At 31.6% G+C, this 72089-nt stretch overlaps 1 long non-coding RNA gene across 1 annotated transcript; it reads right to left on the reverse strand.

Annotated features, from left to right (window-relative positions):
• Nucleotides 1-16779: 16779 nt before the first annotated feature.
• LOC132754791 (uncharacterized) lies at nt 16780-56611 on the reverse strand. Its single transcript, XR_009629127.1, has 2 exons — nt 56376-56611; nt 16780-17056 (listed from the first exon to the last, which is right to left on the reverse strand). It is a non-coding gene; the product is annotated as an uncharacterized LOC132754791 (long non-coding RNA).
• Between the last annotated feature and the right edge of the window lie 15478 nt (nt 56612-72089).

Below are 72089 nucleotides of genomic sequence, written 5' to 3' on the forward strand. Positions count from 1 at the left end.
GTAATGTTAAAAATATTATGTAAGAATTGTCGAAACAACTTGGATTATTTATATATGAGTGATGCTATACAATAACTATATGCAATGGATAAATTATGAGGTTAATGTGATTGTAGATGATAAAAATATACTAAATGATAGTGATGATGACAATATACTGCATTGGAGTTGCATTTGCCTAATTATTTTCATTTTTGTGTCGACTTAAAAAGCGTCCTTGTCGGCGTCCCCTTAGGCTTGCTCGGAGCATAACTCGGTCACTAAGTCGGATTTACTTCGCTCAATGACCCATTGCACAAGAATAGTTAATCTGCGTTTCACAGTTCTTGAGTTATTGCCCTTTGTTAATGTTAATACTTTATTTTTGTCCGGGCCATTTATCCTAAACTACTTGAAATTCATAGGATGATAGATTTCATTAGGAAGCGCAGTGCACAAAAACCGGTACTCTGCACTCCTTATTTTTAGAGTTATTGCCCTTTGTTAATATTCATACTTTATTTTTGCCCGGGCCATTTCTCCTTAACTTTAAATGCTTTGAACTTGAAATTTTATAGGACGATAGATCTCAATGATAAAATGTGCAGTGCACAAGAAACATTACTATGCACTTCTTATTTTTTGAGTTATTGCCCTTTGTTTTTTTCCATACTTTATTTATTCCGAGCAATTTCTCCTAAACTATTAAAGCAATGGACTTAAAACTTCATAGGATGATAGATCTTATTAAGAAGAAGTGCAGTGCACAAGTTCAGGTACTTTGTACTTCTTATATTTTGAGTAATTGCCCTTTGTTAATTTTAATTATTTATTTTTATCCGGGCCATTCCTCCTAAACGATAAAAGCTATGGACATGAAACTTCATAGGATGATAGATCTCACAGTGCATAAAAAGCGGTACTCTGAAGTGCATTTTCTAGTTGGGTGGTTCCAATATTCCTACTTGAATAATGTTGAATCACCCTTAGGATATGTTGCCTGCTTTTTAAATTTGTCTTTTGACGTCTTATCTGTGATATGCAGGCTTCATAACCTCTGATCCCCTTTCAAAATTCCATTTTATTTAGTTCCGCCCATTGTTTTCTCGTTTAGGGCACACGCTTTTTATTACTTGGGGACAATACGCCGCTTTTCATGGAATGGCACGGTAGTGTCACATTGAAGGTTCCATGATAACCGCCGTATGAACACATCTGCGGATGTTTCTAAATTCAAAATTTTACCATTTCATGTTTAAATGTTGAATTCTGCTTAAGCCGGTGCTAGGGGGCGTGGACGGTAAATTGCAATTTCCAGTACCGTCCATGAACAGGCTCAATCAAACCGAGCCTGCAACATTTTCAATTTTGTCGTGTTGGGCTTTCTTTAGGGATTCTGTATTTATCTATTTCATTGTTTTAGATCAATTGCCCATTGTTAATTATAATACTTTTTGTTCAGTCCATTATACCTAAACTATAAAAGCTTTGGACTTAAAATTTCATAGGATGGTAGATCTCATTGAGAAGAAGTGTAGTGCACAAAAACTGGTAATCAGTTTTTCGTGATTTTTATGTTATTGCCCTTTGTTAATTAATATACTTAATTTTTGCCCGGGCCAATTCTCCTACACAATAAAGGGTATTCAAGCTACATCAATCCTGATATAACATTGTTACAATCAGTTTTAATGCCACTAAAGTTCAAGGTACATGAACGTTGTAAGAGTGGTGTTTATAAATAACCTATACTTAAGGTATTAGGACCCTAATGGGCACTATCAGAAACTAAAAAATTGACATCAAGGGTCAGATGTATACCTTAAAGGACACCTGTATGCAAAATTTAAACAAAGTTTACCGTACGGAAATCAAGTTATGGCCACTTTTCTGAACTCAAGCTAGGATGTTATGAGGGCCCTTTTTCAGAAATGCGGAACCTTTAAATAATCTGCAATAACATTCTAATAAAAAATGTTTTCCCATTAATGAAGGGTAAGAAACAAATAGTACCATTCAGCTAACAATCCACATAAGCAAAATTATAGTTTCTACTTAAAATTTATGAAATATGTATAAAAATGTTACCCTACCCCACCCATTTTTACCACGTGTCTGACCATTTTTCTACTTAAGGAGCCTAATTTAAAAAATTCTTAAAATTTACCCAAATGAGTGCCTGTTTTCAAAGTTTCTCTAAATTTTAAAAAGGTATATTGTTTGATCTTGTAAAATATGAAATACTTTTACCGTCTAGTTTTTATTATATTACACTTTGAAAATATCAGGTACCATATTTATTACTAGATTAAGCATAATTTAGCCAATAAATACCTATATAAATTAAAAAATCTAAATTAAACACTTTTTTCTTTCCAAATGGGACATGAGAGATACATAATTAATGTTAAAAGAAAAAAAGAAAGAAAAAAAAAGTTGACCCTTCTGGGGATTGAACCCATTGCCCCTCATTTTCAATGTAGTTAACAGTAGTTCTAGCCTATTTGAATACTCTTCAAAGCGGAGGTAATGCATTAGGGTGCTAATACCTTAAGAAGAAAATGCCTAATTGACAGATATACTATTCACAAGGCGACACATCCGACTCGCGGAGTTCTAGCTTTTGTTTCATTTTTCAAAGTCCGTGCGTAATGTAAGCAAGTTAACGACATGACCATTTAGTTTAGTATCAGTTAATTAGCATACATATTCAATGACATGCACTTTGTATTCTTAATAAAAGTCATTAATTTATTATGAACCCTTTCCAGCAATGTCAGTCTGCTCTGTACTACACGACTAATAAACAAATCGTTCACAATTTATTCGCCATAATCTGATTTCTACAGATCAAGTTGATATAATTGATCTTCAGGACTGCAAATGTCAACCTGAAATCTGCAAAGTTTCACATCTGATAGACAAATGTATTTTAAGGATTAATTTTGTCTGGTTGCCATACCTCTCGTTTATCAAAGTGACGTTTGATATCATATTACTATTTGTGTAACGTCAGTTTTCAGATTGATTCAAGGGGTATTGATTAAGGTTAAACACGAGAACTTGACTGGTAGACACACCAGAGATTGTCTTATCCGTTGTTGTTTTACTGTTGTTGGCAAATACAGACTGTGCTTTCTTTTCATGAAATTTGAATTACGTAAGAACTATGGTAGAATTGAATGACACAAAGCAGTGTACTTTTTGTCTAAAGCTTTAATATCGACGAGGCAATAAGTTTTAAACAAACACTATGAGTGGCTAAAAGTTGATCGATTATCGCTTTGTATAGATTCCAAGAGATATAATTGGCAACATTTCAAGTTTTCAAAGTCTACATTTTTATACCGCAAAATGTTGTCCAACGCATAATTTCATCTTCTTAAGTTAGTTGTTAGGAAATATTGAAATTACAGAACCTAGACTAAAAAGTCAAAATAATTATTGTGTCTGTTATAAGCAAAGACCACCATACTGATTGTAAAGTGCAGTCTCACAACTTTTTATGCAAGTGTTCATTAATCCTTTCACACAAAAATGACACGCCTCTCATATATAGAAAAATCAAAATGTTTCAGAGAATTTAAATTCAGATTTTGAGAAATTCGGAAATTACTGCACTTCTAAAATTAATGTTTTGTACGTAAACGCAAATGAAAGAAAACGTATATTGAAATGAAATTATTCTGGTAGACATGCAGATCTTTGTCTCTTAAAAGCATTTTAGATATGGCTATAATTTATGACGTCATAGATGCTTTACAGTGATTAAAACAGACACACAAATATCATCATTCACTTAGTCTGTTTTATATCGAAATAAATAACGTAAAGTTTATCTTGTCAGTTTGATATAATTCAAGGATAAACAGTAATAGTATTATCGTATTTAAAGCCTTTATACGACAGCAAATGTTGATGACATGTGAGGAAAGAATAAGAACTTTGTGTAGAAACTATTAAAAGAAGTCCATCAAAAAAGACTTCTTAATGGTAGACATGCAGATGTCTGTCATACTTCTAAAACAAAGTTCGTAATGTCGTAGCTTATTAAAATATAAATATAAATGGAATTTGTCAATTTGTACGCCGTTTGCAAAGTGTGACAATAAGATTTGGGCCTCCACAATGTTCGTCAGCCATGCATTGGTAAGCGATTGGCAATTGTCAAGCACGTTTTAATATACAATACCCGTGTGATTGTACACAATATTCCCTTTTCTAGAGGCCGTTACTTCACATCAAAGTTTTTTTAGAGATGTCGTGGTAAGAAAAGTTGAAAACACTTTAATGTAATTCTACTGTATTATTTTTATTTTGCTATGTTGTTAAATTAGTTGACCATATTGCATTGGACGTTGACCCACCCTATTAATATCGGAAGGAAACGTTTTTTTCCAATTAATGACTTTGACTAGAATAAAGCATCGATCTTTTGACTTGCTTATATAGGTCATTACTACCTACTGATAATGTTTTTTATCTAAAATTTGATTTTCGTGAAGGATTTGAATTTTGTTTTTGATCTAATATGACTTGTTACTTTGTCAAAACATGGTCTAAACCGACAATATACACAAAGTTACGGATAACCTGTTTTCCAACCAACGTAATTGAAGGTTGATAAAATATTTAACTGTAATCCTCCATTCCTGTTATGTTTTCTTTTCAGTTATGCAAAAAAAACAACAAACGAACAAAAAACAATAAACAATAAGTACGATACTCTTAAGTGTTCTCATTTATTTTGTTTACTACCTTATCTATATTAGGGTACGGAATATTACAGCAAAATACAAAAATGGGCATCAAAAATAATCTACGACTTAGTTCAAAAGTAGAAAACACCGATATTATTTCCAAATCGTGTATAATATTTGTTTAGACAGTACTTTGTTTTCTTCTTATCAATATGACAACGATGACATCCTGTATAACCTGTTAGTAATTTGAAGAAAAAAATAAATACTGAATGTGGTAGACTTTATATTACACCCTTTTAGGTTCATGTGTATTGTTATAGATTGTCTTTTCTAAATGTATACGGTTTGTTGATATATTGCAAGATACATTTTGTTTTCAAAATGTACGGTTTGTTGATATATTGCAAGATACATTTTGTTTTCAAAATGAACCATTTTACTCAAATTTTGACTGTGTACTCTCATGGTTTGGTAAACGAACCGTCTGTAAATACATGACTGTTACTATGCCTTTTTCTTGAAAGATCATTTGACTAGTCAAAATAATTATAAGGCATTATACTTCTAGAACTGACTCCTTTATTTATTCATGTATTTTCTATCGTTGCCAATCTTGAACAGTAATTATTTTGCAATGGAGTGTTGTTTTCCGGAATTGCAATCTCTGAGCATTGTCGTCAAAATGTGAAACCTAATAATCGTATCATTCGCTAGGAATACGTGCAAGTAATGATATATGTGCACTGTAATGTCTGTCTGATATATCGGAGAAACTTTAAATCTACTTAGTACAAAAACCTTATGGAATCAGAGAGGACGGCATGGTTGTTTCAAATACTTTATAAGTATTTTATACATTATTCCTTCAAGCAAAATATTAATTCATTACTAATCCATTTAAGCCATCACATGAAAGTGTATTTTCCTCCTTAATATATTCTTTATAAAATCACTTGCAAAAAATGATGAATTAGTTGTTTTCCCGTTCGTATCATATAATGTTAGATGTTTAAAACGTTACAAAGACATACTTAATACTTAAATATAACATGGAACTAGCATGGTTTCTATGATTTTGAATGTTCATAAAACTTAATGAATAGACAACCTTTAAGAACATTTTTCCTTTGCACGCAGACTTCATTTCATATTCCATCATTAACAGTCCATTTTTGACATTTTATTGCTGGACATGCTTTTGTAATATAAGTGCATGCCTTATAGTTCCAAGTATAAAACCAAGCAATCTGTGAAATAAAATGGGTGTCTTTTACAGTAACGATAGTTTATATTTACTTATATTTAGTGATTCTTTAACAAAATTAAAATAATTTCGAATTCTATTTATTACTCAGGTTATAAAATAACGCGATCATAAATACTACGTGTTGTTAAGTTGCTTGATGTAAAATGCTCAAATATATCCATTTATCAGAATAGTATTTAACCAGTTTGCTTATGTTATATAAATACATAAGTTAGATAAATCTAATTCATTTAATCCTCGCCATGTAGGTAACGTAAATGTTGTTATTTATGAAAGGACCGCCGTTTAATTTGTAATATGAACTCCTCTGTCTCCCCTTTGTTTTCAAATAGTACATAGTTCGTCATTATTGCTTAATATATAATTTTCAAATTATAGGTTAAAGAAGTTCCCGCAAGTTATGTTAAATCACCACTGAGACCACTTTATGTCGCGTACAAGGTACGGGTCGAACCTTAGAAATATATATTGGTTTTTGCATTAAGGCTGTTGTGGTATAGAAAAATATAAACAATTATCCCAGTGATTAGTTTTATCAACATTTCATGTTAACTCATTGATTAACAGTAACGTCTCAGTGAAATTGACTTAAAAACACTTTTTTTCAGATGAAATTGAATACAATCATTTCATTTCAGCATTTTTTATCGGAATGATCAGTGAGTATTTGGTTTATTTCTCCGCAGAGAATTTTCTATTTCAAAAAAAGCAAATACTGACAAAATACCATCTTACTGATGTGTTTTTCTAAATATTGCTTTGTTTCAGTTAATACTACTACGAAATCATTATGTTATGAAATATATACGGATGCGTAAGAAAGACATTTAATGACTTTAAGCCATAAAATAGATTAATTAGAAATCTTAAAATTACGATATCCAGCATGATATTTGATCTTAAATTGAATATATAGCAGGTGGATATATATTCATAAAATCATTCATTTTTTTTATATATGTTATCTTATTCAAGTCCGATATTAATTATTCACAATTTGAATTCACATAGTTGGCACCCAGGGGATAAACAACAAAAACAAAGTTGTGTTTTTTAGAAGGCATACAGTAAACGACTTTTTTGTGTAAAATTTAAAATTTGTTTAAAATGTTATGTTATGTAATGATTTTAAAAAATCAAACATTGACATTTGATAAAGTGTCTTCCTGTTGTCATATTAATTGTGTTTTTATTTATTTATAAGGTTTTGATGCAAATTCGATTTAGGGTGTTGTACTAGAAATTATCAAACTTAAATGAAGTAGTTTTAATAAGACAGTGTCTTTCAGAAGCAACGAAAATAAAATAAACTAGAACTATCACTAAATGTGATTAATACCCCCGCAATACTGCTTCGGAAATGAGGAAGTTACAAGTAACAGAATACCTTGTTAAAGAATTGAAACAGAGTTATGGTTGTGGGTAATTAAAGATAGATGTGGTGTTTGTATGTTGCATTTCCTTAAAATATTGTTGACCATTGATGAAGTTTTATTGAATTACTCTGTAATAAATCCAGGAAAGAGTTACACTTCTTGAGCACTGCACTTCCTCTCATTGCGCTTGACAATTGTGTGAAGTTGCATTGAATTCTAAACATTAGTTTTAAGTTATGCACTGGACAAGGAAAAGAAACAAAGGGCAATAACTCTACAAATACTGAAGATGGAGTTATGGTTATTATACACTGCACTTCCTCTCATTTCGCGTGACCATTGTATGAAGTTGTATTGAAATCCAACTTCTAGTTTTCAAGTTATGCACTGGACAAAAAAGTAACAAAGGGCAATAACTGTAATGAGTCAAAATAGAGTTATTCTTCTTCTGCACTGCACTTCATCTCACTGCTCCTTGACCATTGTATGAAGTTTCATTGAATTCCAAACATAAATTTTCAAGTTATGCACTTGGCATTAAAAAGTAACAAAGGGCAAAAACTCTTAAATGAATTATGGAAAGAGTTATGGTTTCTGTGCACTGCGCTTCCTCTCAATATACTTGACCAGTGTATGAAATTGTATTAAATTCAAAATAGTACTTTTCAAGTTTTACTATGAACAAGAAAAAGCAATTGAAAAGTAACAAAGGGCAGTAACTCAATAATTACTCTAGACAGAGTTATGGTTCTTGTGCACTGCACTTCCTCTTAATGTGCTTGACCATTGTATGAAGTTGTATTGAATTCAAACTGGTAGTTTTCAAGTTATGCTCTGGACAAGGTAAACTAACAAAGGGCAATAACTCTGTAATGAGTCATGATGGAGTTATGGTTCTTGTGCACTGCACTTCCTCTCAATGAGCTTGATCATTGTATTAAGTTGTATTGAATTCCAACCATTAGTCTTCCAGTAATGCTCCGGACAAATTAAGCATTGCGCTTCCTCTCAATATACTTGACCAGTGTATGAAATTGTATTGAATTCAAAATAGTACTTTTCAAGTTTTACTATGAACAAGAAAAAAGCAATGGAAAAGTAACAAAGGGCAATAACTCTGTAATTACTTTAGATAGAGTTATGGCTCTTGTGTTCTGCACTTCCTCTTATTGTGCTTGACCATTGTATGAAGTTCTTTTGAATTGCAAGCAATAGTTTTCAAGTTATGCTCCGGACAAGAAAACGTAACAAAGGGCAATAACTCTATAATGAGTCATGATGGAGTTATAGTTCTTGTGCACTGCACTTTCTCTCAATGTGTTTGATCATTGTATAAAGTTATATTGAATTCCAACCATTAGTCTTCAAGTTATGGTCCGGACAAAAGGAAGCAATGGAAAAGAAACACAGGGCAAGAACTCTGAAATTACTTTAGATAGAGTTATGATTCTTGTGCACTGCACTTCCCCTTATTGTGCTTGACCATTGTATGAAGTTGTTTTGAATTCCAACCAGTAGTTTTCAAGTTATGCTCCGGACAAGGAAAAGTAACAAAGGGCAATAACTCTGTAATTAGTGAAGATAAGAGTTATGGTTCTTGTGCACTGCACTTCCTCTCAATGTGCTTAACCATTGTATGAAGTTGTATTGAATTTCAACCATTAGTCTTCAAGTTATGCAACGGACGTCTGGACCGACAACCGGGTGACTCCTATATACCCCCCAAACTTCGTTTTTGGGGGTATAATTATTACAAATGTCTTAGTCAATTTCATTTAAGCTGGTAATGAGAAAACATCTTTCGCACCCGTATATACGCATTATTCGACCGAATAACAAATTACATTAATTGTCAACTTTTCTTTGCACTTTTATAATGTAGAGCCCTTAAAAAAACAGGACTTCCCTGTTCGTTTCGAAGTTTGCAAGTTATTTTAAATGAACGATAATGTTGGTTTAATTCATTTTCGTTTAGGGCACACGCTTTTTATTACTTGGGGACCATACGCCGCTTTTAATGGAATGGCACTACTGTGTCACATTGAAGGTTCAATGATAACGGCCGTATGTACACATCTTCGGGTGTTTCTAAATTCAAAATTTACCATTTCAAGTTTAAATATTGAATGCTGCATAAGCCGGTGGGCGTGGAGATTGTTTGCGCTTGACAATACCGTCCATAAACAGACTCGATCAAACCGAGCTTGCAACATTTTCAATTCTGGCGTGTTGGGCTTTCTTTTGGGATTCTTATTTTATTTATTTTAATAAACTGCGCGTTATACAGAAAAAGGCAAGCACATAACCCTGTGCAATGCAGACTACATATCGTTTTCATGTAGGTAAAAAATTCCCGAAACAGTGGATCGATATCTTGGTGTTGTTTTTTAAAAATAGAGAAGGTGCGGGTCATGTATTAGGAATTGTATCATAGTTTGGGGACCTTTCTGTTGAAAATGTGTCAGAGGTAAATCGTATACATATACATGCACAGTGCGTTAACTGGAGTGCAGGTATTAGTTATCCGCATTCCAGAGCATGCCCATTGATTGGCTTATTTTTGCTGGGGTTTACTTATTGTGACAAAAGAGAAAGGGAAAGCGACAGAAATATCATTTTCAGATGCTTGTTTATTGGTTACTTTTTCCCGGGGTTTCATATTGTGACAACAGGAACGTGTTTTATGTTTGACTTTGATACAAAAGAGAAAGAACATCAAAATACACGGCAATCTGATAAATACTTTGGGGCTAAGCCCCCTCGTACAAATCAGATAGCCTCGTGTTTCGATGCTCTTTCTATTACATATTATCTCTAAAATATGGTAATTAAGATCAACAAGGAAAGGTGTGTTCAACAAACGCAACCAACATAAAAACCTATTAAAACACATAATTATAAATATTTGGGATAATGTAAAGTATTGACCAATACGCTATCATCTTGGTTATTACCGTTTTGTCCCCAAACTTATTTACCTAGCTATATAACGCCTTTGGATACCGGTAATACGGTATTGTAATGATTTTATTCAAATGATAAAAGGATTAATAAACGGGTCTTTGTCCAGTGGCCGTTATGTCAAAATTGAACATTATCAGTCAATTCGAGAACAAAACTATTGTAGCGTTATGACCAAGATACGAGTATTTGAAAAACTGACATACATAGGGTACCGCATTATTCACAATAGAACAGTTTGTCAGTTTGTACAATATAGTTTTAGTAAAACGTTAGCTAAATTTGGATGCGCAACTTTCCCGTTTTGGATTGAAAATTGACGCTATATTAGTGCACAAAAGCAGAGATACCGATCAAAGGATAGATGAAATGCACTTTTTAGTCCAATGCTCATTTTATCGTAATAGACATTTTAAGTGACCAATTATCAAATACAGATTATCAACATGAATGATTATATTTAAAATATCTTAAAATTCCAAGATAAGAAGGTAAATATCTAACCTAAAAGGAAGGAATCGTTTGTGGTATTCGTTACAATACTATATTGTGTAACAACAGACTAAATTCTATACTCGAGTATCTTTAAATTCAATATTCAAGTTAATATTAATATGTTCATTGTTGTTGTATCATACGCTATCATTTATACTACAATGTTAAAGATGATTCTAGTAAAATAACTGTCTCATTAGATATCTTTTGGTTATAAGTACATGTAAATAGTCAAAAAGTAAATATCCCTTTACATCCGAAGTTAATGCAAGGAAATAATTATGTGTCAGAATGAAACAAGCAGACCATTACAGCATGTAAAAACTAATTAAGTTATGAATTGTATCCGTGAAGCTTGACAGGCGTGGTAGACAGGTCTATCTTAAACACAATTTTGTATAAAAGGTAAAGAAGAATACTCTGGATAGAATCAAAACTGTGCGATTTATAAATTTCAGTTTTCACACTAGAATTGTATAATAAAATCAAACCAGTGTATTGAATTAGCAAGATACTCCAGGATAGTTTCTAATGATCCATATTTACTTTCATATCTTGCTTTCAGGAATTGAAGTATGATTCTTTGAAATGCAAATGCAATTTAAATTACATGAGGAAATCGCCAGCTATTACCCGGTTAGAAAGAGTTAAATGCAGATAAAGCAACATTTTAAAACATATATACTATTTGTGAACTAAGACTTTAAATATAATGTGTCTCAAAATGTCTTTTGAAAAACACTGTCTTTACAGGAGATGTGTTTATTGTTTTAAGAAATAGAAAGTATGGAAATGTTTTACCGTGCCTAAATAAGTTCGAGATTTATTACAAAATTAATATAAAAATCAGACACGCAGACACAATTAAAAACTGGATAAAATCGTATGAAGTTAGACGAAAAGTAAAATTTCAATACATTTCGTGACATCATAATAAACATCAAATTAGAATTAACAAGAATATATATCTGAAAAAAGATAATAACCGTCTTTGCGAAACTTGAGAACGAGTGTGGTAAAAAAATCTGGAAACAAAGTAGCAATCCATACTGACTTCATCTGGACTATAACTGCCAAACATAATTACAAATTCATTACCTACTCCACAATTAGATGAGAGAAACACGGAGAAAATAACGACAAAAAGGCAGATAATACTGTAGAACAAAGAAGAAAATTAAGTATACAATGCTGTGCATAAACAAAGGATATATTGTATCTATGATTATTCCCGAAATGCAGCTGGTACAATAATACTATGACACCTGAAACACTTGATAGACATCAGAATTGACAATTGATAGTTGACGATAGCTCCAGCAATAAACATCTGTACGTACGGCAGAAGTTTGTCTGAAAATTGAGTTCCTTACTATTCATTGTCTGTTTAATTTTACGAACATCAAGGGAAAAGAAAAAAATCCTTTGTTGAATAATTCATTATTTGCTCAGTTTCCAACTCTAAAGTTTGACTTAACATGTAAACTGTGAAATAATCGACAATGTGAATGTACGCTATGTATTACTTTGGTATGCAATAATTGTAATATTTACTTGTTCACAGACCCTGCAAGTTAAGAACTTTATTTTCGGTTTTATCCAACAAATGCGTATGTTTATTGAATCGAAAAAGAATGCAATATATACGAAATGTCATTAAAAGGAACAGTAATTCAGTTATATGTGATTTTGTAACGTAATTACTTCTGCATTAACACATTTCAATAACAGATGTACCAAGTGCAAAATATATGTATGCATTTGCAAACATGTGATACAGAGAAAGTTGAGTTTTTTTTACATGCATGATATGGAATGTATTGTTAAAACAATTATAAAAAGAAATAAATTGTTTCGTCCAAAATCTGTTAAATTATATTGGATTCCAAGTCATGTAGGTATACGAGGAAATGAAAAAGTAGATGCTTTAGCTAAACAATCATTAAATTTTCAAAAACTGACTTATTGTTACCTGCTTGTGATTTTAGACCGGCTATAAATAAAATCGTATCATCTGAATGGAAAGCAAATTGGGACAATGCCGTTTTTAATAAACTTCACGATATAAACCCATCTCTTGATGTGTCACCATCTCTATCTCTGTCAAACCGCCGTGATCAAACAGTTCTTCTTCGATGCCGAATTGGACACACTAAAATTACCCACTCTTATCTCCTCACAAATGACAATGCCCCTTTCTGTGTAGGTTGTAATGAAAATTTTACTGTCAAGCATTTTCTTCTTGAATGTCATGATTTTTCACAGGCCCGTAATAGATTTTATTGTGTAAATTCACTCAAAGAACTCTTTAATACAATTCCATCAAAAAACATAATTGATTATTTAGAAGAGATAAACTTGTATTCTAGAATCTAATTGGCTCATTTCTATTGTCATTTTCAAAGTTTTACATAACATTTTAAGCCTATTATAGCATTCGGCACGATATGGCCAGTTATGTGTTGACGTGCCGTAAAAATCCAAACAAACAAGTTTCGTCCAGCTAAAATTCTTGCAGTAATTTATAGGAAACATTTAACCAGTCTTAAAATGTTTTAATGTATATGTTATTGAAGTCTTCATCAATATTTACGATAAAAATCTTCTTTCCCGTCCTGTGATTATATTCGTCTCAGTGTTTGATTTAGTTTGTATGGTAGACAAGCTTGATACAGATAAACTAGCATGTTTAAGCACTAAAATATCTTCCGAGTATTGCTTCCTGCTTTCGGAACCTTTCGATTTTCTTCCAAGTAGAGATTACCCCTACATGTTATTAGATTCTGTAGCATTATACATAATATATCATCAAGATCAAACATACAGCGCTTAAACTGACAATTATTTTTCAATGAAAATATATAAACAACATAAATTCTTTGATAAGTCCCTTTAAGGCCGAAAATTGTAGCTAAACCGAACGTCAAATTTTTCACAAAATTGTCAATTTTCTTTCCATTTTTTCAAACATTTTTCGGCTTAAAACGATAAATTTTACATCAGCATGAAGAACGAAAATAATTGCAGTTGAATACTGTAGAATTTAAGAAATTTTCATGCCGGTGGCGTTGTGATATCAGTAACAGTTGCCAAATATACGCAACGACGTCATGTTCCACAAAGGGCTTTGGAAGTCAAATTTGACGTCATATGTACATTATTTGGCTTAAACTATTGGCATAAAATTAACAGAATATTATCTGAAATATGGTAAATTTTTTTTACATGCCAATTTTCAAGACGATCGCAAAGTGTCGCACTCTACCTAAACTGTAATTACCCGCGCATATAGTCAAGTCAAGTCAATTTGTTTATTTAAGTCACACTTTTGTACATACATTAACAAATATAACAGAGTTTTAAAAGAAATACGTGTACAAAACCACTCTAAAAGAGTTATGAGAGACTAAGAACATGATCATAAATAAAAACCCATTTAAAAACAATATTAAGATATTGAAATATATATTATTTGTAATAAACGCGAGAAGTCTATACCACTAACTGTAATTGACCAGTTCAAGTAAACATAAAACCTTATCAATTGTTATCAACAGTCATCCCATTAGCTGTAAATGACTGTTATATTCGATTAATTATAAGCGTATTTATTTATTGTAAAACGTTTTTCATATTTATTTTATATACTATTAAAAACAGTTTACACAAATAGTAGTTATCCAAAGGTTGCAAATACTTTCAACTATATATACTATTCCTATGACTGATAGTACATTTTATGTTTTCTCTGAAATAAAATTGATCAAACATTCTTATCAGAAAGGACTATTTTAGGATCACCTAAATTATCACCTAGATCTTGCTGAATATGATGTATGTTCATTGACATATCTTATTTCATCGGGACGATCGGTTCAAAAGACGTTAAATGAAGCAGTAAAGCTTTACTACTAGCTGGCGCCAGTGTGGTAAATGTAAGACAATAAAATCAAAAGATAAATATGATTTATTCCCGATCTATTGATACATGCATCTATTTTAATTTAAAGAGTTAGTACGGAGTAAAGTTTACGTATGTTAATATGTTAAGAAAACAAAGTCTTTTGCTCTAAATTTGTTAAATGTGTTATTTGGTACTATAATTCAATTTTGATTTCAATTTACCTTTTATAAATGCAATCCGTCCTCAAAGAAACAGTTTAGATAAATACAACACAACAACAGACTATAAGTTTTGAAAATGTTGTCTTTGTCAACAATCATTAATGGAGTATAACTAAATAGTGACGTGCCTAACAAGCTTGTCCTCATCCATTTAGAAAGTGTTTGGTTTTTTATTTCATTGCTAATGCCGTAACATACAACGAAATCAATATAATTTTAATTCTCGCATTTGAAATAATAAATTACAACAGTGTTTGAATTTGAATTTTCATTATCAAACATAAATTTATGCATTCTTTGACACATTCCACCATGGATGTATTGTGAAAAGCAATTATATGTAATGTTGTAACAAATATGCAGCTGCAAAGAGTGAGAGAAACTTGGTACACTTTAGTGATTATGAAGTTGATGATCGAAATCAATGTATAATGCTTGCATAATACCTAATATAGAAAATAGCTTTAAAACAATTCAATTTCGATTTAGTTTAGCCTGAGGACAGTCGTTAATTTATTTTGATTGCCATTATACGTTGTGTTTACGTCTATAGCTTTTGCTTTTTGTTCATTATAACCAGCATTTATTTTATTATTGCAAGAGTTTTAATATTTTTCAGTTATATGTCTTCCGTACAAGTTGATTAAAATTCATGGGAAAAGAAATATTTGTTTACTATAGTTTACAAGTGTTTGATTTCAAATGATTCGGTTATTGTAGTATAAGAATAATAGTTCATGATTGAAGAACAAATCATTTTAGATTGAATTGTTATTTTGTCAGGAATGAACTGTTGTGCTTCAATGTATCGAATAGCTTTAATCATTAGTTGCATTTTATAACCTTTGCTACGGTGCAAGGACTGTAGTATTCATTGCCCACTGCCTTTTATAAACAGGTTCAATAAAATCGAGCCTGCAACATATTTAATTTTGCCGGGTTAGTGTTTGCCTCTAAATGAATCAAAATATTTCACGTAAAGAGGCAACATAGTTTGGCACATTCAGGATTCCTTTTGAATTTTGAATGTACATATAGTATACAGTTTCAATCGAATGATTTATGTAAATATACATATTATCTGGTATTAATTTCATACGAGTCAGAAAATATCCGGACTTTTGACTCGTTCTCGAAAACCATTCAACATTTAAAAAAAAATCTTTCTACTCTTTTTCAAAATATTCTCCACCTACGTCTACGCACTTTTGCCATCTTCGTGGGAGCTTTTGTATTCCCGCTTTGAACCATGGCGTTTGACCTATGTTTTAGGTACTGTGTAACAGCAGTTATCAAGGCCTCCCGGTCTTATATTTCTTTCCAGCAAGCAATTTTTTCAGTCCTGGAATCAAATAAAAGTCACAGGGGACGAGGTCTGGGCTATAAGGAGGGTGAGACAACAATTTCCATTTGTAAGAGTTGATAACCTCCGCTGTAGCTGCGGCGGTATGGGAGGGGCGTTATCGTAAAGAAGGAGGACATTTTTCTGTGCTAACCTGTCAGCTTTTCTTTGAGATTTTTCAGAATTACTTCAGAATAGTACTTGGCGGTGACAGTTTGACCTTTTAGCATGAAATGAGTAAGTATCATTCCTCGTGAATCCCAAAAGGCAACAAGCATGACTTGTCCAGCCGAAGGAGACAGCTTAAACTTTTTAGGAGGTGGGAAACCAGCTCGTTTCCACTGCTTTGACTGAGCTTTTGTCTTAGGTTCGGAATAATGAACCCACATCTCATCTCCAGTGATAATGCGGTTCAAAAACTTATCTCCTTTACGATTAAAACGACTTAAATGTTCTTTTGCATTGGTTACTCTGGTTGCCTTTTGATCTGCGGACAGCTGTCTAGGCACTCACCTGGCACTTACCTTGCTCATGCCTAGGTATTCGTGTAAAATCTTGTGTGCTGATGCCTTACCGATGCTAAACTTGTTGGCTACCTCCTCCAAAGTTACTCGACGATTTTTGTTGACAAAAGCTTTAACATTTGCTACCATTGTTGGGGTCACCGCCTCAGCTGGCCGCCCAGTCCTAGGCCTGTCACAAACACTTGTTCTGCCTTCACGAAACTGAGAAACCCAGTTGTAGAAGGTTGAACGTGATACACATTTATCAGAAAATCTTTTTTAAGCCTCTGAAAGATGTGGCAGGGCTTTTCACCTTCTGCAACCAGAAACTTTATTACAGAGCGTTGTTCCTCTAACAAAGAGGCAATGATAGACGAAACACCTATCATTTATCAGAGGGCAAAATACTGTGTATACACAACTATCATAGAAAATAAACTGACCACGTTATTGGCGAATGAATGTAGTTTTCACCAATATATAATGTGTGTATATAGCTGCACGTGGAAAGAGAGGAGCATGAAAAGTCCGGGTATTTTCTGACCGTCCCTCGTATATTCAGGGAGAAGAGTATTTAGGGTCAGTTAAATACTTAAAAGGCCTTTATGTAATTTACTCTCAGAGAATTTTATAAGTACAGTTTAATTCAGAAAATAACTAATAAATAAATCAGTGGGCCCATTGAATGCCAGTATCTGTAGCTTAGCCAAGATTTTTATTGTCCAATAATAATGGATCAGAAGTGTTTTGTCTGCAGAAATGGATAGTTTATCAAAGTACAAAATTAAATATACAGACATAAAATATTAAGAGTGAAACCCAAAGACATGGTCATTTTTGAGCATGTGTAGACTCTTTTCCATGATCTTACGTAATTAGCAGACAGCTTTCTGCCTCCAGAGATAACCTGTGGTCAGTAATGATATGCAGCGTTTTATTTTTAGTAATTTTGAAAGGGGTCTATTGACAACTTGCTACATTTTTAAAGCGCAAAATGTTGACCAGCGTAAAATTTCAACTTCTTAATTTAGCTGTTAGGAAGTATTGAAATTAAAGAAGCTTGGCTTTGAAGTTAAAAAACATTATTTCATCTGTTACAAGCAAAGATCATCATACTGATTTTAAAGTGTAGTCTCACAACTTTAATTGCTGTTCGTACAAAAATGACACGCCTCTCATATAGTGAAAAATCAAAATTTTTGAGAGAATTTAAATTCAAACTTTGAGAAGTTCAGAAATTACTGCACCTCTAAAATTAATGTTTTGTACATAAACATTAAAGAAAAAAATATTTAGATGCGTCTATCCAAAATATAATGAAATGAAATTAATGTAGTTCTTTATCTTTGTATCTTAAAAGCATTTTAAATATGGCTGTAATTTATAACGTCATAGATCCTTTACAGTGATTGAAACACACACACAAATATCTTCCGACATTTAGTCTGTTTTATATGGAAATAAATAAAGTGAAATTACTCTTGTCAGTTTGATATAATTCAAGGATATTCAGTAATAGTATAATCGTATTCAATACCTTAATACCACACCAAATGTTGATGAGATGTGAAGGAAGAATAGGAACTTTGTGTAGAAACTATTAAAAGAAGTCCATCAAAAGGACTTCTTGATGGTAGACATGCAGATATATGTCATACTTGTAAATGTGCTAAAACAAAGTTCGTAAGTCGTATCTTATTGAAACAGACATATAAATGCAATTTGTCACTGGTATGTATGAAATTATGAAGATATTTTTATAACTGGTTTCATTATTTTACGCCAATTAGCAAAGTGTGACAATAAGATTTCGGCCTCCAAAAGTTTTCGTCAGCCATGCATTGGTATGCGATTGACAATTTTCAAGACGTTATGTACGTTATATTTTACAATACCCGTGTAATTATTAACCATATTCCCTTTTCTAGAGGCCGTTATGTCACATTAAAATATCATACAGATGTCGTGTTAAGAGAAATTGAAAACCACTTCAATAAAATTCGTCCTTCAACTAGACTAAGTATGAAAACCCTGTATTTTCGGCAAGACAAAGCTCATGCAATCAAAAGAACAGCTGTTAAATTATTTTTTCATTTCTTTTTATTTATCTATTTTTTATTTTTTGCTGTTCTATGTTGTTAAATTTAATGACTATATTGCATTGCATGTTGAGCCACCTTAGTTATATCGGAAGGAAAAAGCTTTTTGAGTCAATGACTGGTGATATTAATTTCTTTGATTATTGACTTTTAAAAGACTAGAATTTCCATGTCTGAAATATCTAATGGATACATAATAATGAGAAGAAATTGTCATGTCAATAAGTCTATATTTTGTGTATTGCGTTTTTAAAGGATGTACAATGTAACTAAGAAATATATTTTGTCTTTAGAAATGCAACGTCTGCAATTCTGTGCAAGATCTTAATAATTTTCTAGGTAGAGCTTTAATCATGAAATTAAGATATTGCAGTCTACTTTCCAGATTATCAGACAATTTCAACCAATGAAATTACTGTACTCATTTATTTTTACAAATCAAAAGGATGGACCAGTCTTTGAGACATTACGAGAAATTGTGATCCATATTTTGTTATGCACAATTGTCAATGTTGTACTTATTCCAGAGATAGAAAATAATAGTAAATGTCAATGTTGAATTTTAAAGACATAGTAATGCAGAAACACATTATTATATGACAATTGTGAAATAGAGATAAACAACAGAGATTAACAATTACAAAATGAACGAAGACGTATAATTGAAGATAGTACTATCACGCAATATAACTTTCAATCATTATCTTGAATATATTCCTTTCTACCTACTAATAATGTGATTCATCCTCAATTTCAGTTTCGTGCAATTAAAAAGGAGTTATTGTTTTAAATCCTATATGACTTGCTTTTTACTCGATGGTTATTTGTTGCTGGGTCGTACGGGGGTTACGTTCATTGAATGCCGCCCTTCCTTGATGATCCTTTTTATATTTGTCGGAAATTAAAATACATAAATTACGGATTACCTTGAAATAAGTTTGTTGTTTTTATACATTTTCCAACCAATGTAATTGAATGTTGATACTACATTTAATTGTAATATTCCTTTCCTGTTATGCTTCTTTTTTATCATGCAAAAGAAGCCATCTTACAAATACTAATATGGAGACTGTTGAATGCAGCAATCATAAACAAACGAAATGAAATTGAAATAAGCTAGCCACTCACTGTACATAGGAGCATGATATGCAGTATAAGTTTAAATTGTTTTAACGTGACGTAATAAAATTTGAAGTATAACGAAAAGTACGATACTTAAAGTGTTATCATTTTTGTTTATTACCTTAGCTTTAGTAGGGTATGGAAATATTACAGGAAAATACAAAAATGTGCAGCGAAAATAATATACGTCATACTTTAAGAGTTTTAAACTTGTTTAGACAGGACTTTGTTTTCTTTCTGTAAATATGACAACGATGACATTCTAACTTCATGATATGTTGGTAATATGATAAATGATAAAAATGATTAAATACCGAAATTTGTAGACTTTATATTTCATCCATTTAGGATTGGGGGAGTTATTCCTGGAAATCTTTGACTTTGTTGACATATTGCAAGATACGTGTTTTCAAAATGAACCAATTTACTCCAACTTTGTACTCTTGTGGTTTCTAATTATCATGATAAACGGACCGTCTGTACTTCTTTCTGCAACGTTGCAATTTTCAATATAAATATGACTGTAACTAAGCCATTTCCTCTAAACATTCGAGCGTTGCTTTTCCTTGTTGGCAGTATACTGTTCATGGACCATTTGACTAGTCAAAATAAGAATAATGCATTATTATACTTCTAGAACTAACTCCTGAATTTATGTATGTATTTTCTATCGTTACCAATCTTGAGCAGTAATTATTTGCAATAAAGTGTGGTTTTCTGGAATTGCGATCTCTGAGCCTTGTCGGCAATATGTGTAACCTAATTATCTTTTCATTCGCTAGAAATACGTGCAAGTAATGATATATGTGCACTTTAATATCTGTCTGGCATATCGGAGAAACTTTATGTTTATATCTACTAAAACCTTTGGAATAAGAGAGGACGGCATGGTTGTTTCAAATAATTTGTAAATGTACATTATTCCTTCACGCAAAATAATAATTAATTACTTATCCATTAAAGCCATCTCATGAAAGTTTATTCTTAATAAAATCACTTGAAAAATTTGATGAATCGGTTGTTTTCCCGTTCTTATCATAAAATGTTAGATATTTAATTGTTTTAAAGAAATACTTACATGCACCTAACATGTATTCAATAATTTTGAATATTCGTAAAACATAATGAATAGAAAAATATTTTTTAAGAACAATTTTCTTTTGACAAGGAGACTTCATTTCATATTCCAACATTAACAGTCCATTCATATTTTTAAAGTGCGTGATAAAAACTGTAGCAGACGGAACGTTTAACGACAAAAAAATCATTGTAACTGAATACTTATAATTAAAAGAATCTTGAACCAGTGGGCACTTCATGAATAAACTGAACCAGTCAAAGAAAGCCCTCAAATGCAATATTAAAATTAGTGAACAATTAGTTTCATTATATTATAAATCCGAATCTATTAGATTCAGGTCAAGTCGTTTGCAGATGAAATTGAATACAATCGTTTCATCTCAGCAATTTTCCATCGGTATGATCAACGAGTATTTGGTTTCTGTCTCCGCAGATAATCTTTTATTGGCATCCATCGAAATAAAACAAGCAAACGCCGACAAAATACCATCGTTCTGATCTGTTTGTCTTAATATTGCTTTGTTTCAGTTAATATTACTAAGGAATCATTATGTTATAAAATATGTATGGATGCGTTAGAAATACATTTAATCATTTTTAGCCATAAAATAGATTAACTGAAAACCTTAAGATTACGATATCCGGCATGATATATGATTTAACATTAAATATGTATTACGCGGAGTGCATTCATAAAATCATTCATTTTTGATGTCTGTAATTTTGTTTAATTCCGATATTAATTATTCACAATTTAAATACACATGTTTGGTGCCAAAACAAAAACAAGTTGTGTATTAGAAGGCACAATTTTGCTTACATACAGTAAATGACTTTTTTATGTCATATTTGTTATGTTATGTTATGACTTTAAAAAAATCAGACATTGACATTTCCAAAATGTATTCCTGTTGATAAGTTAATTGTGTTTACTATTTTATTTATAAAATATTGTTGAAAGTTTGATTAGTCATTTCTCAACGTCAATACAATGATTGCAAATCTCTTAATCGATTTCATTTAGGCTGGTAACGTCGCGCCCGTATATACGCATTATTCTACCGAATAACAAATTACATGAATTGTCAAATTTTCTTTGCACTTTTACAATATGAAATTGGAAAGGCCATTGGAAAGGCAGGATATCTCTGTTATAGAGAAAAACAGAATCCCTAAAGAAAGCCCAACACGGCAAACTTGTCAAATGTTGCAGGCTCGGTTTGATTGAGCCTGTTCATGAACGGTACTGGAAAGTGAAAGTTACCTTCCACTATTTGTTAGTTTCAAATTTTGCAAGTTATGTTAATATACTACATTGTTGGTTTAAATAAACGGCACGTGAAACAGAAAAAAGCAATCGTATGTATTTTAGAGAACCCTGTGCTGTACATAATACATATCGTTTTCATGTAGGTTCCCGCAACAGTGAATCAATATAAGTATCCTGGTGTTGTTTTAATAAGGGAGATTTTTCATTTCTCTGTGAAGCTTAGCCAATAGGTGCGGGTCGTATATTAGAAAACTATATCTCTAAAGCACATAATTATAAAGATTGTTGAAAAATTATCATTCAATCATACGTGGTTCTAATCTTATATTGTAAGGCCTCTGGGTGGGGCTTCAAACATTGCCAATCAATAGATAATATAAAGTATTGTTCAATACGCTATCTTATTGGTGTTTACCGTTTTGTCCCTGACTATATAACGCCTCTGGATTAGATAATATACGGTATTGGAATTATCTTATTCAAATAATAATAGTATTAATAAACATGGACTACGATAAGTGCATAAATAATTGGCTCAGTGACCGTCATATCAAAACTGAACCTGATCAGTCAGTTTGAGAAAAGAACCAGTGTAAGTATGACCATGATATCTCAATATTATACGAGTATTTTGAAAACTGATACAAAAAGTACCGACATTTTGAACTTGCGTTATTCTCACTAGAACAGTGCGTCAGTTTATATTAAAACATAACCTTTGGGCATTAACAAAGTATCATGACAAATATGGCCAATAGTTTAATATGTACACACAATATATATAACAAAAAGAATACAATAAACAAGCTAGGAAATAGTTACATATTCAAGAGACTGTTCTACAATTGATCAATGTGAGCACATATTAAAATGGGCTTTTTATAGTTAGTGGACAATATAGTCGAAAGTTTTGAAAGGTAGGCCATGAAATATTTCCAAAATATTTGGTTCTTACAACAGTATAAAGTGGATAACATAAAAGGAAGAAGATATCTGATTCAATAGAGTTATATATACATAATTTACATTTGCGATCATTTCTATCAATGTAAACAATGTCTTCCAGTTTCTATGTCTAAGTTATGAGAGCAAGCAAGTTCTTTTCTTAACACATTATGTGTTAAAACATAAGAAAAAGAAGTTTTTAATTTTCTATAATAATCAAAGTTAGGCATATTATGTAGAGAGGTTTTCTTGTTCTGTATGTATTGGTCACGCACACGCTGCGTAAAGTCTGACATTTGCATATAAGTAATATTGAAATTAAAGCTACCCCATATATGACTACAGTCTAAGCTATTTAAGTATTATACTACTTGCTCAAAAGATATTATCTGGAAGTCGCAATGGTGTTTTCTATGCTTATCCCCCGGTACAAACAAACGTTTACCTCTATAGATTCATGGTGCACTATCGGTTACAATAGATTAGTCAACCTGTCGAAGTTTTAACTGTAAAAGTTTGTACCCACGGATGAGTTGGAAAAATTCAAAATAGTCTTTATTTCGGAGTATGTCTATTACAATCAGTTTTTCTTTTGCACTTGTCTACATACATTTTGTATATTGATGAGTCTTGGTTTTTTAACATTTTTAACTAGAAAATATTAAATGAAGTTTACAATAAGTATATTATTCAAATTGAACCAGGAAAAAAATCTGACCGATAACTTTATACAATCATTCTGCATAATTATTTTAATTTCCTTTGAACACATTTAGAATACTCACATTGTTGCAGGAAATTGATATTCTAAATATTTAATGTTAAAAATATAATGAAAGAATTAGCGGAACTACTTGTATTATTTAGATATGAGTGATGCTGAAGAACAACACTATGCAGTGGGATGATGAGGTTGATGTGATTATAGAAGATACAAATATATTTAATGATAAATGATGACAATATACTACATTTGAGTAGTTGCATTTGTCTAATTATTTGCATGTTTATTGTTTTGTGTGCTAAATCCGCGTGTAATGAAAACTAAGGAAACGACATAACCATTAGGTTAAGTTATAATCAATTAACATACATATTCAATCACATGCACTTTATATTCTTAAAATAAGTCATTTATTTATTCTGTACCCTGTCAAGCAATTTCAGTCTGCTTTGTACTGTAACGTGTACCGAGCGGATGTACAACGAATATATAATAATTTTTTCTTTCGGCTACCTGCCGTTTGATTAGATACAAATGATTATGAAATTGTCATATATCATAAACAATCAGCTTGAATCAATACTCCGAAATACACTATTAAATTCTCAAAAGTCTCAATATAGTAAATATGTTTACAATATAACACTATGAAATAATTAAAAAGCTGTAGATATCACGCTGCAACCCGATAATTTCCTAAAGTCCAGCAACTACCACCCTATCTATGAAGCGATGCTTCTATTAGATAGGAAGATAAGCTGCTGGTAGGGATTTACAGCAAAGTTCCAACTAGAATATATATAAAGTATTTATATTGTTTTATTTATGTCTGGATTTTTAATATCTATATGTTACCAATTCCCTGATAGCGAAGCTTTCAGAAAATGTGGAGGTCTATAAGTACGCACAGTCAAATACAATTTTCACAAACTTAAATGTCTATCGACACTATATCCATGAAGCTAGGCTTCAGTTGGAAATATTTACTTTAGCCAATTATTATTTTATACCTATGAAGCTAGGCTTCAATTAGATATACCGCTATGTATGAAGCGAGGCTTCTGTTACATAGAATAACCTGGCCCTGGTGGATTCCTCTGCAGACCGAGTAATTTTGTTGAAATCGCCGTATTTATACCTGCTGAGATGACCGCTCAAGCATGACTTTATTTTCATTGGCTGATTAGAATGATCATTATCACTGAGACGATTATTACATTATATGATATCAAACGTTTATTGAAAATACGTATACCAAACGTATATGGGGGCAGGGGACATATTCGAATGATGGCCCCGGTCAAATTTTTTTATAACTCAGACATGGTGTTTTGAAGGTACTGATAACTTCTGATATTTCTCTGTCATTGTAACTCTTTCTTGTTTGTGTGTAGGAAATGAGAAGTATTTTTGGGTTTTTACCCGAAACTAAGCATTTTGGTAGCTTTGTATGTATTTCTGACTCTCCAAATGGAGGTGAAAAAGTTAAAAATCAAGCTTTGACAGTTGGCGCCAAACAAGTAAGAAATTTCAGATAAATTTTGTGAAAAATCTAAACGTATGACAGACACTTTATTGGTCATTTCTGAAAATGCCATAGCTTGCACTGCGTGTTACTGATATTTTTAAAGGAATCGGGCGGATTCTGGAGTATGCTGCACCTTCATGAAGATTGCCCATATTGGTATATTTTAGGTGTGATTTTGGCTGGGTGGGGGTAAATATAAATTGCTGTCAGTCATTTTTTGACGGAGCAATGCATGCAAAGTATTATTTTCTTCAATGTATGTCATATATCATTGAATAATGCTGTGCAACTGGTTATCTGCATGTGAAACAGATTTTGAAATATTTGGAATTGTGTTTCTGGTCACACTGAAATACAAAATTGTTCATTTTTAGGCCCCCTGCGCCCTATTGTAAAGTACCGTAAACTAAAACACATTGTCGCAATATAAACAAATAACATAATAAAGAGTTAACACTAAAATCATTTCAGTAAGAGATAATCTCCATTTATAGCAAAATGAGTAAAAATGTCTAAACGTTACATTACTACACGAATAATTCACAAATCGTTCAATCGCACAATCTGATTTCTACAGATCAAAAGTTGATATAATTGATCGTCAGGACTGCAAATGTCAACCTGAAATCTGCAATAGTTCACATCTGAACAAATGTTTTTTTTTTTTTTGGTTTTTTTTTCAAGGATTATTATTGTCTGGTTGCCATACCTCTCGTTTGTGAAAGTGACGTTTGATATCATATTACTATTTGTGTAACGTCACTTTGCAGATTAATTCAAGGAGTATTGATGAAGGTTAAACACGAGAACTTGACTGGTAGACAGACCAGAGATTGTTTTATCCTTTGTTGTTTTTACTGTTGTTGGCAAATACAGACTGTGCTTTCTATTCATGAAATTTAATTACGTAAGAACTAGGGTAGAATTAGATGACACAAAGCAATGTACTTTTTATCTAAACTTTTAATATAGACTAGGCAATAATTTTTTAACAAACACTATGAGTGGCTAAAGGTTGATCGATTTTCTTTTATTTGAAATTCCAAGAGATATAAATGGCAGCATCATCACATTGTTTTCAAGTTTCAAAAGTCTACATTTTTATACCGCAAAATGTTGTTAAACGCATAATTTCATCTTCTTAATTTAGTTGTTAGGAACTATTGAAATTACAGAACCTAGACTAAAAAGTTAAAATAATTAGTTCGTCTGTTACGAGCAAAGACCATGATTTTAAAGTATAGTCTCACAACTTTTATGCAAGTGTTCATTTATGCTTTCGCACAAAAATGACACACCTCTTATATATAGAAAAATCAAAATGTTTGAGAGAATTTATATTCAGATTTTGAGAAATTCAGAAATTACTGCACCTCTTAAATTCATGTTTTGCACGTAAACATAAAAGAAAGAAAACATACTTAGTGACAAAGCTTTAGATGCGTCTACCAAAAATATATTAAAATGAAATTATTCTGGTAGACATGCAGATCTTTGTCTCTTAAAAGCATTTTAAATATGGCTGTAATTTTTGACGTCATAGATCCTTTACAGTGATTGAAACAGACACCCAGATATCATCTTACACTTGTTTTGTGGAAATAAATAAAGTGAAATTACTCTTGCCAGTTTGGTATAATTCAAGTATATACAGTAATAGTATTATCGTATTCAATGCCTTTATACGATAGCAAATGTTGATGACATGTGAGGGAAGAATAAGATAAAAGATTGGATAATCGTGATGTTTATATAGTTTTATATACACGGCTGTTGTCGATTTGTGAAAAAATCTTACTTTTTACTCTAATAAATGATGTTTGCTGTATTATAAATTCGTTATCAAGATTGTTACAGGTTATATGGCCGTATATAAACGGCTATTTGCAATATAATTCTCGTCTAGCGGCTCGGGTTATATTTACAAACAGCCGTTTATATAGGGCCATATAACCTGTCAACAATCTTTATAACTAATAATATAATTTGTCCTTCAAGTAGCATGAAAGACCTGTATTTTGGGCATGACAACCTCCTGCAATCAAAGGAACAACTGTATTTATTTTTATTTTGCTATGTTGTTAAATTTGTTGACCATATTGCATTGCACGTTGACCCACCTTTAAATTAGTAATATCGGAAGGAAACATTGTTTTCCAGTTAATGACTGGGGACAATCATTTCTTGGATAATTGATTTTAAAATACTCAAATATTCATATCTAGAATATATAACGGAGACATGATAATGATAAACATTTGTCATATCAATAAATCTACATAGTGCTTTTTGCTGTTTTTAACGGAAATAACTATGAAATATATTCTGTCTTTAAGAATGCAACGTCTGCAACTAATGTATATGCAAAATCTTGATAATTTACTAGTTAGACCAGACCTTTAATCATGAAATTAAGATAGTGCAGTCAACTTTCCAGATTACCAGACAATTGCAATGAATGATATTACTGTATTCATTTATTTTTACAAATCAAAAGGATAGACCAGTCATTGAGACATTACGGGTAATTGTGATCCTGACTTATCTTGTTATGCACAATTGTCAATCTGGTACTTATTCCCGAGATAGAAAATTAATTGTAAGTGCCAATGTTGAATTTTATAATCAAAGTGTAAAGACATTAATCGGATTATTATGTAAAGACATAGTAAACCAGTAACACATTATGATATGAAAATTGTGAAATAGAGATAAACAATTACAAAATAAACAAAGATGTATAATTGAAGATAATACTATCACAATATAACATTTATTCATCCTCTAAAATAATAGATTGAGCGTTTGACTTGCGTATATAGGTCCTTACTAGCTGCTGATAATGTTTCTCATCTAAAATTTCAATTTTCGTGCAATTATTAAGGAGGCGAATTTTGTTTTTGATCTAATATGACTTGTGACTTTGTCAGAATATGGTCTAAAACCGAATATATAGACACATTACGGATGACCTGTTTTCCAACCAACAAAATTGAAGGTTGATAAAACATTAAACTGTAATCTTCCATTCCTGTTATGTTTTCTTTTCAGTTATGAAAAAATACGATAACTGCAATACTTTAAGGTCTCAACCCGGTACGGAATTAGACCGAACCCGTTGTAGTCTAGAAAGTAGTTCTTTAAAATTTTGAAGTGGCCAAATTTAAGTCAGCTCTAGTTAGATTGGTCATAATTAAAGTGTATTTATTGCATGTGTGTAGTTTTTGTGTGTTATATGACTTTAAAAGTTGTTTTTTGTGTATTCTCCAGGAACTCATTTGTTGACGGAAGGATTAAAGATATACTACCCACCAGCTGTCAGTAGTTTTTAAAGTGGTGAATTTAAACAGTGTTACAACAGAATAAGGATTTCTGAAAAAAGTAGATGGCTAACCTATTATATTTTGGGCCTCATTGGACTTAGATAGTGTTAATGTTTAAAGTTTGATGCAGTATATAATTCATCAAGAACAGTGGAATCCAGAATCAAATGTGACTGATTTACTATTGAACAAATAGTACGAAAATTATCCGGGCCGAGTCCTTAAGTGTTATCATTTATTTTATAAGGGTACGGAATATTACGGCAAAATACAAAAATGGGTATCAAAAATAATCTACGCCTTAGAAAGAGTAGAAAACACCGCTCAGACCGATATTATTTCCGAATCGTGTATTATACTTATTTAGACAGTACTTTGTTTTCATCTTATCAATATGACAACGATGATATTCTAACTGTATAACCTGTTGGTAATTTTAAAGAAAATGATTAAATACTGAATGTGGTAGACTTTATATTACACCATTTTAGGCTCATGTGTATGTTATAGATTGTCTTTTTCTAAATGTAAACGGTTTGTTGATATATTGCAAGATAAATTTTGTTTTCAAAATGAACCATTTTACTCCAAGTATGACTTTGAACTCTCATGGTTTGGTAAACGAGCCGTCTGTAAGACTTTGTGCAAACGTTGCAAATGTTTTCAATACGAGTATAAATACATGACTGTAACTTAGCCCTTTTCTTTAAAGATCATTTCACTAGTCAAAATAATAATAAGGCATTATACTTCTAGAACTAACTCCTTAATTTATTTATGTATTTTCTATCGTTGCCAATCTTGAACAGTAATTATTTTTGCAATAAAGTGTTATTTTCCGGAATTGCGATCTCTGAGCCTTGCCGTCAATATGTGTAACCTAATAATCGTTTGATTCGCTAGGAATACGTGCAAGTAATGATATATGTGCATTGTTATGTCTATCTGGTATATCGGAGAAACTTTAGTTTAAATCTATTTAGTACTAAAACCTTTTGGAATCAGAGAGGGCGGTCTGGTTGTTTCAAATACTTTATAAGAATTTTATACATTATTCCTTCAAACAAATTAATTCATTACTCATCCAGTTAAGCCATCACATGAAAGTGTATTTCCTCCTTAATATATTCTTTATAAAATCACTTGCAAAAATTGATGAATCAGTTGTTTTCCCGTTCATATAATGTTAAGTATTTTAAACGTCATGAAGAGAACATGCAACTAGCATGTTTTCAATGATTTTGAATGTTCATAAAACTTAATGAATAGACAATCTTTAAGAAAATTTTTCCTTTGTAAAGCAAACTTCTTTTCATATCCATCATTAACAGTCCATTTTTATACGCCCGTTTGAAAAACGGGACGTAGTATGGGAACGCCCCTGGCGGGCGGGCGGCGTCCAATTTTGTCCGGAGCATATCTCCTACATGTATGGAGGGATTTTAATGAAACTTCATAGAAATGTTCACCACTATGAGGAGCAGTGTCGCGCACATGAACCAGGTCTCTAGGTCAAAGGTCAAGGTCACACTTAGAGCTCATTGAAAAATGCTTGTCCGGAGCAAAACTTCCACATGTATAGAGGGATTTCAATATTACTTGGCACAAATGTTCACCATTGTGAGGCGGAGTGTCGCGCGCAAGATTCAGGTCCTTGCGGCCAAGGTCAAGGTCACACATAGAGGTCAAAGTTCAGATAAAAATATGAAGATGTGTATATAGACCATTTAGTCATCATTTATTGAGGGATTGTAACACAAATGGTCATTATCAAGACTATGGCTGTGATACATATAATTTAGGTCAATATATACAAGGTCGAGGTCACTAAAGATGATGAAATATCCAGATTTTGTCCGGAGCATATCTCCTACACGCATGAAGGGATTTTAATGAAATTTCATAGAAATGTTCACCATTATAAGAAGCCATGTCACGCACATGAACTAGGTCTCTGGGTCAAAGGTCAAGGTCACACTTAGAGCTCATTAAAAAACGCTTGTCCGGAGCAAACCTTCCACATGCATAGAGGGATTTCAATATAATTTGGCACAAATGTTCACCATTGTGAGGCAGAGTGTCGCGCGCAAAATTCAGGTCCCTGCAGCCAAGGTCAAGGTCACACATAGAGGTCAAAGTTTAGATAAAAATATGAAGATGTGTATAGGGACGATTTAATCATCATTTATTGAGGGATTGTAACACAAATGGTCATTATCATGACTACGGCTGTGACACATGTACTTTAGGTCAATATATGCAAGGTCAAGGTCACTAAAGATGGTGAAATATCCAGATTTTGTCTGGAGCATATCTCCTACATGTATGGAAGAATTTTTATAATACTTTATGGAAATGTTCACCACCATGATATGTATTGCTCCATGCATGATCCAGGTCAAAGGTCAAGGTCACACTTAGAGCTCATTGAAAAACGCTTGTCCGGAGCAAAACTTCTACATGCATAGAGGGATTTCAATATAATTTGGCACAAATGTTCATCATTGTGAGGCTGAGTGCCGTGCATAAAATTCAGGTCCCTGCGACCAAGGTCAAGGTCACACATCCTGTGCATATCTTCCCTACTGATTTGTTTTAAGGTTCATTTAACAACACAGTGCCAAGAATAAAAACTTGCTTGCTAGATAACACTTATCCATAATGCCCCCATCTCCATCTAAAGCTTTCGTAAACGGGCGTATTTTGTGACTATGGCACCCTTGTTTAACATTTTATTGCTGGACAGTCTTTTGTAATATAATTGCATGCCTTATAGTTCCAACTAAAAAAACAAGCAATCTATGAAATGAAATGGGTGTCTTTTTCACAAATGATAGTTTAGATTTATTTATATTTATTGTCTCTTTAACAAAATTAAAATAATTTCGAACTCTATTTTTTACTCTTGTTATAAAATAACGCGATCATAAATACTACATTTTGGTAAGTTGCTTTATGTAAAATGCTCAAATATATCCATTTATCAGAATAGTTTTTTACCAGTTTGCTTATGTTATATAAATACATAACTTATATAAATCTGATCCATTTAAGCCTCGCCATGTAGGCAACGTAAATGCTGTTTTTTATGAAACCGCCGTTTAATTTGTTATATGAACTCCTCTGTCTCCCCTTTTCAAATAGTACATAATTCGTCATTATTGCTTACATAATTTGCAAATTTTAGGTTAAAGAAGTTCCAGAGTGTTATGTTAAATCACCACTGAGACCGCTTTATGTCGCGTACCAGGTACGGGTCGAACCTTAGAAATATATTGGTCTTTGCATTAAGGCTTTTGTGGGGTAGAAAAATATTAACAATTATCCTAAAGATTAGTTTTATCAACATTTTATGTTAACTCATTGATTAACAGTAACGTCTCAGTATTATTGACTTAATAACACTATTTCTTTTTTTGCCGATAAAATTGAATACAATCGTTTCATTTCAGCGATTTTTTATCGGTATGATCTACGAGTATTTGGTTCATTTCTCCGCAGAGAATTTTCTATTTCGAAAAAGCAAATACTGACAAAATACCATCTTACTGATGTGTTTTTCTAAATATTGCTTTGTTTCAGTTAATATTACTAAGGAATCATTATGTTATGAAATATTTACGGATGCGTGAGAAAGACATTTAATGACTTTTAAGCTATTTTATAGATTAATTAGAAATCTTAAGATTACGATATCCAGCATGATATTTGATCTTAAATGCAATATATATCAGGTGGATATATTATCATAAAATCATTCATTTTTTGTGTATGTTATCTTATTCAAGTCCGATATTAATTATTCACAAATTAAATACACATACTGGGCATCCAGGGGATAAAGAACAAAATCAAAGTTGTGTTAATTAGAAGGCAAAATTTTACTTACATACAGTAAACGACTTTTTTGTGTAAGATTTGTTATGTTATGTTATGTTATGAAATGAACCAAACATTGACATTAATATAAAGTGTTTTCCTTTTGTCAAATTAATTGTGTTTTTACTTATTTATAAGATATTGATGAAAATTTTATTTAGGGTGTTGTACTAGAAATAACCAAACTTCAATGAAGTAGTTTTATTAAGACAGCGTCTCTCAGAAGCAATGGAGATAAAATAAATAATTACAAATGTCTTAATCGATTTCATTTAAGCTGGTAATGAGAAAACATCTCTCGCGCCCGAATATACGCATAATTCGACCGAATAACAAATTACATAAATTTTCAACAACCTTTCTTTGCACTTTTATAATGTAGAACCCTTAAAAAGGCAGGACATCGCTGGTACGAAGTTTGCAAGTTATTTTAAATGTAAAACATTGTTGGTTTAATTGACTTTTCGTTTAGGGAACACGCTTTTTATTACTTGGGGATCATACGCCGCTTTTCATGGAATGGCACTACTGTATCACATTGAAGGTTCAATGATAACGACCGTATGAACACATCTTCTAAATTCAAAATTTTACTATTTCAAGTTTAAATGTTGAGAACTGCATAAGCCGATGGGCGTGGACGGTAGTTTGCACTTGACAGTACCGTCCATGAACAGGCTCAATCAAACCGAGCTTGCATAATTTTCAATTTTGCTGTGTTTGGCTTTCTTTTGGGATTCTTATTTTCTCTATTGTAATAAACGGCGCGTTATACAGAAAAAGGCAAGCACATGCATTGTAGATAACCCTGTGCAATGCAGAGTACATATCGTTTTCATGTAGGTGAAAAAATCCCGAAACTGTGGATCGATATATTGGTGTTGTTTTTAATAATAGAGATTAAAGATAAGGCAAAAGGTGCGGTAGTTATTAGGAAATATTATCTCTAAAATATGGTAAACAAGATCAACAAGGAAAGGCGGTGTTCAACGAACGCAACCTCCATAAAACCCCCATCAAAACACATAATTATAAAATTGGGGATAATGTAAAATATTGAGCAGAACGCTTTCATCTAGATTATTATCGTTTTGTCCCCAAACTTACTTGGCTAGCTATATAACGCCTTTGGATACGGTAATACGGTATTGGAATTATTTTATTCAATTGATAAAAGGATTAATAAACGGGTCTTTAACATAGACTATAAGTCCATAAATAATTGGCGCAGTGGCCGTTATGTCAAAATTGAACCTAATCAGTCAATTCGAAAGCAAAACTATTGTAAGCGTGATACCGTTATGACCAAGATAACTCAATCTTATACAAGTATTTGGAAAACTGATATATAAAAGGTACCGAATTGTTCTCAACAGAACAGTTTGTCAGTTTGTACTAACTTGACTCCATAAAAAAACAACTTATTGCATGACCAGACGGAGAATATTTATTGAAGATAAGATACTAAGCAGCCGAGAACAAAATCAAACAACATAATCAAAAAAACACCATAAGCGTTATGTACAAGAAATTTGCCATAAAAGTACGATGGTAATTATTTAAACAACTAATATTGCTGGCTAATATGTATCATTCTATATATTATAGTGTCCATGTATTTACTTTTAAACTTAACAATAATACAATATAGCTGAATAGTATTGAAAATTGCCAGCATCTAACGTAATGAAATGTTGCAAGTACAGGCAATACAAAATTCAATTATTTACCTTGTTATTATTTCATCGCCTAAAACGCAATTCGACTCGCCCAGGAAAAAAACAGAGATATTTCTTCTAAAAATTATTTTTTATAAACCTGTGTCCGTTTGTCAATGTCGAATTACTGAATGTCGGACCTCATTCTTGCCCAGTCGAAACTAAAATTAAGCTAAAGCGCAAAACTCAATTAAAGAATAAACATATGACATGTTATAAGTGTGAGAGAGAATGAAAAAAATATATATCCATAAAATTATAAAACACAAGTTGTTAACGCTGTGAATTCGTCTGGTAGAGAGACCAATACACCTTAATATTTTACACGCCAGTACAATATTAAAATCACGATAAAACCGTGTTATAACAACAAATAAAAATTGCCTTCAAAATTACGTCACGCAAAGATAAATATTTCACGCTATTCGATGAAAGGCGTGAAAATAATATTAGTAAAACGTAAGCTAAATTTGGGTGCGCCACTTTCCCGTTAAGGATTGAAAATTGACGCTATATCACAAAAGCAGAGATACCGATCAAAGGATAGATAAAATGCATTTTAAGTGACCAGTTATCAAATACAGATTATGAAAATGAATAATTATATTAATAATGTCATAAAATTCCAAGACAAGAAGGTAAATACCTTGTAAATGCTTACCTAAAAAGAAGGAATCGTTTTTATCACACACCCGTGCCGATTTTGCGACTCCGTAAATATGGTATTGCACGGCCGTGCATATATTTTGACGTGACGTCATTAGCGTAATACAAACATAGTGTAAAGACGCGCTAAATGTTAGCGTTATTCTATAGGCGCGTCAATGAAAAATGACTCTTATTTCACTTTAAATGGTCTTTATTTTGGGTATGTGATAAATAGAATATTAAATTCGTGTAAGTTCATTACTGAATTTATTGCACTCGTTGAATAAAATAATATTATGCTCGCCAGAGGCTCGCATAATATAATTTTATTCAACTCGTGCAATAAATTCAGTATTGAACTTACACTCATTCAATATCCTCTATGTCTTATTCGTTAAAATACTTTATTATGTAACAAAAGACTAAATTCCATACTCGAGTATCTTTAAATTCAATATTCAATGTATATTAAAGTTAATATGTTCATAAGTTAAATATGTTCACTGTATCATACACTTCCATTTATACTACAATGTTGATGGTGTGTCTAGTAAAATAACTGTTTAATCAGATATTTTTGGTTGAATAGTCAAAAAGTAAATATCCCTTTATATACATCCGAAGTTAATGCAAGGAAATAGTTATGTGTCAGAATGAAACAAGCAGACGATTAAAGCATGTAACATCTAACTAAATTACAAATTTAATCCGTGAAACATGATAGGTGTGGTAGACAGGTATATCTTAAACACAATTTAGTATTAAAAGGCAAAAAAGAATACTCTGGATAGAATCATAACTGTGCGATTTATAAAGTTCAGTTTTCACACTGAAATTGAATTATAAATCAAACCTGTGTATTGAATTAGCAATATACTCCAGGATAGTTTCTAATGATCCATATTAACTTTCATATCTTGCTTTCAGGAATTGAAGTATGATTCTTTGAAATGCAAATGCAATTTGATTTACGTACATGAGGAAATCGCCAGCTAATACCAGGTTAGAAAGTATTTAATCCAGATTAAGCAACATTTTGAAACGTATATGCTCTATGACAACTTTAAATAGTATGTGTCTGTATGTGAATGTACGCTATGTATTATTTTGTTATGCAATAATTGTATTATTTACTTGTTCACAGACCCTGCATGTTAAGAACTTTATTTTCTGTTTTATCCAACAAATGCGTAGGTTAATTGAATCGAGAAAGAATGCAATATATACGAAATAGTCCTTTAAAGGAACAGTAATTCAGTTATCTGTGATTTTGTAACGTAATTACTTCTGCATCTAACAAATTTCAGTAACAAATGTACCAAGTGCAAAATACATGTATGCATTTGCTAACACGTGATACAGAGAAAGTTGAGTTTTTTTAAAAAAAAAACAATCCATGATATGGAATGTATATATACAAACAAAAATATAAAGAAATAAATAGTTTCGTCAAGCTAAAATATTTGCAGTAATTTATAGGAAACATTTAACCAGTCTTAAAATGTTTTAATGTATATGTTATTGAAGTCTTCATCAATATTTACGATAAACATATTCTTTCCCGTCCTGTGATTATATTCGTCTCAGTGTTTGATATAATTTGTATGGTAGATAAGCTTGATACAGATAAACTAGCATGTTTAAGCACTTAAACATGTCCCGAGTATTGCTTCCTGCTTTCGTAACCTTTCGATTTTCTACCAAGTAGAGATACCTATTAAAATTTTCCCCTACATGTTATTAGATTCTGTAACATTTTACATAATACATCATCAATATCAAACATACAGCGTTTATATAAACAATCTGAAGATGATTTTTTTTATAAGTCGCTTAGGCCGAAAATTGCAGCCCAACTGAACGTCAAATATTTTTACACAAAAATGCCAATGTTATTTCCATTTTTCAAACATTTTTCGGAGTAAAACGATAATTTTTATAACAGCATGAAAAAAGAAATTTTCCATCGAATACTGTAGAATTTATGATATTGTGTCCGCTGATGGCGTTGTGATACCCGTACAGGTTGCCAAGGATACGCAACGACGTCATGTTCCAAAACGGGCTTTGGTAGTAAATTTTGACGTCTTGTGTACACAAAATTGCTGAAACTATTGATATAAAATCAACGGAATCTAATCTAAAATATGGTTAAAATTTTACATGCCAATTTTCAAGACGCTGCTTGAAAGTTCGCAAAGTGTCGTGTTCTACCTTAAGTGTAATTACCCTAGTACATATATTATTTGTAGTAAACGCGAAAAGGTCTGTACAACTAACTATAAATTGCCCAGTTCAAGTAAACATAAAAATTTATCAATTGTTATCAAAAGTCCTCCCATTAGCTGTAAATGATTGTTATATTCGATTAATTATAAGCGTATTTATGTATTGTAAAACAGTTTTTCATATTATATACTAATAAAAGTAGTTGACACAAATAAATATTTTAAGATCACCTAAATTATGACGAAGATCTTGCTTAATACGATATATGTTCATTGACCTATTTTATTGCATCAGTTCGATCGGTTCAAAAGACGTTAAATCAAGCAGTAAAGCTTTACTACTAGGTGGCGCCACTGTGGTTAATGTAACGAAACAAAATCAAGGAATCAAAAGATAAATATGATTTATTCTCGATCTATTGATACATTCACAATATATAGTTTTTCTATTTTAATTTAAAGTGTTAGTACGGAGTAAAGTTTACGTATGTTAAGAAAACTCCCACAAAGCCATTTCCTCCAAATTCGTTAAATGTGTTATATGGTACATATAATACAATTTTGATTTCAATTAACCTTTTATCAATGCAATCCGTACTCAGAGAAACATGTTTAGAAAATGTTTTCTTTGCCAACAATCATTAATGGAGTAAAATTAAATAATGACCTGCCTAACTTTAAACAAGCTTGTCCTTAAAATTTTATAAAGTGCTTGGTTTTTTAGTACATTGCAGATGCCGTAACATACAACCAATATACTTTCAATTCTCGCATTAGAAATAACAAATCTTTACAACACTGTATGCAAGTTGGATTTTCATTAACAAACATAATCGTATTCATTCTTTGGTACATTTCACAATGTAGTGCAAAATGCACATTATGTTTGTTTGTTTGTTTGGGTTTTACGTCACACCGACAGAGTATATGTCATTTTGCGACGTTAAAGCTTGACTGGTAGAGGAAGACCTCAGATGCCCTTCCTTGCATTATTTCAGGCATAAACAGGGACCTGAGTAGAACCACCGATTTTCGATAGCTTCCTCACATAAAAGAATCCAAAGTCCCTGTCGGGATTCGAACCCATAGCGGTGAGGGGCACTCGGCCACGGACGCCCCTGCACATTTAATGTTTATAAATATTCAGCTGCAAAGAGTGAGAGAAACTTGGTACACTTTAGTGAATTTAAAGTTTATGATCGAAAGCAAAGATGATAATGCTTGCATTATACCTAACATAGAAAATAGCTTTATAGCAATACAGTTTAATTTCAAACTAGACTTTCCATCTGCTGAGAATATCCGTTAATTTATTTTGATTACCATTATAAGTTGTGTATACGTCTATAACTTTGCTTTTTGTTCATTATACCTGCATTTAATTGAATATTACACGTTGCAAGAGTTCTAATATATTTCGGTTATATGTCTTCCGTACAAGCTGCTTAAAAATCATCGAAAAATAAATATCTGTTTACTATAGTTTACAAGAGTTTAATTTCAAAATTTTGGGTTATGATCGTAGGTTAGTTCATTATTGAAAAACAAATCATTTTAGATTTAATTGTAATTTTCTCATCTCAAGGACGAACAGTAAAGATTAAATGTCACGAATAACTTTAATCATTAGTTGCATTTTATAGAGAACAAAATACTAATCTAGCCTATGCTAGTGTGCGAGGACGGTGGCATTCATTGACCGCTACCTACTATAAACAGGCTCAATACAATCATCGAGCCTGTAGCATATCTATTTTTTCCGGGTAAGTGTTCTTAAAAAGCTGCATACCTCTAGATGAACCAAGATATTTCACAAAAATCAAACTTGAGAATAATGTACATGTACCATAATTCAATCAAAGTAAAACGACTCAAGTTATAATTTACATAAAAGAAGTGATTAATTGCAATTGTTTTTATCTCTCTTTGTTAATTGACGCGGATTGTAAGTGCCATTTGCACATTTGCAACTTTCTTTTTTATTTCATAATATTTGACATTATACATACATTTTCACAATTTTCTTAAGGATAAGCATGAATCTGAATTCATTCTGCTTTAAGGATTCGGTTTTTTCTCTCTCTTTACACTATAGTTATTTTTATCCTAAAGATATTTTGTTCGTCACATTTTGTCACTTTCGTTGCGTTGTTGTTGATACTAAAGATTGCTTTTGGCTCAAGCCCGTGGAAAGAAATTAATGTTGAAAAAGTACAAAGCGAAATTATTATTAACCGCCATTTGATAGGATATATGTCAAATATCCTTTTTTGAGTAAATAAATACGTGTAACAATGTCTATAAGATAAATGGATATAGAGATATAAAAAAGGTATAATGTCACGGTTGTATCACTGTTACACAAATATCTGTTCTAAATAAGCGATTGGTAAACCGTTTTGAAATAGTAATTCACCCCGTACGTTTTACTCAGAGCTGAGCTGTGTTAGTGGTACGGTGTACTCTTTCATTTTGTCTTTGAATGAATGGTTCAAGTATTTCAAAGCTGAATAATGCATATCACTAATTGTATTTGTGGTCTCCTTTTGAATTCTCTTGCACACAACAGCTATCTTTGATGTAGGCATTAATAGGCTAAAAATTCATTGAATGACTATAAACAAAATATAATGAACAAGATCAACAAGCAAAGGCGGCGTTCACGGAACGCAACCCCCACACGACCCAGCAAAAAGAACAGCGACAAGGAGCCCAGGAGGACCAAAAAAACAGGACACGGCACAAGGAAGATCACGGACAGGATAATCAGTAAAAAGATACGTAGAAAGAAATAATAGTAACCGACACGGAAATTAAGGAAAACAAATTATTGATTGATTAATAGGCCCACAAGTGAAAGGGCACAGGGGAAGGGGACTCGAGTTTCCGGAAAGGGATGGGCAATATAAAAAAATATAACTAGGGGTAAAGGGGCAGATACTTACCTAATAAAGTCTGCAACAACATTGCGACTATCATTTGTTTGTAAATGCACGTCGTGTGACAAGAGTTTTGTGACTGAGTTAATGAAAATAAGTAATCAGGAGATGTTCTTGTTTGTTCCCTGCTATTTTATTGGAAAGTATCGCTGTTTTTCTGTTGACCGTTAGAAGATGGACCTAGTTATGAGGTAAAATATATAATTTTTTCGCTTTTTGTGCCGAAATGTTACTGTGGGAATTAACAATATTTGCTTCAGTTTGACATTGAATATTTCTATACGTTAGTCATATGGGAAAGAAATAATGAGGGTCATTTCTAAATTTTTAAAAAAGAATTGCAAATATTTGTGTCAGACTTTCATCGGCCACACGTACACTGCAAAATCAAAAATAATTTATGTGTCGCGGTGTATTTTATAACTTCAATAATGGAAAAAAAATAATCGTGAAATATGTCATAAAAAACGTAATGCAATACTTAGTTGTATGCACACTTGTAAGTGAAAACGGTTCGAATTTCCTCATTACGCAATTTTGTTATTTATGTTTTCTACAGAAACTAGTTACCGCATAAACGAATTAAATGTTACTGAGATAATTGAACGCAATTAAACACAAGGACATCATATGCCTACCAATAAGTAACAGAGACATACAAACAAGGTTTTACGTACGATGCAAAATATTTAAAACATATATTTAAATTGTAAGTCAGTTACTTACAATATGGATTTACTTAAGTGTTTGTTTCTCGTAAAACATCAAGAAACTAGTCAGTTACGATGAATGTAATCTTGATCGAATAAGACATCTGCACATTTAAGCAACTTAAGTACAGTCTGTCAGAGACGCCCTTCATAAACTAGACTGGATGGTCCAGTTATACACGCGACAAGTATTGCTCGATTTTGAAGGTACTAAAATGTAAGTTCGTCAACTTCGAAATAGCAATAATATGCCATGCCGCTCTTACTATAACAAAATACAATGAATATACCTTATTCAACCAGGTCTATCTTACATAATTATGATATCGTTAAGCCAAAGCGAAGAAAATTCCGATGTGAATACAACTTAATAATCGAGCAATTAATTATTTCAAAATGTGAAATTACAAAGAGGGCTCATTCATTTCATTTTATTGGCAAATAAACATTTCCTTTGGGCATTAACATAGTATCATGACAAATATGGCCAACAGTTTAATATGTACAAACATTATATCATACAATGTATAACAAAAAGAATACAATAATCAAGCTAAAAAACAGTTACATATTCAAGAGACTTTTGCCTTAACTTGAATGCATTATGAACTAAAGAATTGGCTTTTTATAATTAGTGGACAATATAGTCGAAAATTTTGAAAGGTAGACCATGAAATGTTTCCAAAATATTTGGTTCTTATAACAGTATAAATTGGATAACATAAAAAGAAGTGGTAATCTCATTCAATATATATATATACATAGTTTACATTTTCGATAATTTCTATCAATGTTTAAAATCTTCCAGTTTCTATTTCTAAGTAATGAGAGCCTAATCTGAAACAAGCAAGTTCATTTCTTAACACATAATATGTTAAAACATAAAGATATTTTTCCTAGGAAAAAGAAGTTTTAAATTTTCTGTAATAATCAAACTTAGGCATATTATGAAGAGAAGTTTATATTGGCACGCACACGTTGCGTAAAGACTGACATGGGCATATAATTAAAATTTAAGTTAAATTTACGCCAAAAATGACTACAATCAAAGCTATCTAAGAAGCGTTCTATACTACTTGCTCAATAGATATTATCCAGAACTCTGCAAAAGTGTTTTTCCATGCTAATCCCCCGCTACAAACAAACGTTTACCGTTATAGCCTCACAGTGCACTACCGGTTTTAAGTAGATTAGTCAACCTGTTAAAGTTTTAACTGTAAAAGTTTGTCTGTACCCCCGGATGAGCAAGGAAAACCTAAAAATATTCTTTATTCCGGAGTAGGTCTATTACAATCAGTATTTCTATTCCACTGGTCTACATACATATTGTATATTGATGAGTCCTAGTTTTTCAACCAGAATTTAAGAGTTCTTCCTCTTGAAATAACTGTAAGAGGAAATCTTTCTTACTCACCAAACACAGCAGCATTTTGTGTTTGCTGACGTAAACCAAGTACCTGCAAAATTTAACATTTTGTCTGTTTCTTTCCGTGCCTGTATTTATATAGTCTGGTTTAAAAATGGAAATACCTTATAGCTTGCACACAATATTGATTCTCTAGATAAATTCTAAGAAAGGAAAGTGCACCATATTCATATCAATTGGCTTATAATTGTATTTGCAGTATGACTTACGTAACAATTACGATGACTTTGTTGTTTGTTGCATTTAAGTACATTTCAAGTATTTCATATTGCATTGTTTCGAAATGAAAGTATATGCATATCAGAAACATTTTTGTGTAGTTACATTCCATGTATTTATAGTAAGTGTAAGATGTTGATTATGCCTGTCCTGGACTTCTCACATTTCCTAATAAATAATGTGTGCATAACCTATAATGACATGTGCATTTTACGTCCCAAAGGGGAACCAAATGTGCCAACAACATAAAAGGTCGTTAATTGAATTCTTAAATATTCAAATTTTATCAGTATTTCTTTTACTTTTTAAGACCTCATTTTTTTATTTTTAAATTTTGAACATGATTTGGTAAACCTGTGATGTCTGAAAAAGCTTGCTTAATAAGGCAGACTATTGAACAGCCAAAGTCCTTGTAATGTACGAGTAAAATATTACCATTTCCGTTCAAATATTTTAAGGTAGACCATTGGTCACGGGCACTATAAGGAACTGTAAAATTGACAACATAGGACAGTTATGTGTATTAAAGGTCACCTGTATGCAATTTTAGAATAAAACTTACCATGTGGTTTATGAGTAATGGATATATTTCTGAACTAAAACTTTGCTATTAGGGGGTCTTTTTTTCAGAAATGAGGAAACTCTAAACAATCTATAATATCAATATTATGAAATGTTTTCCTTTTACTCATTGAAACAAATAATAACATTCAGGTAACAAATAACACGAGCGAAATGATTATTGTTTCTAAACAAAATGTTTTTGATATGTATAAAAATAGTATTCTACCTTCCATTTTAAACACTTATTTGAACATTTCTCTATGGAAAAAGCCTTATTAAAAATATCCCTTAAATTTAATACAATGAGTGGCTGTTTGTAAAGTTTGCCTAAAGTTTCTTAAAAGTATATCGGTTTATCATGTGAAATATAAAACACTTTTACAGTGTAGTTTTTAATTTATTAAACTTTGAAAATATTTGGTATCATATTTGTTATTAAATTTGGCATTATTTAGCAAATACATAACTACAATAATTATATAATTAAAATCAAACACTTTTTTTCTTCCATAAGGGATCTGAGAGATACATAAATAACAAATAATGAAAAGAAAAAAAAGAAAGAAAGAAAGTTGCCTCTTCTTGGGTTTGAACCCACGCCCACATTTTTAATGTATCTGGCCTATTTGAATACTCTTCAATGGATGTAATGCATTACCCGTAGAAAGGGGCGTTTCATATCACTAACTTGATGAAAACAATCTAAACGTTTGTTTCAACAAGGTCATATACATGTACATATATATTGTTTAGGTTAGGCATAATGCAAGTTGTGTCTGTTTCCTAGAAAAAAATAAATATGCTGCTTAAATCTTAAAACCTAGAGCAAGTTTTAAAGTAAGAAGATGTTGATCGTAACACTACTGATACTTTAAAACTGCATGTGTATATACAAAATGTGCATTTTTTAAAGATTGCATAGAAACCCTCCTCACGCTCAATTTCTTAAATGAACATTTCCAACTGCCATTTAAAGAACGAACTATTCTCATTGTGAAGATATCAATATGAAATTATCAAGAATATAACAGAGCTAAAAAAGTATGTTTTAAAGTAACATCATGTCCATTCAGTGGCAAATATTGATAGTACAGGTTAAAGTAATTTTGCCTCATTGTTTTATGTTTTTGTTCTGTTTTAAGGAATATTCAATAACCTACGTGACACACGGGAAAATTTGAATATATCGGCAATGCACGGTTGATAAAAAGATAAGGGCGGTCTGCATATTTTACGTTTAATTATCATTGATTTGTCAATCATCGTCAACATACTGTAGTCAATCTTTTGAAATATATCTGATTCATTTCACATTGACAACGCAAAAATGAGCATATTGTCACTTTCAGTACTGAACTTAAACCCATAGGTTGCATGTTTGCAAAGTCTTCTTTCAATGAGGAAAAAACTGAATCCATTATACTTTGGTCTAAACAAAGGTTAAATCTCAGTCTTCTCTAAATGTGACATTGGATGGTTAATATATTCAATCAAAGGATTCAGTATGCTATCTGGGAACAACCATTCTGTAGAAGCCCCTGTTTATTTGAGTGTACATTTCAATCCAGCATTTTCTGTTCACCAAGCACTAGTCTTCAATCTCTAGTGATCAGTCGAGTCAGGTTCTTTTATAGTGATTGCTACTGTATTCCGGGGGCCAAAGTATTTTGTCAAAATCATTTTTTATGACAGTTGTACATTAAGGAATAAGCTTCCTAAAAATATAATATATATTTAAATCATTTAGTAAGGTCAATGTCACTATAAAAGAACACCTTTTCATTTCAGTTCTAGCTTAATCTATTTTATTTGCATTTGTCCACTTATTTTCTGTTTGTCTTTTGAAAATTGAATTGAAATTCATATAGATAAATCATACTTATTTTTGTTTTAATTTGGATCATTTTATGCTCAAATTTGAAATGCCATTTATTAAAAGTTTTATTTTGCTGTGTGCATTATCTGAGATATATATTCTCAATATATTTCTATATCATACAATACTATATCTCAAGGACCATAATGAAAATAAGAGTTTGTTTTAATTCTATTTTCGTGTTATCTTTGATATATAATAATGTAATTATTAACAAGTTCATATATCATGTATCGGTATTGTATGTTTCATGATGTGCCATGTCAGTTTCTGTTGTATATCTAAATAAGCCTATCTAAAATCTAATCTAACGGTATAGAAATTTACCAGACGACATATATGTTCCAATCTCATTGAAATCATATCCTAACTGTCGCTTCACTACCCTACGCTCGTAGCGAAAAGTAACGGAGCGAAAACGATAATCTGATTTTAATGAGATTGTAGATGTTCAGACTGACTGGCTATTTTCTGGTGGCAAAAGCATATTACCTTTGGTTGCAGCAGGTTAACTGTACAAATTGATAATATAAGGACAAGAAAAAATTGGTACTATTTATACTTAATAAAGTACTTATTTTGTTAAACACGATTATGCTTTCGAAATAGGCAAAAAAAGCCCTAATTTCAACAGTCATCCTCACGAACTCTACATACACGATCTGATAACGTCATAAAAGAGAAAGCACAACGATACATCAAAGGAACAAAACGCATTCAAACCATTTATTAAAAAGTATGTAAAAGTACATGTAAAGGAAATACAATGGATCGGAAATAATAAAAAATGTTTTGTCTCATATAAACTAAGGCTTCAATTGTATGGTCAAACGCTTTTGAAAAGTCATTTACATATTTTCTGTCTCCTTACGTCTGGCTTATAACATGATAAATCAAGTAGAAAAAACTCGCTATTAGATGGCGCCAGTTTAGAAAATTAAGGTTATATATGATACAAAAATGAATGATTTCAAAAATAACTTGTAAAAATGCAAAGCTAAGCTACTTAAATAAGACATTTCAAAGATGTACAACGGAGTTTTTTTTAAATATTTTTTTAATGTATTAAAAGAATGGTTATTATCAGTTATTATCAGTTATATCAAGCCCTGTAGTATGTAAGTTTTGCTTAGCTTATATGATGCGTCTTTTATGTGTTTCCATATGTACAAAAAGTTCGTTACATTGAAAGAAATTGTTTAAACAACAACAATAATTTACCATAGAATTGATAATGAACACAAATAATTTATAGGCGTGAATTATTACCATCTAACATCGTCGAACTTTCAGTTGGTTTTGTTGTTGTTATTGTTGTTCGGGTTTGTATTGTTTGTTTTGGTATTTTAGGGAGGGGGTGTTGTAGTTATTTATCATATCTTACAATACTAAGAAAAACAATGTTACTTGTAAAATATCTATTGGACATAACTAGTTAATCTTCTCCTCCGCCGTTATTTGTCTGCTAAAGGTGTATCTTTATAATATATTTATATGTTTGCGTGTCAAAGTTATTATCTACTAATTTGTGCTATACAGTATATTGCACAACACAACAATTTCAAAGGAAGTGTGAGTTTCGTCTGTCGTTTTTATTTCCAGAAGATGCATTTAATCAATAGTGGTGAATTGAACAATTCTTCTTCCTTGCTTTTGTATTTCCTAAAATAGAAAGAAGTAATAAATCAAATTAAACTTTGGCGCTCCACTGTGTTGGTATAACGTATATATGATTCAGTTCGCACCTTTGGAGCATTACCATAAAATTGTTAATCTTTAAATATTAAAGGCACATTATTCCTCAGAAATGGATAACATTTTTTCATTCTGTAGAAAGGGGAAATATGTGTTATATAATGAAGTAATAACTGAAACTGATTAAGAACATGTTAGATGTTAATGACCCGAAAAATATAGCGTTGAATGTAAAATACCTTGTCAAAAAGTTAGCAAAATGTTAATAAAATATTAAATCTCTATACTTATTACCAAAACCTAAACGGAGCAAATGGCTTAGTTTTGTGGCCAATGAGTACTGTAACAGCACACTACAAATATAAAGCTTTATTGAAATAAAAGCAATTTTAGTATGTAGAAGATTAATGGGCCTGTAATGTAATTGAAAGGAAAATACAACCTAAATAGAACGAAAACATCGAACAATTAAACAATAATTTTTTCTATCTTTTGTTTGATAAGACTCAATGTTACTAACAAAAATTCAGGAAAAAATTCAAGAATAAAGTCTAAACCTTATATCATCTGTTCAAAGTTAGTATAAATATTTTGGTTTTATATATCAGACAAGTTTATATTTTTAAAAACCTTTACATATTATAGATTGCAGGAAAGACATCACAAATTATTAGTTGTAATTCAATATATCAGATTGCGCCAGTGACCCTGTGTAGCTTTGACTATAATATAGTATGTGACGTGATTGTAAAAGTCAGTACTTTTATTACAAAGATTATAAAGATATAAGGAAAGGTTTTAAGATATCAGCTACAAATGTAAGGCCTTAAGTACAAGATTGTGATGACAAGAGAATGATTGATTGTATTGAAGTCAAAATTGCGTTGTAATTTATCACTAAAAAAACTATGGAAATATAATTATTATCTTCATTTGGTTATAGCTTATGTAATCATAAAGGCGACGGAAAAATAGGGATACCAAATCATAGAATTTCACAGAATAATGTCGATTCAATCATTCATTTTAAAGTTATTTGATAAATATGAAGAGCTTTCATCTTTTACATTCATAAATAATAGTAATATACATAAACTCAAATCAAACACATGACGAGGGTTGACCGCAACACCGCAAGAACTTACATGAAAAAGAGAAGAACTAACGACAGTTATGAGGTCAACCCTCGGTTTGCAGTTTTGCATTTTATTTCAACTTGTGTACATTATCTTTGTTAAGGATATTAGAAATGTCCCGTGTTGGTCAGAATTGTGTGCTTGTTATCTTTGTTGTATCCAAAAGGTATTCTTTTAAACATATCTTGACTTTCAGGTCCGCCTGCTAAGCTCAATAAGTAAAGCATCTGATTAGTAATCTTAGGGTTGATGGCACGACTGTCGGATAAGGCGTAATGTCTACACGACAATGTCTCTACTCACCGCTGTTTAAGAAATCATGCTAAATATTATTCGGCCGCTTGCGAAAGCCGGTAAGACTATCAAGATTTTACAAAAGAAAATGTGTTAAATTCGACGGATAAACAGAGAAAAAAACTTATATATTATTATTTAATATATATATAATTATTCATGTAAATTATCATTTCATCCTAAAAATTAGGAAAGTAAAGATATTTTACTTTTTTCTAGATATAGTAGATATTCCGCTCTTTTCGGCGATTTTGTTTAGACTAGATATGTTAAAGAATTTCTGTGACGATATGAGTGTTCAGGTCAATAAAGATAAGACTAAAATCATGGTTTTTAAACATGGCGGTTGCCTATCACGTCATGAAAAATGGAATTTTGACGGTACCCCAATTGCAATTGTTTAAAGTTTCTCATATATAGGAACTACATTCAGTTCTAACCTCTCTTTTTCAAAGATGGCAAGTGAACAAGCAACGAAAGGCAAACGTGTACTCATTCAACTCATTCACACATTATCGAAAATATATAACTATGGTCAGTTACCTAGACGTGTTTTCTTTAACATTTTTGACAATACAATAAGCCCAATTTTATTGTATGGTTCGGAAGTTTTGGGCGTTCACCGCCAAACCTCAATAGAACTGATACATAACTATGCATGTATGTCGTAGCATAATGTCACAATTTCGCACATCAGCACTTGACCATGAAATTGAACGTGGTCGATACAGTTGGGTAGAGAAGCATTTCAGAATATGTAAATTAGGTCAAGTTGAGGTAGAAGATTAGTACCATTTCTTATTAAAATGTTCTAGACTTTCAAACATTTGAATACAAATTATTCCTAAAATTTGTTTTATGACAAACAATGTATTCAATGATTATTTATTCTGATGAGTAGCAGAAACCACTCATTAATTAAAAATGTTGCTATGTATATTTATTATGCTCAATTTGAAAGAAAACGTATACTTTAACAACTTTAGATATATTTTCTGTATATAAAAAGTATTCATATCACTATATATGCTCTTAAATCACAGAAATCATTGTATTATATGTATTTATGTCATTTGTTGATCTTGGGCCGTTGGCCATATGTCAATGAACTTTTTGTCATTGTCATTGTAAGATTAAATATAAGGGCATGCAAGTATTGAACACAACTGAATATTTAGAATATTTTGGCCAAACTCGGGTGTTACAAACGTGAAACAACACCAGGAGTCAAAAGCGTCTAACCTGCAGGAGCTAAGAGATGCACAGACTTAAATAATTCGAACACATTAAACCATGTAGTCGCCTCTAACGATAACACGAATAGAAACGGTGGCTGCACTTCTGAAACCTTAACTCTTAAAGGGAACCCCTCAACAACAAGAATTTAAATTATGTTTATAAATGATTAATACATAGAAATTATAAATTTACAAAAAATGATTTTACTATATGTTTAGGTAATAAGTAAATACATTTGATTTATTGAATAAAACTATAATTCAAAAAAGGAAGTATGAAAACAAAATTAGATCTGCTTTAAAAAAAAGTCAGAGATTGCGATCATACAAACTTAAACTATAGCGCTTATCTGTTATATAGAAACAAAGTGATTGCAGACTCGGTACATGAGGGATAATGAATAAGTGCAACATACTTCATGCCCATAGCACTGGCTTGAACGGTACTCAATGCTCAACACTTAATAGTGCTGGCATTAATGATCCCGAAGGACCAGAAATATATAACAACACTGAAGTGAAGTACGGGGCATTTTTTACAGCTGCTACACGGCACTTGACACTTGCACTGCAATTTTCATGTTACTTTGCTGTGATTAATGCTTCCGAGGGTCACTTTGTTTCCAGACGTTTTTACTCTTTGCTCATACAATCTTTATTTATTGACTGATGCTTTAAATATTTGCTACGTTAGATACATTAGGTGGTTCTCTACGTTGAGAACAATGTACCATTGCAAAAAATAGGTTTTTTACACTTTTGCGTATATAGCTTTAATATACCGACATTCTTTATCATATTCAGTAGGAATATATAACATAAGTTACCGTATAATAAGTATAATAATGTTTAATAACATGTTTCCAATTCCATTTCCATTTTTTTCTTTAAAGGGAGACACAGACAAAATTTTCAATTCTTCGTTTTGAGTTCTTCATTCATCTTTCTGTAAATGTCCTCAAAATAAATAAACTAGGCAGTCTTAAGAACAAAACTTTTCTCCTTATAAAGAATAAAATGCTGGTTTCCTAACTTGATCCGCGTGGGTCAGGGTAGAGCGTTAAGAGTTCACATAAATTGCCACAGTGAACTATGGAAACGTAAAAGAACATATCAAATGAATGACTTAGTCTTGTTTCAATGATTCAATATCCACAAAATCTGTTATTGTAACTTCCAGGGTTTGTTTAAGTCACATGGCTTGATTAAAAAAAACTTGGTGATTATGTCGGCGGTAAATTTCGTTCAATACGTCTAGATATATTTACGCTTCAAACCCAAAATAAATAGAATTTAAACAGAATTTCATGCTAGGACTTTAGAAAATGTCATTTTAGCGTTATTTGAGTACATTACTCATTTTGATATTTTTGTCATTTATTTGCCTGAGTATCCCTTTAAGCATATATCCAACACAAAAAGCTAACATTATTTTTCAACAATTCAACGAATTATGCACTTTATAGATAATTGTATATACATATTGTTTAGACAACAATAGATGTTCAGACAACAATAGATAAACAGTAAAACAACAACAACAAAAACAACAATTTATTTCAGCATTAAGTAATATACATTTACTTCTAGCCTACAATAATATAATAATGTGTAGTGATAGGTCATATAAAGAATACATAAGTGTTATTATTTAAACAAAGGAGCTTTTGGTTAGTTACACGAGATTCTTGGTTCATTTTAAATAGATGATTACTACTGTTCTAATTCTGTTCTCCGTTTGTTAGTAAATTATAGATATTTAGATAAATTGATAATTTCTTTCTTGTTTTGAGACATCATTAACTTATCAAATTTTTGCAAAACAGTGATCAACGGACAATTTTTGGCACTATAGTTCAAATAGTACAAACAAGCATATAACACCTACTTTACAAACATTCAACGTTTTATCAACTACTCAATTAACAAACAATAGCCAAACTTGGCAAAGGATGAAACAATTCTTTTATAATTATTTTCTTATATATCAATTATTTTGGTATATGAAATCAAACATTCTCACTTAACTGGACAACATTAAATGTAAATTTATAGTGAATAAATTCTGAACAGTATGGAAATTAACGTAATTGAGACATCCTTACCTGTGCTATATCCACACAAAGAGGCATAACATTACTTTTCAAAAATTGAATTATCGACTTAGAAACGTAAAATTATTGTTTTAGTATAACAATTAAACGGGAAAATATACAGGAGTGTCAACTGACAAACAATAATTAAAAAACTTTTTAGCAAAGGTTCTTTTCAATTCATGGAGAAAAAAAAGAGAAAACAAGTTTTCACAAGGAATCGTTTTAATCTGGAGAAGGACTTCATTTGGAAAGAGAAATCCAATTACAAAGTGGTAAATTCTCCTCTTTGTTGTAGCAGAAAATAAGATTTTACATAGAATCGAAGGACATTTTAAAGTGCTTTTCAATCTATCTTAACACGACATCTCTATAACACGACATCTCTATAATTCGTAATGACCTCTAGCAACAGTGATTTGGACAACATTTCCATGGGTTTTGGGGAAAAGGTAGCGTTCATATCGTTCTTGACACTTGTCAATCGCTTGGCAATGCATAGTGGTTCTTCAAAAGTTATTCTGTGAAAACCAGTAATTCACTTAAAATTGCTTTAAAGGAAGTATAACTATTAGGGATGAATTGATTTGATTACAGCGAAAATCGAACTTTACCTGAATTCTGATATAACATACTTATATTCTAAATATAAACACGGTCACTGAATTCTTTCAAAAGTTATGCAGTGAAAACCAATCGTCTACGGACTGACAGAGGGATTAACGTTATCCCTGAGTTGACGTTTTGAGGTTATTTCTTCAATCTCTTAAACCCCCTTAGTTACCAATTTACACCATATACGCAGCATTTTCCGATAACCAAAGCGAAACCATATTACGTCCCGAAGGTCTTTTGGCGTATGAAAATCGGCTTCCAGGGGCACATTTACGTCAGTGAGGCTATAGTGTCCTTATGGACGGCAAAGATCACAGATAAATAAATCGGGCTATATTCTCTGTGCAACTAGTCATACTCTTAAATGTTCAAAGGTTCCAGTCTATATGGCATGCAAGTAACACGTTATTTTGTTCAATGTTTATCAGACAGGCGACATAAAAAGAACAAAATTGACCATCAGTATGTTCCTCAGAGAATATTTACTTATTCTTTGATTGTGGTTGCATGTCTGATGATAATATATATATAGAACACATAATTTCTTAAGGGACATTCTTTGTGAGTAAATTTAAAACGTGATTGCCTGGGTAATTAGGTTAACTGTATTATTTTTCTCACAGCTAAGGGTAATGATTCGAAATTCTTCATGTATTACACTTTCCTATTGAGATTTTGTTCTATAAATGAGATTACGAAGTTCAAATGGTCACATCGTAAAATAATTTCAGATTTGAGACTGTGCCAAATATAGACAAATATTCGTCTTCATACGGTATTTTTGATGAACGGCTATTCTCAGAAGGTTCGATCATATTAATTAATCAAACTAATTATAGTGTTATAAACATATCTGTTGCCATATTATTATGTATTGACTTCAAAGAGCAGTTAGCTATGAAACCACAATAAAGCAGATGAGGCCATAATTTCTATATAAAACAAATTCAGGTAAGTCTTTATTTCAGTGTGCTATAAAAGTTTAATTTATGCATTGACAAAACCTCGGCCTCATTCGTTTAGATATTAATCTGTTTAGACGAAGACGACTTTATGTTAGAACATCATTGTTTGCTTACTTAACGTATCTTAAAAGTTTAAAATGTTGTCATTGATACGCATTCCTAAAAACAAATGTTAATGATAAGAGGTTTAGAGAATTATTTGAACATCATCGTAAACATTGTGTCAAACTTTTATCCTGAAAACAAAAAAAAATTAATAATTAAAGTGCATGAGGTTATATCTGTTGTCTGAAATTTACAAAATCAGTGTTTGAAGTTTAAAGGATAATTCAAATATACTCGTTTTGAAGAAATATATTATTTGTATATTTCCTTGAGAGCGTATCCAAAAAAAACATTGCTAAACGGTTTAAATCCTTTTTAAGATAGTAGCAAAATATTTTGTTCTGGAACATTTTATTTTGTTTCATGCAATATTTATGTGAAATAGATAAGAGATACATTTTATGTTACAACATTTACGATAATTCTTCATAAGAATATGGAAACAACATGATTATACCGGTTAGATATTTCATCAAAATATTTCATTAGATATAGCTTTATTCTTTTAAAATTAATCTTTGATATAAAGTGTTGAATTGCAATATTTAAATGCACTGGGAATATATGTATTGAATTAATTCTCCTATCATAGAGGCATTATATAATTTCTTCATTCAACTGGATAATTATGTATCTACAATATGTTGATAAATTTCATCGTGTCTGCAAATAAAGGTGTACAGTTTGCCAAAGGAAGATATTCATAAGGGTTACACTTGTATACGCGGATTTTGATAAAGGTCTAGTGTTAAATAGATCAAGTATAAATCGGATAAATTTTTGATAACTATTATTGGATAATTGTATTGTAAATACATTCCTTTAAAATTTACATTGCTAACGGTAGATGATACCAAAAAGTTGATTTAATAGAAAGATTAAATATAACAAGTAGAAGTGTAATATAACTTGATTTACATTTGTAAGTTTAGTAAATACGTAAGTGATATCAACATATTAAGCCCATTTTGTATTGCGTCCTTACATTAATAATATCAAGAGTTTCTCCTGCCTTCATTTACATAATAGGGTATCAAAGAAACCTTCCTGCTAACACCAGACTATGATTATGAAGTGTGTTTAAACGAATGATAAATATGAAAAGAAGCAGTCTCAAAAAATATTTTAACTATTTCAGATGTTTTGCAGTAAAAGAAAGACCAGACATGTTTATAGCCTCTCCAGTAGATCTCTATGAAAATACTTATTTCTTAAAAGTAGTACATGTATTTCCATGTCAGAACAAACCCATGGAATATACAAATTATAAAGCCACGAGAGATATTTCTTTAAATAATTATATACAAGTTATTCCAATCAACTCAAATAATAAGCTATTGATAAGTATTTATTTTAATGAAAACTGACTGAAAGTTGAAAGCTCAATGGATTCACTTGTTCTATTATCGTACCCATTTAACTAAGGTTCCGTAAATAAAGATTGTTATTAAAAACTCGATTACAAAAAAAGGAAACAAGTGTCAAGTTATTGCCATAAACTGTTAAGTCAGAAATGATGTGTTTTAAGACTATTAAATGATAAAGTTGACCTAATCATACAAAAATATTCATGAAATAAAATCAACATTTTTATACAGATTTTTTTTCTCTGTTATTTAGATATGGGTGCACTTCTTAAAATTACCTTATGATAGAACTACTCGGTGTAATGTGCGAAATGAGTAATAATGCGGTTTGCGTTAGAATAAATTAACTTATTGTATCATCCTGTCAGTCTATACATCACTTATATTCAGGTGTGATTATTAAAATGTGGCTATGACGTAATAGCTTAGACATTCAATCATCATAGCTTGGAAAAAAACACAATACTTGTCTCTTTAATTATACCTGTAAATATTCTCTCGTAATATTTATGGTTGTAAAGATCGAATGGAACCATTACGTCAATAAATATCCATTTCAAAAACAAAAATTGTTTACCACAATCTTATAAATCAAGTTTAACGGACGGATATTAACTGTCATTTACATTGTTTATCGCGCACTACTGAAGAATACATCTCCAGTTAATAAATATCCAGAAGCCGCAGTATTTTCTAGGAATGATTTGCATATTAATGGTTTCTTCCTGGAGCTCTTTAACAAATAATTTGCAAGCAGATCAAATGAGAACATTTTCAGTACTTTCAGTTGTCTTGAGGGTAGTAAAGTAATTAAGCGTACAGTGCGGATAACGGTTTTAACAATAGTCAGGAAATGATAACGAACTTACGTTGCTTTTCATGTAATGCCACAAAAATGACAAACTGAGCTTGCATAACCGCCATATGAGCAGGTGAATATGCATTTTTAAATCCTTTCCAGTCTAGTAGTGTTTTATAATTGTCCATTAATAAAAATGTCCTGAACATTGCATTTTGTTCACTTTTATAATTACCAGAACAAAACTCGACAAGTGACTTAAACATCGTAGCCGGCATAGGCTTTCCGGAATCCGACAAGGCAGACATGCATGGCAATGTTTGTCAATGTTTCTGTACTTTTAACTGTCCTAGAAGATATATGCATGCAATCGGTTGAAATTGGAGGCAAAATTTGCATAGTGCATAATTGTTTTTTTTTTTGGTACTTAAACAGAAAACCATTCAAATTTTTCTTTGACAAAATAAAATGAGAAAGTGAAACTTTACCGTCTAAATATCAATGAATTAAATGTTTACTAGAACCACTATGATAACTGTGGCAAACTTAATCTGCCAAAATGCGTTGGTATTTATAATATAATGAACCCACATCTCATCTCCAGTGATAATGCGGTTCAAAATCTTATCTCCTTCACGATTAAAACGACTTAAATATTCTTTTGCATTGGTTACTCTGGTTGCCTTTTGATCTGCGGACAGCTGTCTAGGCACCCACCTGGCACTTACCTTGCTCATGCCTAGGTGTTCGTGTAAAATCTTGTGTGCCGATGCCTTACCAATGCTGAACTTGTTGGCTACCTCCTCCAAAGTTACTCGACGATTTTTGTTGACAAAAGCTTCAACATTTGCTACCATTGTTGGTGTCACCGTCTCAGCTGGCCGCCCACTCCTAGGCCTGTCACAAACACTTGTTCTGCCTTCACGAAACTGAGAAACCAAGTTGTAGAAGGTTGAACGTGATACACATTTATCAGAAATTTTTTCTTAGCCTCTGAAAGCTGTGACAGGGCTTTTCACCTTCTGCAACCAGAAACTTTATTACAGAGCGTTGTTACTCTAACAAAGAGTCCATAATAGACGAAACACCTATCATATATCAGAGAGCAAAATACTGTGTATACACAACTATCATTGAAAATAAACTGACCACGTTATTGGCGAATGAATGTAGTTTTCACCAATATATAATGTGTGTATATAGCTGCACGTGGAAAGAGAGGAGCATGAAAAGTCCGGATATTTTCTGACCGTCCCTCGTAGCCAACAACATGTATATTCTATCTTCTATTTCTATTTTTTTATTTTGACAATTTACATGTATTTATACATACAACATATTTGTTCTATTTGACCAGCTATTACATCTAAAAATATTGTACAAAAAGTTATGAAACAAACCTACAAATCGTTAATTCTTCATATACCTTGATGAACAAGGAAGAAAAAAGATAATCCCTTATTATTTCACACCTAAAATACAACCAATTTCAGCCTTTAAACCACTGAATGCTCCAAAAGAATTCAATTTAGCCCGGTGTCATTGACAAAGACCAAAAGATCCTTATCAAATGCATATTAAACCCCATATAGCCTGTTTTTCATTTACAAAGTCCAAAACATCTATATCAAAAGCATATCTTATTCCACTAAGCCTCGAAATTTAAATCCATTCCTTATTGTACTTACAGTAACAATGTTATGATAAAATGTCCAAAAAAGTAGAAAATGAGCTAATTATACATTTTGTTGATAACAATACAGATTCTACTACACTTTTACACTGCTGAAAAATCTGTATCAGACGCTGCTAGCGCCTCATCCAATTTTGGTTTCACAGCTGTGTACTCATCCAACAAAATTCAGTATTGTACCCAAAAATGCATAATAATTTCTCATTTTTACCAGTAATATAGATAAGGACCCATATATTCTGGGTCAAGGTAATTTTTAAGGCCGAGATAAATTATGCATTTGATATGTGTAACATGGTTCCCTCATTTTGGGACATTTCTTTTTAGAGTTTTACTTACACGTGTCACCCTTGGTTGCTCCTGACTGTTTTTCATTTAAAATACATTGTACAGTCTATCTTCTCCATTTCGCCCCTATATAATATATGATAAGCAAGATCAACAAGGAAAGGCGGCGTTCAATGAACGCAACCCCCATATATGACCCAGCAACAAGAACCAATGGCAAGGAGCCCAGGCGGACCCCAAACAAAAACAGGGCCTTTAAGTGGAAATTATGTAGTCCAGAACTGGCGATATTCTCTGCGGTGCGTATTTTCATGGTCCCATTATAAAAAAGAAAGCAAACTTGGCAAGTTTTTTTCTGTCATTGGTTCCTCGAAATGTCAACATTAGTATATCTCTAGGAGGAGAGTTTTTTTGGCAGTAAACACTTCTCATTTTCTCATGTTTATTGCACTACTAACTAGAATTGCTAAACACTTTACACCATGTTCTGCATAATGAGAATCATACTCTATACCGAGTACATTCCTGACAAGATCCTCTTGTCTATAACTTTCTAGATATTTGATGACATTTTAAAACCCTGTTATAGAATCAGCAAGAGCTGGAACAACAGACTCGTCAAAAAGCCCACAATTGATAAGGTTGACGTAAGCACAATGAAACGAAACCTACGCCAATTATGGGCCACTTATACCACATTTGTAAAGGACTTTAACCATTGTAGACATTCAATAAGAGCTTGTTTGATTCCAACACTTTCTACTAGTATACCTTTTACAACAATGTATAAAATATTCTGCATGCAGATCTTTGTTACCCTCTGGTAAAATTGGGGTCTTTGGTACCACATACTGATTAAACTTCAACCCTGATTCCATGTCTTGTCCAGCTATTTGGGTCAAATGTGGTAGTTGATCTCATCCGACTCAAAAATCACAAAGAATAAAAAACTTAACTTTAACATGAATTTTACCAATCATATAGTGTTATATTTTATTTTCGCAAATATATGCCATACGTTATGGAAATGATAAGATATCTGATCAGGAAATTAAGATATTGTTAACAGTTTTGAAAATAGAAGTACAACACTATATAAAAGTGCTACATCACAAAATATCAACAAACCTCAAAAGATGTGGTAAAGTTCTTTCTTACATGTCTTACTATATTATTATTTAAACAGACTTGGCAATCTAGTGTATTTTAGTGAGATATACATGGAATAATAGAACGAAATGCTTACAAAATTATAGCACGTCAAGCGTGTGTTCAGTTGATTAAACTAATGACGTTAGTAATACACTTCCACACGAATAATTAATTTTAATGAAATGTAAGAATGGGTAAAGGTATAATTTTTTCTTATTATATTGTTTATAACAACATATGAAGGAGTCCCGTCTAGCCCCAGAGACTGTCCTATTTTTCTTTGGGGTCCTCCTGGGCTCCACGCCGCTGCCGCTTGTTGCTGGGTCGGGTGGGGGCTGCGTTCATTTGAACGCCGTCTTTCCTTGTCGATCTTGTTTATCATATTTTGAGCATGCCCCTGAGTACATGTCCCGGTATTGTTTCCATGTGTACATCATTGTTGTGACAAATTCCTGGTTAAATGATAAAGAACCACAAACTATTTTTTGCATCTCTTAAGACGCTTCTATATTTACTCAAAGCACAGGACCTTGAACTTATGTCAGTAATAGCAGTAACGTCCGATTAAAACAATCCATATATATCGAAATATGATAAACAAGATCAACAAGGAAAGGCGGCGTTCAATGAACGCAACCCCCATATGACCCAGCAACAAAACCAGTGGCAAGGAGCCCAGGCGGACCCCAAACAAAAACAGGAGCCTTGAATATTAGACAGGTAAGTTTTTTAGAATTGTATTGTTTACAACAGAGCACCACAGAATACGTGTAACACACCTATTCCAAGTTTGTTGTTGGTTACAAAACAGGGCATCCCAGGTTTCTACTCAATTTTCCTATGTTTCTTCTCATATTTACCAATAGGCATTCAATATTCGCAAGTGATATTCGCGTGCTTACGGAAAATACGGAAAATATCAAAACCGGACGGAAACTACGAGATCGACAGAGGCAAGATAAGATAGTTTTGATTTACTTGCGCCAGACTAGTATACATAACTGAACAACACGGAAGAAAATATTTACCCTAAGATGTAATTCCAATCCTATGTCCACTTTATACTGCCGACCATAAACATGCTTAATCAATCCGTGCATGCAAAATTTCAATTTGCCATTTCTTTAAGGTTTCAATTTGACGTATTTTGTGATAAATGATAATGTCTTTATAGCAATACTGGAAATCTTACAATGTATAATAGCATTTAATATTTGATGTTACTTATTTAAAATGCTTAATCATTGTTTATCGTATAACTCCAGCTTGCTTAAATCTAACTTAATATAGAAAAGATTTGATGTTGCTATCTTATTGTCTATCTTAAATTAAAATGCATTTATTATACACTTATAAATGAAAAATTGTGAAATACTGATTAAATAACATGCATATTTTCATTTTCCGTGTTTTCATTGTAAATATTTCACTGCGGGTAAACATATTGTCCGTATTTTCATTGGTGTCTCGCCGGAATACTTTCTTCAAAAATTTAGCCAATACACAAGATTAAAGTCATTCAAAAAGTCAACAAAATAGAAAAAATGTATAATGAATTTAAGTTTCTTTGTATAAATATTTGATTCATTTTCATCTTGTTGTATGAAAATTATCATATTTCGCTTGTGGCGACAGTCACTCGTGAAATATATATTTTCATACCACGTGATGAAAATAAATCCTATATTTATAGGACAAAACTGCTGTTAGCTGTCTTATAAAAGTATGATAAAAAAGTACTTGTAACGCTTACGTTATTTATGATGTTTAGTCATAACCTTAACCTTCAAGTTTTGTTTAATGTAATGTATGTTTCTATCTTGCTTATTCCGTCTGGAGCTTTGCAAATTCTGTTTATTCTTGGCGGCAAGGATGTTGTAAACATTGATAAAATCCCATAATATGATTTTGTTTGAGTCCTGAGAAACAAGAAGAAATAGTAAGTAAGTAAGTAAGTAAGTAAGTAACGACTTTATTTTATGAGGCTAACACATTCAGTTTCCGGATCTTCCATGCGGGCCTCAGTGGTATCCAGTGTCTTTCTGTAAAAGCAAAATATACTATAAGATGTTTTAGTTCAAAATTACAGGACAGATCTCGTATGATATAGTTCATATTACTCTAATTAGTTAAAAATAAAAAGAATATGTTCATATAAATATATATTCACAATTAATTGTATTTCAGGTACATTATCATGATTTTATAAACACTTGACTGTTAAAGGTTAAGACATGATCATTCTAATTAAAAAATATATTTCTGATTGAAAAGAATAATTTCCATTTTCCTTTTTTCCCTAGAAACAAGTGCGTATATATTGTATGATTTTACAAGAGTGTCTTAATGCTTAGCATGTATAAATTGGAAATTACAACATGAGGTCTAGAATTTCTTATAGTGTTCGACAGTACGTATATTAAATGTAAGGTCGCTTTATTTCTTCAGTTATAGTTATCATTACTAGAATCATAACGTCTGCTAATTGTTTTCGCATAAAATATAGGAAAATAATTTAGCTATTTGTTCAGCAGTAATTTCATTGACTTGACATAAGCCAATTTATTTTCATTAAGGTAAATGTAGGGTACATAAGCTGTCGTAGAAAATGTGACAAAATTTGAAAATAGTATATCAATTATTACTTTGTCACTAGTTACAAGTTACTTTTTGTAAATCATGCATATTTGCAGTCTTAATGTATGTTATGTTGGAATTATTGTAAATTACCTAATTATAAAGGCGAGTATCCAAGATATACAAATAATTCATTTATACATCGGCAGTCATTTTATAGCTTTTTCTTCTTTACTTTGTCTTCTTTTAGTAGGTAGACAGTAACCAAATTAAATTAACGCTTCAACAGTTATGCAACATTTAATTCAACATTTTAGTCTGTCTTTTCCCATTACCAGTATATGTTAGCGTAATGAAAATCTGAGGCCTAATCACATTTATATAATCCGATCAATGGCGCCGATTTTGTTATGTCGTTTATTTTCTTCATCTGCTATCTTTATCTTCCTCATCTTAAACTATATGTCTTGTGGTCGTCACGATTTAATATTAAATTTCAATCTTAAATCATATTCTTAATTTAAGTTCCAAGCTTGATATCATATACTAAATAATCCATTAATTAATATTTAAAAAATAAAAAAGAACATAAGCTTATCTATCTATTTTATGATGAGAGTGAAATGTTCTAAAACGACTGTTTTTCAAAATTCGTTTTTCTTTGAGTTTCTTCTTATTCGAAATGGTCTTAAATAGGAACTGATTAAACAATCTGTCAAGAATATGTCATGAACAATTAAGCCTGGACGAGTTTGTATTACTTAAGCGACCCAAAACAAACGTAAATATAGATTACTATTGACGAACAATTAGTGGTTGCCAGGCCATCTCACCTGCAAGTGCCGCGTTGGGTGTATATTTAGTATATATTAAGTGTGATGCAGACAGCCTATGGAACGCCTCCTAAAGTTTTGCATTTCGCTATAACAAGACCCCAGGGCTCTTTCCGCACTTTCTGCGAACAGTTATTTTAAAGTTTAAAGATCCTTTATGTTTTGTGATTGATATTGTTTATGTGTGTATACCACACTTGCAAAAAATTATATATGTATATAATTACCTCCCTTTATTTACATAAAATGTTAAATTCGGTAATATCTTTATAAATAATGCTTATTTGAACATACAATATTGACAAATCTTTATTTGAGCATCATATTTATGAAATAAAACCATGAAAAGAAATGTTACAGGATCTTTAAGTGTTCAGTTTATATAAGAGCTAAATACTTATATCTATCCACAATTTTAAATACATCGTTGCCACAAGTAAAAATAGTATGACATCTAGTAACTGCGATATGTCTAAAATTTACAACTTTGCTTCTTTTTCACAATTGATAGTCATAACATTTACAGAACACATGTCATTTTGAGTATTTAACAGACACTGTAAATTGACTTGACATAAACCAATTTATAAACTTAAGGTAAATATAGGGTACATAAGCTGTGGTAGAAAATGTGACAAAATTTGAATATACTATATCAATTACTTTGTCACTAACAAGTTACTTTTTGCAGTCTTATGTTGGAATTATTGTAAACTAACTCATTATTAAGGCGAGTATCGAAGATATACAAACAATTCATGTGCACATCGGCAGTCATTTTATAGCTTTGTCTTCTTTATTTTGTCTTCTGTTAGTAGGTAGGATGTAACCAAATTAAATTAACGCTTCAACAGTTATGCAACATTTAATTTAACATTTTAGTCTCTCTTTTCCCATTACCAGTATAATTTAGCGTAAGGAAACTCTGAGGCCTAATCACAATGTATAATCCGATCAATGGCGCCAATTTTGTTATGTCGTTTATTTCCTTCATCTGTTATATTTATCATCCTCATCTTCAACTTTATTTCTTGTGGTCGTCATGATTAAATATTAAATTTCAATCTTAAATCATATTCTTAATTTAAGTTCCAAGCTTAATTTCAAATACTAAATAATCCATTTATTAATATTTAAAAAATGAAAAAGAGCATTAGCTTATCTATTTTATGTTGAGAGTGAAATGTTCTAAAACGATCATTTTTCAAAATGTCGTTTTTCTTTGACAGTTTCTTCTTATTCGAAATGGTCTTAAGTAGGAACTGATTAAACAATCTGTCAAGAATATGTCATAAACAATTCAACGGTATTTGAACAACAGTCATTGCCACAAAAATGCGATGGTGGATTGTCATTTAAGCTATCTAAGGAAACCTAATTCTTATGATAGAAACAATAAATATCAATTTACTACACGACTTTTATTTTGTCAGTTTTTTTATATTACACCATTTTGTCAATGCAAAAGAACAAATTTATCCCGCACTCCGCTTTTGAATTTGCACAGAGCCTTTGATTACGACATGACATATTTTAAGTTTTAGATTACAATTTTTTACCAGTCAGTGAGTAAATGTAGACTACTCATTTATCAAATAAATCCGATAGCTACAATAGGAAATAATTATTTTAATATAGTAGTATTGTCAAGCCGAATTATTAAAAGACTTTAAGGTAAAATATATACAACATGACTTTTGAATGACAATTCATGATGAACATCTTCATACTTTCATTATATTAATGTGTATATTTGTCAAATAGATCCATTAAACTATGACCGCCTGACGTGATAATGTATTGTTTGTACTATATAATGATGTTGTAATATATGATATAGTCGAAGGCTTGACCTCATGATATAATAGTCAAGTTTTGTTCTCTGAAATTTTCTTATACACAATTTACTCTGTACTGATTGTTTTGTGTTTGTTTGTTGTTGTTTTTCTTATAAATTGACTAATATTTGAATAAAGACATAAGTCAATTTATAATACTGCACGTTTGTAACGTCGCCTTTCATTAGAATACCATGACGTTTATATAGTTTTCTATATAGAGCTGCTGTCGATTTATGAAGAAATCGCTCTTTAATCCTCTAAAAATGATGCTTGCTGTATTATAAATCCGTTATAAATATTTCTGACAGGTTATATCGCCGTATATAAACGGTTGTTGGCAATATAAACCTCATCTAGCGGCTCGGGTTATATTTATTTAAAAAAAACGTTTATACGAGAGATGCCCAATTGATTTTTGAACAAAAAGAAAACTTCAAACAATTCTTAAGAAACACTCATTTATTGTAGAACATGTTCAACATGAGATCCATGACAGTTGTAAATCATCCTGCAACGCTGGACACGATTTTAAAGTCCTATGTAAAGTTTCTTGGTCAGGTTTGTACGAAAGACCGCTGGGGGCATTTCAACTTCATGAATTCCCGATTTTAGCTTCATGAATTCTCGATTTCAACTTCAAGAATTCACGATTTCAACTTCATGAATTCACGATTTCAACTTCACGAATTCACGATTTCAACTTCACGATTTCAACTTCATGAATTCACGATTTCAACTTCACGAATTCACGATTTCAACTTCATGAAGTTGAAATCGTGAGTTCGTGAAGTTGAAATCGTTAATTCATGAAGTTGAAATCGTGAATTCAAAAGTTTTTCCACTGGTTGCAATTTAATTTCAGATAAAGCATCCATGTTCTGGCCCTACGCTTCTTAATTTGTGCCATGTTAAAGTGGTGAACTTTGCACTTCTTTCGTAATTTTGCTTTCAAAATTTTATTTATTATGTTATAGATAGTTTACTTTAACAAACCCAACCTTGAAGCCATTTCTGTTTGAGTAGGCGGGTTCACTTTGGCGATAAAACGGCCAACCGTCCTAATGACGTCAGTAGTAGCCACCTTGGGCCTTTTTCTAAATTCCCCCCTAGATTTAAGTTCCTTCAGAATACTTCTGTAGATGCGGTTAGTCTTCAAAAGCCCTAAAACTATATCCCCCACTTTGTGGCTAGTTTTAGTACGTACAATTTTCTCCGTCGAGCTAAAGTATATGTAAATATATAAATATCTTATAATAGAACCGATAATACACAACAGCCACGATAATTTCGTGTATGTGTCTTACAATGCACGGATTTCTTTTGTTCAAAAATAAGTTGGGCACCTCTCGTATAGGGCCATATAACATGTCACAAATCTTTATAACTAATAATATAATAAATAATTGTGCATTTCTGTAATGTTGCTGTTTAATTGTTGATAGTTATTACTATGTCAACACCGGCCATTTAAATAATTTTGCTGTGTATGGGAATTTCAGTCAGCAGCAAATTCAATCTTTCAATCTTAATTTTCAAGTCTACAATATATATCTAGTATGACAGAACTTCCTATTTGACAGATTATTAGACGGCGTGAATTTCTTGCAGTAATTTTACCGTCGTCTGGCAACCCTAAAGGCGAAAGAATAATTTGAAAAATAAGTCGGACCAACTATAAAATATGTTTATGTTTCTAAAGGACAAAGACAACATGTAAGACGTATGTGGAAAATAATGGTTTTTATATTGCGACACCTGTGATCATATAATAATTGATTTCAATAAAATGTTTTGATTCATTGATAAAAAAACGAACACTGGTTTTAGTTGTCGGAATAGATATGTCTTTTTTAGCCTGTGAAAAGGGAAAATTATTTTACGCGCATGCATTTATCTAAGAGAATAAAAATGTAAAATACAATGAATATTTGTTACTCACAGTCACTTGTAAATTGTATAGGTCCAAAATGAAAACATTTTGTTGTGCAGACTATTTTGTTTCATTGGAAAATTACAATTCTAAATCCCAAATTGTCCTAACAAATTCGTATAACAAAACCGCATTCAAATGGTCACAGCCAGTCAAATAAGACTTGTCATAAAAACTATTTTCCAGTAATTTGTTGAGTCTTACATCGCAAATCACAATTAAAGGGAACATTTATTGCAAACACAGACCGCTTAATTACGTGAGGACGATCCCTGTATCGTGAAACTAAATTGACGACAATCGATGTCTCAACTTATTGCATTTTTATTTGAAGAATCTCGAATATTCTACATAAAAACATCATATATATAATTGGTTGTTTCGTCATAAATCTTTCTTACAAATTATGAAATTTCAACTCTATCCGCCTGAATCTATTTAAGCATCTTCTGTTTGATTGACCCAGGTAACAACATTTTTGCATATGTCTAGCTTTAAAAAGCAAAAATAACTAGAAAGTTCATATATATTTCTTTAATCTGATAGATTAGCATATCGGTTAAACAATTATCCGCGGAAAGTCAGCAATATGCCGGTATATATTGTTATCTTTGTATATTTTTAATATATTGCATATATCTCTTTAATAAAATACTTACTCACTTTCTCCCTTACATTTATATTTACTTACCTACATAGTAAGTACTGTACTTGACTTACGTAATTATTTATTTTGACCCTTACCTTACCTTACATTACTTTTTAGGTTATATGCACTCTTAACTTCTTAAGTTTGTAAATGAATTGACTTTGCGGGGCTTTAAGCAATTTTAAACACTTACTTTGATGGCTTCCTTGCTTTTATTCTCAAAAACATTTGTCGAGCAACTAAAAAACATAATCAATATTTGCTTACTTTCCCTGTATGAGCGATGAAATTACAATCACGTTATTATTAGACTAAAATATATTTGACTTAGCTCTGTTATATGTTCGTATTGCAGCAATATGATTTTTTTTTCACACTTATGTGTTATGTCAAAGAAGATTTCTGAATATAAAGGGGTAAAATGTTGATCCAAATCGTATTCCCAACTTTGAAGTTCCCAGCGTTTTGAATTTTATGGTTTAGTACAATTTTTTTTGAAAGGAGGGTGCATTCTATATTTTTGTATGCTTTTGAACAACGAAAACATTGTATATTTTGCTGCTTCTTATCGTATTTTCAAAACCGTTTGTTGTGATGCGTGCTATAATATAACAGTATTTATTATAGAATCTTTGCATTAGCCAAATTAATGTGCTATGTCAAAGACGTTTTTGCAGCCATATATCGTATTTGCAAAAACATTTGTTGTGATACGCGCTATAATATTACAGTATTATCATTTATCATAGAATCTTTTGCAACAGCCAATTTGAATATTTGTACATCGGCATGCAAATAGATAAACAGAACAATTATCACAAAATATAAACTATACGATTAATCTTTGAAACATTTTCAACTGAAAGGTCTCAAACTTTGATACAATTAATTTTGATGCATATTTCACAAATAGTTATATATTATTTTGTTACCAATACTTTCTATCAACATTTGGTCTTTTCTTTACTAAACGTTATGTGACATTTACATACATATGCGTATATATGCAAATTTTGATAAAAGTAAAGTATGTAATCATGAACAAATTAGTTATAGAAAGAGCATCGAAACAAGAGGCTATCTGATTTGTTCGAGGGGGCGTAGCACCCGAGTATTTATCAGATTGCGAGTGTTTTGATGATCGAAAATAAAAACACGTTCCCTGATGTCACAATATGAAACCCCAGAAAAAAGTAACCAATGAACGAACATCTGAATATGATATTTCTATCGCTGTCCCTTCACTGTCGTCACAATATGTAAACCGCAGCAAAAATGAGCCAAGCAATGGGCATACTCTGGAGTGCGGGTAACTAATACCTGCACTCCAGTTAACGCACTGTGCATGTATATGTATACGATTTAACTCTGATACATTTTCAACAGAAAGGTCCCCAAACTATGATACAATATACTAATCAAGCAACTCTATGCACATGTAAGTTACTAATGTACAATATGTTCATTTACTTTATTAAAAAAACCTGCGCAAATTAGTCAAAGACTTGATCAGTATACCTTCCTTAAGAAAAATTGAAAAACAAATTTACGGAAAACATCGCACCAAATGAGTTATTTATGAGGTTTCTATATTTTAGCGGTATTTTTACAACAGCAAAATGTACTTTATGTATTTAATCAGAATGTCGTGATGCATTATGAAATTGTGAAATATATAATCAAATTTTGATTCCTGGACACAAATACGAAATGTTCAATCATTTTATATGAGAGGCAATAATCTAATATTTCTTATGACAAACATGTTCAGCGCATATCATAATTATATCAATTATCCAGTCCTCGGTTTGAGAATAATGTAAGATTTTACTAAATGCATGAGAGAAAACTAATGATGACAGATGCATTATGGTAGGGAAAACGAGCATATGAATAAGATAGAGGAGTGGAAAGACTCAGAGCTGAAATGTAGATAAAAAGATGTGTCGTAGAAATTCAAAAATCGAACCCATGTGAAAAACAAACATCTAAGTATTTTGAAATAATTAGATGAACCTTTTTGATGAGTGAAATTTAAAAAAAAAATATTTTCATCAGTTTAAATTTTATTGTAAAAACTTGTAACCTTAATTTAGGAAAATTATTCAATGTTCTTATTAACTAGAATAGCATCGTTTTACCTCATTATTCAGCTTTTTATTTATTTATTTACTTATTTATTTAGTTATTTATTAAGTGTATTTTAGAAAAAAAGATTGTAACAATTTCTAGATACTTAAATGGGACAACACGCTTAATGTGTAACTTTTTTAAATGTTTTACTTTTTGATCATAGATTGTTAATCTCCTGTGAGCATGCAAATGATTTACTTTCTGCAAATTTGCGCTACACACAGCTCACTACTTGATCAGCAGCTGTTGATTATTTACTATGTATACAGAGTTGTGTTAAACTATCAAAGTATCAGTTAATTTACCTGACAAAATGCAATGTCGTTTGAATGCAAATCGTCAAATGACACTTTGTGCTTTGTTGCTGATTTAGATTATATTAAACTTCTCTAAATGTTTAATTTGAATAGTATAAACTCACGGCAACATATGTATATATAGGTCGACCTTTTTGCTGCTACTACTGATGTTACAGTTACCCAATTTATAATCAAGTTCTTAGACATCTCAATATCTGTATTTTCCTTCATCCACTTATCCAATCATCGTGGCATCACAAATTAATCAACTTGGCTAGCGTTGTAGATTGATAAATACGAATTCGATCATTATTACAGTGATTGCATTGCAATGACGTCAGAAAACGTATAGATTTCCGATCTTTTATAGGCTTAAGTGAGTATAGTTAGGACATAACATATAAAATAAATTAACTGATTTCGTTAATAATTAACTTCAGGGGGCGTCCGTGGCCGAGTGGTTAAGGTCGTTGACTTCAAACCACTTGCCCCTCACCGCTGTGGGTTCGAATCCCGACAGGGACTTTGGATTCTTTCATGTGAGGAAGCTATCCAGCTAGCTTACGGAACGTCGGGTTCTACTCAGGTGCCCGTTCGTGCCTGAAATAATGCACGGAAGGGCACCTGAGGTCTTCCTCCACCAGTAAAGCTGGAACGTTGCGATATGACCTATACTGTGTCTATGTGACGTAAAACCCAAAAACAAACAAATAAAAAAATTAACTTATAGAAAATAAAACGAACTATTGCAATATGTTACATCTTGTTATGACTGCACAACTAAAAAAATCTTGATTAAATGAATGTTTTAAAAGCTAATATTATCTGTATTTTGTCTATTTCAAGGATGTGAAAAAGATGATTCAACAACAGGATTATTTATCAGCAGCAACATACAGCTTGTTGCATATTTATGAAAACTAGAGAAATGTGTTAAGCATCAAGTCACTATAGATATAGCGGAGTGCACCATATATTTCCCTGTATTTTTAGTAAACTTACATGCCCCTGCAAGATGCAACATCACTCGCTCCTGTAGCACCGGTTTACGCGATATTCAATTCTTAACAATAAGGACGAAGTAGGGGACAATATTCTACAACTGTCAGACTGTAATACCAAAATTGTCCAATGGTACTCGTATGAGCTTTTTAACTACTCATGATCAGTGTGCGCATTGTTTTAGAACACATGTATAAATGTTTACACTCTACATTTATTATTATTATTATTTGAATCAGTTTTGGTGTATTCGAAATACAATACTCAATGGCATCTTTGGACTTTTTTAATTTTCAAGTGTGGTGAACTGCAACATGCATAATATATGTTTTGTAAATTATTTCTAATTTCATCTGAGATGCTTCGTTAATGCTTCGTTATACACTTCAAGAGCACATTATCTGAGAGTGATGAGAACTAGAGAAATAGATGGTCACAATTCCCAGAGGGCCACTTTACATCGTGTTTAGGGGTCATAATATTATGCCGAGGGGTCAATATTTTAACAAAAAAGATCGGGTCATTTTCATTGCATTATACTGAGTGCCTGGTTATATTTATATAGTAAAATTACCCCTGTTTTGTACAATATTGTGATCGTAAAAAACTGCACAAAATGTAGACCATCACATATTGACTTTAACACTATTCTAGAATTTTTAACGTTGTAAAGTGTGCACCAAAGGTGTGATGAAATTAAGAGCTTTGTCCTCCGTCAACCCGAAAAGAAGTCTGGTGTAACGACATAGAATACTGACATTCCTATCATTATTCTTGATTAAAGCAATCCCTTATTTAGGTATACATACTTACGCCTGCTGCAAAATATATACCCAGCATTAGAAACTCGAGTTAAGACACAATGTGTCTCAATTTTATCTGAAATAGACTATTTGAAACCTAAATAGTATTGACACCGGCCATATTTTAAGTGGAAACATGCCTCCTTAATTGGTAATACTGGCTTTGTTGAAACATTTTTTATTTTATGGAAGTTTGAAGCTAATTTGCACCTCTATGATGTGCATTTTCCGAAAGTCCTCTTTACTGATGAAATCTGTAGAAATATTGTCGTGATTCAAGTAAGGCTCGAACCCATTATCTCTTGATTGAGAGAAAGAAACCTTTACCACTCGTCTACCGCGTGCCTTATCGACTAATAAATGTCCCCTCTCTTTTGTAATATTTATTCCTAATTTTATCAATTGATACTACAAAAATATAACCTGTTTTTTTTAATTTGCTATCGTTTTCAATAAGCGTCATACAACTCTATGACAAAATGTAAATTTGTTTTTGACGCTTCTCTAGTAAATTATACAAAAACAATCCATACCAAATGAGAAGAAGCTTCACCTGTACAGATAATTCCACTAAGCTAATGCATTTGAGATAAAACAAAAATAATCAGACTTGAAATTTAATCATGATTGCTCCGCGCCCAAAGGCGTAGAGCTATTTGTATTTACTATATTTTTGTCCATGGGCCCGGATTTTATCAATTAATCCCTTCGAGTTACAGCTAAAAATAAATTCGGATTCAATAACTCCTTCCGATTTCTATTATATTGGTTTCCCTTCGGTGATTCGCAGCATGTCATATTAATGAATGAGAACCGGAAAGCAGTAAAATCTATTTATAGAAGTAGTATTAAAAGTCTAAACGAAATTATCATTCGTGTCGCGCTATGGTAATAAATCACAAACTTATAGAAAAAAATAAGTAGGCCATTTTTTAGAAATGTTTTTTACAGTGTTAGCATTTTTAAATTGTCTTTTCCGTAGGTTCTTTCCGGTATATAGCTCCTTTTTTACAGCCCTGATTGCTGATTACACTTCTGATATTTTTTTACCGTGAATATTTAAATCGACCCGATTTCTCGAAATTTTTCTGTAAGATGTTGATTCTATTTTGTTTGAAGGCATTCGGTTTTGCGCTGAATACTGTGACATTTTAATAACAGAAACTTTGGTCTGCAGTTTGAACATGAGTTGTTAACACATTTATGGATGTAAACACAGAGGGTTTTAAAGCAATTCAACAAAATAGTATATTGATCTCCCAATAAATCAATTAACAATATTTTTTTATATATCACCAATGTCAAGTAGCTTTTATATCTTTGACTCGATGATGTTAGCGAATTTCCCCATACCTGCCTAAAATTCAGGTAACAGTCTACTATGATATTGCTAAATACTGTATCACCATGTAACGCGTGTATAACAAACAAAAATTCCTGAATTTGATGTTTTTGAAATATATCCCATTTATTCATTCCTGAGTGTGTTCTACTTTCAGTGTAGTGAAAGAAACCATTTTTTTTAAATTTGAC

The sequence above is a fragment of the Ruditapes philippinarum genome, unplaced genomic scaffold (genome assembly GCF_026571515.1).
Source record: "Ruditapes philippinarum isolate M1 unplaced genomic scaffold, ASM2657151v2 ctg2535_1_1_1_1, whole genome shotgun sequence".
Lineage (NCBI taxonomy): Eukaryota > Metazoa > Mollusca > Bivalvia > Venerida > Veneridae > Ruditapes > Ruditapes philippinarum.